The 71,185-nt window shown below is 44.8% G+C and overlaps 6 protein-coding genes across 7 annotated transcripts in view; 2 read left to right on the top strand and 4 right to left on the bottom strand.

The window, feature by feature from the left end:
• Positions 1-162, bottom strand: part of LOC307231780 (antigen peptide transporter 2-like) — a gene marked incomplete at its 5' end in the record, with an annotated part of 7,621 nt that extends 7,459 nt beyond the window's left edge. Inside the window, one exon of the mRNA XM_080002609.1 lies at positions 1-162. This exon is cut by the window's left edge and continues 331 nt beyond it. Coding sequence (XP_079858735.1) covers positions 1-162 — 162 coding nt within the window.
• Positions 163-1,027: 865 nt separating this feature from the next.
• LOC307231865 (proteasome subunit beta type-9-like) lies at positions 1,028-2,606 on the bottom strand (the record flags this gene model as incomplete). Its single annotated transcript, XM_080002734.1, has 4 exons — positions 2,399-2,606; positions 2,077-2,144; positions 1,388-1,512; positions 1,028-1,155 (listed from the first exon to the last, which is right to left on the bottom strand). The coding sequence occupies exons 1-4, from the start codon at positions 2,447-2,449 to the stop codon at positions 1,028-1,030; spliced, it is 372 nt and encodes a 123-aa protein (XP_079858860.1). The 5' UTR covers positions 2,450-2,606.
• Positions 2,607-3,236: 630 nt separating this feature from the next.
• LOC307239777 (proteasome subunit beta type-6-B like protein-like) lies at positions 3,237-6,251 on the bottom strand (the record flags this gene model as incomplete). The annotated part of the gene is made up of 6 exons (XM_080013333.1): positions 3,237-3,573; positions 4,203-4,347; positions 4,712-4,841; positions 5,306-5,437; positions 5,761-5,831; positions 6,207-6,251. 6 exons carry the CDS (start codon positions 6,249-6,251, stop codon positions 3,446-3,448), a joined length of 651 nt encoding a protein of 216 aa, XP_079869459.1. The 3' UTR covers positions 3,237-3,445.
• An 85-nt stretch (positions 6,252-6,336) lies between these two features.
• Positions 6,337-13,784, top strand: LOC307243620 (proteasome subunit beta type-7-like; the record flags this gene model as incomplete). Its single annotated transcript, XM_080018484.1, has 8 exons — positions 6,337-6,398; positions 6,766-6,850; positions 8,585-8,682; positions 9,401-9,541; positions 11,513-11,628; positions 12,164-12,222; positions 12,371-12,522; positions 13,619-13,784. 8 exons carry the CDS (start codon positions 6,337-6,339, stop codon positions 13,728-13,730), a joined length of 825 nt encoding a protein of 274 aa, XP_079874610.1. The 3' UTR covers positions 13,731-13,784.
• An 885-nt stretch (positions 13,785-14,669) lies between these two features.
• LOC307242425 (proteasome subunit beta type-8-like) lies at positions 14,670-18,728 on the top strand. The gene is made up of 6 exons (XM_080016905.1): positions 14,670-14,853; positions 16,296-16,434; positions 16,900-17,011; positions 17,149-17,278; positions 17,709-17,913; positions 18,448-18,728. Exons 1-6 carry the CDS (start codon positions 14,728-14,730, stop codon positions 18,534-18,536), a joined length of 801 nt encoding a protein of 266 aa, XP_079873031.1. The 5' UTR covers positions 14,670-14,727; the 3' UTR covers positions 18,537-18,728.
• Positions 18,729-20,064: 1,336 nt separating this feature from the next.
• LOC307230545 (major histocompatibility complex class I-related gene protein-like) lies at positions 20,065-28,702 on the bottom strand. Of its 2 annotated transcripts, none has more exons than XM_080000982.1 (8): positions 28,551-28,702; positions 27,279-27,545; positions 26,208-26,486; positions 23,121-23,423; positions 22,478-22,585; positions 21,438-21,455; positions 20,740-20,814; positions 20,065-20,593 (listed from the first exon to the last, which is right to left on the bottom strand). In XM_080000982.1, the coding sequence occupies exons 1-7, from the start codon at positions 28,645-28,647 to the stop codon at positions 20,747-20,749; spliced, it is 1,140 nt and encodes a 379-aa protein (XP_079857108.1). In that variant the 5' UTR covers positions 28,648-28,702; the 3' UTR covers positions 20,065-20,593; positions 20,740-20,746. The 2 variants fall into 2 exon arrangements, with proteins under 2 accessions (XP_079857108.1, XP_079857107.1); XM_080000981.1 differs by having other exon boundaries at positions 20,065-20,611.
• Between the last annotated feature and the right edge of the window lie 42,483 nt (positions 28,703-71,185).

The following is a 71,185-nucleotide window of genomic DNA, read 5'->3' on the forward strand; positions in this document are numbered from 1 at the left end:
ACGATCCCACGCCAGCCGAGCGACGGAGAGCAGCGACGCGCACCGGAGACACGCACCGAGCCAGAGGAGCGCCACGCCGCGCGGCTGCTCCCCGGACCCCAGAGCGTGGAACAGGGACACGTCCACGCAGAGCGCCGCGGCCGAAGCAGCTGTTTTACACATGAATGATGTTGTGGATGTGGACATTTCTCCGAAGGGACGGATGATCCGGTCGCCGGGTTCTTCTCCTCTTCGTATGAAGGCGTTTTACTTTCAGTTTCATCCTCAGCCATCCCGAGTTTCCCCGAAACGAGCAAGTTAAAAGATGTGAGGCCCGCAGGACGTGTCCACCGTTCACACACAGACCATAATCATAATAAAGATGACATATGTCTACTTTTAGAAATTGGCAAAGGATTCATTTATTGTGCGTCATATTAGTTTGCCCGTAAAGTAATTAATCAATATTATGTATATTATGACATCATCATGATTAATACTGAGGCTGTAGTCGTCAATACAAGTAGTCAACTGTTATAATGTCCTGGAAGATTTTAATATGCAATGAAGCAAATTGAGACAGTGAAACAAGTTGCATTTGCTTTATTTTTTTATTTATTTTCTCCTAAAACTCAAACAACCATCAACCATGCATGGTCATTGTGATTAGAACATATTTGAATGATGGCAAATTTAAGCAGAGACTGCTAATAGACATATTAACAGCACCTGTCAAAACTAACTCTGTAAATCTGTTGTTCATTAAATATTTTTCTTATTCTTTATAATAACACTGAGTTTATATTTTGTACTCCAGAATATTTGGCAAATGGCAGAATAATGACATCAAATAATGAATTGACAATCATTTTGATCCAAATTGAGCTCACCCATAACAAATATATGGATCCAGACCAGCAGTGTTTTTCCCTCATTATTTGAGACATTATTTGTCTTACCTGCTGCTAAGAGAGACTGCACCATAACTAGAAACACATACAGAATTAGTTTTATGCTGCAGTGCTTTAGAAAAGTCTTCAAAACAATCTCATTCATCATAAAAGGAAGGCAAGTCATTTCCCAGAATGACTTTCTCCTCTGCGCCGTCTTTATCGATGGTTACGATGTAGGCCACGCCTCCACTGGATCCATCACGGCTCATTGCAAGAGACAGTGCTAAAGAGAGCGAAAGAGGAAGGTCAGTGAAGGTTCTTACAGAAGAGAAGGAGATCAACGCCATCCTTCCTATAAAACACAACACGCACGACAGCTCAACGTGATCCTGTCGCAGTGAAACACAACGGGAAGGAAATGAAAACTCTCAAATGGCTGTGAAGCACCAACTCCCAAAGGAAGCCTGCGGCGGTGCGCGGGCGTCCTTCCTGTGTTGTGTGTCCGTGTCTCTTACTGTTGAGGACGAAGCGCTGACACGCCTCTCTGCTCATTCCTTTACGGAACTCTGCGTCCACAAAGCCGTAGACGTAGAAGCTGCCGGAGCCGCCCACCGCAAAGGGCTGCCGTGTCAGCAGGCCACTCAGGGTGGCAAACACCTGACAGGGGGCCAAGAGGGGAGAGACAGACAGACAGACATGCAGACAGACAGAGAGACAGACATGCAGACAGACAGACAGACAGAGAGACATGCAGACACACAGACAGACGGTCAGACATGCAGACACAGACATGCAGACAGACAGACAGACAGACAGACATGCAGACAGACAGAGAGATAGACAGACATGCAGACAAACAGATAAACATGAAGACAGACAGACAGATGGATGGATAAACACAAGCACATACACACACACGCACATACACACGCAGACTATTGTGTTAGCACTCACACACACGCACACACACACACACACACACACACACACACACACATACACACAGACACACACACACACACACACACACACACACATTCCTCTATTACGACACACACACATACACACAAAAGCACATACACACACACACGCACAGACACTACTATGCTACCAAACACAAGCACACACACACGTTCCTATATTACCACTCACACACATAAACACGCACGCACACGCACATAAACACTCGCACGCACGCACTTACCCCGCGGACACTCTAGAATCCGAGCCCAGCACAACTCCCCCATCGAACTCTATGGCAATGATGGTCGTCTACAAGAAGAAAACAAAGATTACAAGGAATAAAGTCAGGTGTAAGCGTTGGTGTTTTATATCCCATGTGATTCGTAAAGGTTTAATTCATGAAGAGGAGTTGAAATACATGCGGGTCTACCGCGACATGCATCATCATAAAAAATAAAAGTAATAATAATAATAATAATAATAATAATAATAAAATAAAAGCTTTATCCTCACGTCAGACAGATGTTTGTCCAGGAAATGAAACACGCATTAAATGTTCTTACTCCAGTTTTAACTTCTTCGCTCATCCATTCCGGCTCCGGTTCCTCTAACATGGTGATGGCAGACTGCAAACGTTCATTCAGGGAAGTTCCACCTCAGAGTTAAAGCTGCTGTTGTTTCAACACCAACAAGAAAAGCACCGTCACTTCTTTCCAAACCTTGTGTCTTTATTGTCACCTTTAAAGCGCTGGACTCCAGGAGGGAGGCTTGTCTTCTCTGCTCAAACCCAAAGTGACAGTGACTCTGTTCCTTGTGCTCGAACACTATAAGAAATATAAAAGGCATCGAGCTTTAAGAGATATAGAAATCCAGCCCCTTCTCACAAAAACGGAACAAAGGATAAATACAAATAATCGAATCATATTTTTAATTATAATTGTATTATTTGTATTTTTTTTTTAAACTATTAACTATTTTTTATAAACTTCACTAATGAGGCGATGTTTACTGTTTATATGAGCACTTTCTGCCAGCAAGGTTCAGGTTCAACCACATTGCAGCTTATCATTATAAAATAAAGTGTGCATACTTAATTTTTTATTAATATCCTTATTATCTTTTTTTATATAAATGATTAAATATTGCATCATCCTGGTCACGTTTGAATGTAAATTGGGGCAACGATAAAAAAAACAAAACATGTCACGTTTTATTTCCACACGTTACACACACATGGGAAGGTAAGACAACGACAGCAGGGCTCAGGCTTCTAGAACAGACAGTTTATTGTCATTGATAATTCATTCCCTTGCAGCACGCAAACACTTTTTTTGATCAACTGGATGAAGTAATAAGCTCATAATATGTGATGTCATCTGACAATGGATATGCAGCTGCTGTGTGAATTAATTGGGTGTCACGGAAATACACACCCCGACTATCACTGGGCAACAGAGGGTAATTTAACTTTATTTAAATCCACCTTCACACTACAACACCAGTGCACAACACAGGATAAATATCTTCTTTATTGGAGAAAAGCTCGAATTTTGCAATTTCTACCAGGACTAAAATCTGCTCTGGAGCAGCGGCTCCAGAGCAGGACTCGATCACTCGTCGTGGAACTTTGGGAGCTTGTTGCCGGGGACGACCACATGCTCCACCGCCGTCTCCGTGATGACCACCAGGTGAGCCACGCCGCCACTCACGTTGTCCCTCCCCATGGCCAGGGAGAGAGCTGAGGGCAGGGGTGAGGAGGAAGAGGGTGAGAGAGAGGGAGAGAGAAGAAGGAGAGTTAGAAAGAAGGAGGAGGAATCACGGTGGATAGGAACAAGTGAACGGCAGAGAGGAGCAAGACGCCAGTGGCAGGAAGAACAGAAGAGGGATTTGGTCAAGTTGTCACAGGATGTGTGTCAATGACTCGTCCACTGTCCAATAGATTATTCCTAATTCATGAATCGTGAATCGACTTTGGGTTGAATCTGTTTTGTTGAAATGAGATTGTGACGATTGCATTGAAATTAACTGAATTCATCTCAAAGTATTACTGCTGTGACCAGGGCTTCAGGCTAAACCCACCTGTACATTTTAATGTGAGCAACAGATTTCTATCCTCACCTTTACTTCCACTGAGTGAGTGCACCTTGTTCTGCTAAATAAAATGGCGGCATGAACCAACCCCAACCAACAGTGTTGGTGTAATTGGGGCCAAGGCAGCGTTCACAGAAACCTTCCTCCTGGAAGGAAATTCCTCTCAAGTGCTCAAGCGCCGCTCCCAACCTCATGTATGAACCATGTCAATGCGTTGCTTTTGGCCCCTTGTGTCGTGAGAACGGGGCCCTTAAAAGACTGTGAATAGGACCGTACCGTTGGTGGCAAACTGGAGGCACTCCTCTTTGGTCATGCCAGCTTTGTATTTGGCGTCCACATAGCCGTAGATGTAGGTGCTGCCAGATCCGCCGATGGTGAAGGGCTGAGGAATCAGCATGCCTCCCAGAGACACAACATACACCTGCATGGGGAGCACACAGAGCAGACTGGCCCTGGTTCATTGAACTGGATGAAATCCAGACATGGGCACATTGTGATGTGGTCTCAATGAAGCTACAGGGCCACGCGACGTGATTTTCCGAGGCCGATTTGGCAACGATTTGAGATGGGGCTGAGTGACATGAGATCTGAGATGTGAAAGGGTAAATAAACCACTCGCTTGAATATTTGGGAATCTCTGGGAAGGCTCACATCACGCCTCTGACCCACTCACATTGAAGAAGGGTTCAGACAAGGAGCCAAATCACGGCAAATCTGAGCCCGGCTTAAAACAAGGCTCGGGGCCGAAGGGGAGGAGTTTGGGTCCCGGGGGTGGGGCCCCTCACCTGTGCTCCTTTCTTCCTGTCCCAGCCGGCTGTGATGAAGCCGGCCTGGAGCTCCTCCTTGTTGCTGTAGCACAGCTCCTTCAGCACGGAGGCGGCGGCCATCACCAGCGGCGGGCTCTCCATCTGGACGCTACGGGTTTGGGTACGGAGGGAAGATAAAGGGAAGATGAGAGGGAAGGTAAGATGGGCCCAGGAAGAGGGAGAGTGGAGGGGGAGGAACAACATGTACGTAAATGAGAGGAGAAGAGACGTAGAAAGACAGGAAGAAAATATAATACACGTGTGAGCGAAACAAACTCTGCTGCTGTTACTTCTTCCTGTTAAAGGCTGATGACTGCAATGTCAGCTCCACCTCCACTGACAAATGTAGTTGTTGTGAGTCGCCTTGGATTACAGCGACCGCCACTTGAAAATGTCAATGTACCGCACAGGAAAATAATTACTGTTACATATGAATGAGCATGCAAGTGTGTGTCTGCGTGCACGTGCGTGTGTGTGTGTGTGTGTGTGTGTGTGTGTGTGTGTGTGTGTGTGTGTGTGTGTGTGTGTGTGTTTGTGTGTGTGTGTGTGTGTGTGTGTGCATTGCTTATGCACCTGTGGAAGGACAGGTGGAACTTGGCAGCTTTGAGGACAGCCTGTGCATCTGCCAGTGAACCAGCCATGCAGCAGAAGATTCTGTCATGCACCTGAATCAGCTTGTTGATGGTCTTAGATGATACAAAGGACCTGGACGGAGAGAGAGAGAGAGAGAGAGAGAGAGAGAGAGAGAGAGGGGGGAGAGGGGAGAGGGAGAGGAGGAACAGATAAGGAAGATGAATATTGTTGCCAAAGAGTTTCCCAATGAATAAACAGCCTTAGAGATAAACAGATAGACAGACAGACAGACAGACAGACAGACAGACAGACAGACAGACAGACAGACAGACAGATAGATAGATAGATAGATAGATAGATAGACAGACAGACAGACAGACAGACAGATAGATAGATAGATAGATAGACAGACAGACAGACAGACAGATAGACAGATAGACAGATAGACCTCTCACCCCCCAATTGAGGCCCTTGAGTCTGAACCAATCAGGACTCCTCCATCAAACGTCACTGCCAGGATGGTGGTCTGCATGAGGAGGGGGAAGTGGAAGCTTTCACCTCATGGTGGCGGACCCCGCCACCAGCAATGTCAACGTCATCTCAAGGAGCGCGCGCCTCCAGCAAATACATTGAACGGCTGTTTCTTTAAACGTACCGGCTCCAAAAAAAAGAGGAAGATTCAAACCACTTTAATATTGCTGAGCATGCTGGGAAGTGGAGTCAAAGCAGGAAGATTGAGCAGAAATCCAAAGTGTCCCCAAAACCCCTGTGATTAAGTGGGTTTGACACAAATGTCCCCCCAAAATACAACACTGCGTATGTACAAAGCACCTGCCACGAACACACAGTACAGAGTGTTTTCTTTCCTCTTTTATGGGTTATGCGATATGGGTTTACTCACCCCCGTGCTGACACCATTGATCCGGTGCGAGTAGGAGTCCTCCATGTTTTAAAGCAACACGACGAGAGAGAGAGAGAGAGAGAGAGAGAGAGAGAGAGAGAGAGAGAGCTCAGGGTGGCTTCAGGTGAGAATGGCTCAATCCAACGTCCTGGAGACCCCGACGCCGGGATTTAATTTCGACAACAGTTGCAGGTTTGATTTCTCGGTGTTTCTTTCCGGTTCTGACTTTGTGTGAAAGAAAGATAAATAAAGAAAAAAGTTGAAGCAGGAAGTCCAGTAACACAGCAACTCAATGGAGATGGAAAGTGAAAGCAGATCCTTGTTTTGGAAAGAGACTGAACCACGTACAAAGCTGAGCAAAGAGAAGCTGAAATGTTTGTTATTTGTCGGAATAGTTATATATATATATATTTATTTTTAATTTATATATATATATATATTTTTATTTATATATATATATATATATTTATATAGTTGTTGCCATGCACTTCTTACTTTCCATGTTTCCATCGTCTATCCACCCCCACCCCCACCCCCACCCAACCACCTTTTGCTGCAGAAATGCTGTTTTGGAGGATTTGCTTGGGGGGGGGACACCCAAACCTTTAAAGACAGGCACCACCATAGCAGGAGTGGTGTTCAAGGTAAGTATTAGTAGTATAAGTACTAGTAATAACAATAATAAATACAGCTGCAGGCAGCGATACACAGGGTGGGGTTTCGTCGTGTTAGGTAGGTATTACAGTTTTCCGGGTTCTCTGAAACGCAGCAGGATTTTCTGAGTTTCCATCGAACGCTGCATCGTCCCCCCGGTCTGTCGTCTCCTGGTTGCTCGTCTCGTGGAGCAACCACTATGAGGTCCACACAGAGCAACCCTCCTAATGTGCATGAGCACCCAGAGAGGGAAACCAGACTTATATAACATGGTTCATGACGTCACAAAGCGCCTCGCTTCACTAAGTAATCAAACTATGCCAGAATTCTTCAACTTCTGGTCAATTTGCAACGGTTTTTCACTAATTCCTGCTACAAATGTAGATTGATGTGGATAAAACCTGCAGCACAAGATGTCTGAAACACCCCGGTTCTAACGTGGGATCAGTGATTGTCGTGTTGTAGACACTTTTTTCAAAACACAGAGAAGATTAAAAAAAAAAATTAATTCCCAGCGAATTTTCGGGTGTTTTGTAAAACGCAGCACGAGTTACAGTTTTTACAAGTTTCCATTAAATGCAGCATCGGCTCAAGTCGTCTGTCTACGTGTCGCAAGTGGCTGCATGGGAACGAGTCCGAGAGACGACGCTCGGACTTCTACAACTTAGGATGATGACGTCACAAAGCGCCCGCCCCCTACTAATCAAGTCCTCTCAACACTCTTCTACTTCCGGTAAAATAACCAATGTTTTCCACTCATTTCACCAGCGACACCTCGACCTTGTGCGTGCGTACTGCGATTGTCGTGTTCCAGATACTTTTAGCCCGAAAAACACAAAGTAAGAAGAAAATTCCCAACAATAACAATAGGAATGGGCTGGACCCCTAATAATAATAATAATAATAATAATAATAATAATAATAATATTAATAATAATCACAATAATAATAACAACAATAATAATAGTATTACTAATACTAATTACAACAACAACAATATTTATAATAGTAATAATAATAATAATAATAATAATAACCATATTAATTGTATAAATAATAATAATAATAATAACTTCCTCCCAAAGTGCTCTACATTCATAGAAGGCAAAGTAAATATTCTCTTCAATTTCAGTTGTGGGTCATCAGTTTAGGAGGTGGCGTTAAAGGAGTCACAGCCGTTCACAATCTAGATGCTGTGCATGAGGTCACGTCCCTGTTTTGTGCCACGTCGTGACGTCAACGGACAAATTCTATCTTTTGGCTTCGGTTTGTTCTTCGCCCAAATCATTTTTTCTCAGACATGCGTGAGAAGACACGCACGCAGATCCATCCCCGCCCAAGAAAAGTCATAGAAGCATGTATGGAGCATGAAACGGCGAAAGGTTCGATTCCCAAGAGCGGTGGGGACTGGACTGAACACTGTTCTGGTTGTTGTTTTGAAACATGCAGCATCTTGAGGATGATGATGCTGCTGCTTTCAGGAACACAGAGCAGGAGTTTGCTCCGTTTCTAATGAATACGTCCGTAAAGGAAGGATTTGAACACTGCTGAGACAGCCGGGGAGGACACGGCACAAAAGGATGAAAAGCCATCGCACTGTTTGTTTCGGGAGATTCATTTAATGGACAGGAAGTGCTGCGGGGTTTGGACGGAGCAGATGTTTGTTTCCACCTCAGCTGCGTTGGAGCTCTGGTGCTGAGGCTCCGTGGTGTGTGTTGCTCCAGAGCAGCGTGGTGCTGGGAGCGGACACCAGAGCCACATCCAGTGAGGTGGTCGCCAACAAGACCTGCACCAAGATCCACCACATCACCCCCAATATATAGTGAGTGCAGAGAGAAACCTTCCTCCCCTTCCTCCTCTTCCTCCTCTTCCTCCCCTTACTCCTCTTCCTCCCCTTCCTCCTCTTCCTCCTCTTCCTCCTCTTCCTCCTCTTCCTCCTCCACCTCCTCTTCCTCCTCTTGCTCCTCTTCCTCCTCTTCCTCCAATTCCTCATCTTCCTCCTCTTGCTCCATTCCCTCCCCTCCCTCCTCTTCCTCCTCTTCCTCCTCTTCCTCCCCTCCCTCCTCTTCCTCCCCTTCCTCATCTTCCTCCTCTTCCTCCAGGCCCACACCTTTCTCGTTCTTTCCTTCCACCAGATCGTCACTCTTTTCTTTTGTGCGCCCTCCTCCCTTTCCATCTTAATTCCACAGACGTTATTGGCCCCAAAGAGCCAAGGAGTCCATACAATCTTGAAAAGGCTTCAAGTCAAAAGGAGCAACTCCAGAGCATCCAATCAAACTGAACAGAACAAACACTGATTCAAACGTCAATGTGAAATGAACCAATCAGAGACGTTGTCTGTGGAGCATGTCTGACTTCTCTCTGTGGGTTGCAGAACTGAGATGTTGTCCCTGCCTTCCCCTCTCTGTCTCTCTGTCTGTCTGTCTGTCTGTCTGTCTGTCTCTCTGTCCGTCTGTCTTTCTGTCTCTGTCTCTATCTGTCTCTGTCTGCCTCTGTCTGCCTCTGTCTGTCTCTGTCTGCCTCTGTCTGTCTGTCTCTAGCTGCTGTGGAGCAGGTACTGCAGCAGACACCCAGAAGACCACAGACCTTCTCTCCTCCAATCTCTCCATCTTCTCCCTGAACAGCGGCAGGAAGCCCCGTGTGCTCATGGCCGTCAACATTCTACAGGACATGCTCTACAGGTGTGTGTGTGTGTGTGGTGTGTGTGTGTGTGTGTGTGTGGTGTGTGTGTATGTGTGTGTGTGTGTGTGTGTGTGTGTGTGTGTGTGTGTGTGTGTGTGTGTGTGTGTGTGTGTGTGTGTGCATAGATGATACCAGCTTCTTGGTAAATATGGGTGGGTGCCAGTGGGTTTGAACCTGTACTATTTGTAGGAAATGTAGTAATTATGAAATTGAAACTCTGTGTTTGTATTTGTGTTTTTTAATGGTTAAAACCTGTTCAAAACAAATATTCTTGCCACTCACTTGGATTGAACCACTGTGAATGTACAGGAAGATGTTATCACCTGCTGGGCATTGCTGCCTGTCACACCTCCTCCGGTGCCCATGGGTCAGCTGCAGGGTCATCAGCCAGAAACCACCATTCACCAACGTTTCGCTCCTTTAATTCTGGAGCGTCTCCTGGTGGAGCAGTGACAGGGATGTCTCCCTGTCACCCCCTGCAGCTGATAGTTGTTCTCCCCTGCGGCTGTTGTCTGGGGTTAGGTGTTCTTTCCCCAACACCTATCCTTCCCCCTTTCTCAGCCTCCTCTGCCAGGTCCTTTGTTGCCCTCTTTAGCCTCCCTCCGGTCACTCCTGCATCCCTCAAGAGGCGTGTGGTTGACAACCCCAAAAACCCTCGGCATCCGACCTCCACTGGGTAGATGGTAGCCTTCCAGCCAGCCTCCCGGCACTCAGCAGCCAGCTCTGAATACTTGGCCTTCTTACATTCGAAGGCGGCCTCAATCCCCTCCTCCAGTGGTACTGTGAGCTCGATGAGGTGCACAGATCTTGCCTTGGTTGACCACACAACTATGTCTGGTCGGAGAGATGTGGTGGTGATCTCTGTGGGGAACTGGAGCTGCCTGTCGAGGTCAACCCTCATGTTCCACTCCTGGTCGGGGGAGAAGGGCCTTGATGTTTCTGTTGGCCTGGTATTTCTCCTTACCCCTCCTTCTGAGACAAAGCTGGTGTTGTCCTCTGCTGATGGTGGTTCTTTGTTACCCTGTCGACACACCTCCAGCACTTCGGCTAGTTTTCTCAGGACCTGGTCGTGGCGCCATCTGTAGCACCCCTGTGAAAGCGCGATCTTGCAGCCTGATAAGATGTGCTGGAGGCTTGCGTTGGGGGCATTGCAGAGTGAGCAGCATTCTTCGTTCCCAAACCACTGGTGAAGGTTCTGAGGACAGGGAAGCCTGTCGTAGGTTGAGCGAATGAGGAAGCTGAGTCTTGCCTGTGGAATCTTCCACAGGTCTGACCAACTGATGTTCCGGTTAACAACTCCCTCCCAGGTTGTCCAGCCTCCTTGACGGCCCTGCAACACAGCCTTGATCTTGTAGCGATCTTCCTCCATGCTCGTCACCTCTGCCACCACCGTCTCCTCTCCTTACGGTTGACCTTGGACCAGAAGCGTGGCGCCTCTCCCCATCCTAGCCCTGCTCTTCCTGTCTGGACTCTGCCCACGATCTCCCGGTGTTGCAGCCGACCGACAGCTTGGTCACCCTCGGTTTGGGCATTCCACTTACGGCCGGTTGGAACCTTGGCGTTTGCATTCCTTACCGACTGGTCTGTGGACTCTCTTAGCTCGAGAACCAGTCTGGTCTTCTCCTGCATGTAGCCCAAACTTATGGACTGCAGTGGCAGCTGCAGTGTGTTCTTCCCGAAGAGACCGGTTTCAGATAGGCACGGTGGCAGCCCCAACCACTTTCGGATGAATGAATTGGCTTTTCCATCCATCTTACTTGCGGTCGATGAAGGGATCTCACTCATTTTCGGGGGCCACATTACCCTTGTGTAGATTGTGAACTGGTAGCACCAGACCTTATACTTCCCAGGAAGTTGGCTTCTACTGGCCTTCTACTTCCATATACACTAGTATATGGAAGCATTTGAAGTGTTGCTCCTGATGCTGCTTGTTGGTATGAATAACATAATTTCATGTACTGCACCGTCAGGTACAGAGGCCAGATAGGGGCTCACCTCATCCTGGGAGGGGTGGACTGCACTGGACACCACCTGTACACAGTGGGGCCGCACGGCAGCATGAGCAAGGTGCCCTACCTCGCAATGGGTAAGTCATTTCGCATCATCAGTCAATTTAGCACATTTTTCGGTTAAAGGAATGGGTTTCCCCGTCACAGACTATTGCAAGTTATTTTTCAGCACGCATTGATGAAATAAGTCTTTTTTTTTGTCGAACATTCCAAAAAAATTGGAAGTAACTTTTTCGAGGGGAAGCAGAGCTTTGATGCTCTGAGAGAAGACATTTCAAGACACTTTTTGTTATTCTAGGAAAACAGGAATACAGATAACTTTCCTCCTTTTCCTCTTGATGATAGATAGGTAGACAGACGGACAGACAGACAGACAGATAGACAGATAGACAAATAGATAGATAGATAGATAGATAGACAGACAGACAGACAGACAGACAGACAGACAGACAGACAGACAGACAGACAGACAGATAGATAGATAGATAGATAGATAGATGATAGATAGATAGATAGATAGATAGATAGATAGATAGATAGATTGATTGATTGATTGATTGATTGATAGATAGATCATGTTTGTGTTTTCACGCTGAACACAGTGTTGTGCAGGTTCTGGTGACTTGGCGGCTCTGGGGATTCTGGAGGACAGATTCAAACCTGACATGGAGGTACAGAGTGGTGCACAAGTCCATTGGAGGCATTATAATTATAAATTCACATCATCTATAATATCTGTCTGTCTAACTGTCTGTCTGTCTGTCTGTCTGTCTGTCTGTCTGTCCACCCGCCTCCCTCCCTCCTCTTTGGTTTTCCCAGCTGGAGGAGGCCCAGTTCTTGGTGCGTGACTCCATCCATGCAGGCATCATGAGTGACTTGGGTTCGGGAAACAACATTGACATGTGTGTGATCACGGCGCAGGGGGTGGAGTACATCCGACCGTACCAGGAGTCCGAGTACAGCGACCAGAGGTGACGCTCCTTGGCTTTAACCACACTACAAGAGAGGCCACTGGCTCCAGCAAGTGCAAACATTCTTTGCCGCCTGTTCACACCTACTTACCATGTGACCCATGGCAGATTCTGCTGTTTAAAGCCGTAACAAAAACACCTAAAATCAACCTTGGTCCTGGCCAAGTCAAATAATAAATCTATTTCAGTTTTCTTTTGATCACACCAAAATGTATGAATCACGCTCCTTTGGCTTGAGCCTTCGTCCTCCATCACTTGACCTTTGAACCACTGCAAATAAAGTTCAGCTTGAACTGTTGCCACCTGCACACATCAGGATGACGTCTATGAATCCATCTATGATCTGTGCGTTTAGACAGAAGTGGCATGAGCTGATGTATTTTGTTCATGTTGAGACGTTCATAATACATATCCCATCTGTGTCACGTGGAAAAACATCCCAATCGGGTCATTTCAGTGAGTTGTTCAAAGTTACTCTGTCACCATCCTCCTTGCCTGCCTTGACTCCCTGTCTGTCTGTCTGTCTCTCTCAAGCCCTCTCTAGCTCCCCCTGTCTGTCTCTAGCTCCCTCTGTCTGTGTCTGGTGTCATTTCATTTCCCTGTCACTGCACACCTTTCCCCAGGCAGTGATCTCACCACCCGTCTCCACCTTCCTCATTCTCTTGTCGCAGCATGTGTCGCAGCACATGTCGCAGCACGTCCTTTCCACGTCCCTGCCTGTTTCCCTGTGTGTGCGCCCTGAACTGTGAGTTCCTGTTTCTCCGCCGGCTCCTCTGCTCCTGGTCCCTGATTCTGGTTTCCCTGCCTGGTCGTGAGTCCCTGTCTTCCCTGTCACGAGTCCCTGCCGGTCCTGATCCCCCGTCTGTTGCCTGTTCTGGATTCCCTGTGTCTTCTCAATAAACCCCCCTCAATACTCCTTAAACCCTGTGTCTTGCAGTTGGGTTCCTCCTCTTGACCACCTCTTAACAAACTCAGATGAAACGTGACGCGTCGTGTGGAGCGAGTTGTGGGGAATTCTCCTCAAGATGCTTTAAAACCCTTTCTGCAAATTGTTTGTCGTCAGAGTATCTGTTATTTCTCCCTAACTCTTTGGCAGGCGGAGGAAATACAAGCACCACCCAGGCACAACAGGCGTTTTGGAGGAGGAAGTCGTCCCCCTGAAGCTTGAGGTTGTGGAGGAGACGGTGCAGCGGATGGATACGCTCTGAGCCGCACGGCACTGCGGGGAAAGAAACACATTTAGCTGAGAAAAGGAGAAGAGGAAGCATCCAAATGAACTTTTTTATTATTATCACTGTTTTTATTATTTTCCTCATTCATTTTTTGAAGACATTGCAAAGATGTTTTTAAGATGTAAATCACATTTCTATTAGATGTTGAATGTGGATATAACATGTGACTACATATAAATAAACTGTTCAAGTATTGAATCAAATATTTTTTGCGTCCAACCCTGTGTTTAAAACATCCTGTACGCCTTTATTGGAAAACAAGAATAGTCGCTTGCTATAATAAATCTAATGAACAAAACAGTATGACTGAACTATTAGTGTTTTTACATAGTCATGTAAACAGTAAACATCACGCACTGATGGTGACAACCATATCCAAACAATACAACACCAACTGAATTAAACACTGAATAAAAAGCTTACATTTTTTAAATACACACAAAATAAAAAATGGCAAAAAAGTAAAGGAGTAAAGAAAATTGTCTACCTAGACACTGATGACGACACAGTGTTTTCAACCTCCTATTGGTTAATACTGTTAAAGCCGCACCTTTCATACTCAACATGTCACTAACACCAGGCAACCACACAGTAATATAACATGAATATTTTAATAAAAGCACACAAGCTGAATTCATTTGGTGAAAAAAAAATAATATTATATTGATTTTCAGTTTTGGATCATCAATTTATACCGCAATGTTGAATATGTTTATTTTATTGGTGGCTGATGTTTTCGGATTATAATATATATTAAAAAAAAAAACCCGAATAATAATAATAATAATAATAATAATAATAATAATAATAATAATAATAATATACCATCCAATTCCAAGTAAATTGTCAATCTAACTGTCAATATAAATCCGTGATCATATTACTTTCACTTTCGATTTCTTGGGTGAAATTTGGGACGTTTGGTTGCCAGGCAGTGTTTTCTGTCATATCTTTGTATTTCATTGTTGTAACCATGGCCCTTTTCCAAGTAAGCGGTTATAACCTTTATTCCAAGCTCGGTGGGCGGATGATGGACCGACCCAGTCACTACAGCTTCGGCACCAAAAGCCCAGAGTTTGCTGTTCCTTTGGGTGTGGACGTGAGTCTCATTTCACAAGGTTTTCCTTTTTGTTTGGTTTGTTTTTGTCATAAGAAGCTGAGTCGTTTGGAGCGTCAGAGCGTCCAGCTCCAGACGCGTCCGTTCAGTCGTTTTTACGCGTCTGTTGGTTCAAAGCGGGGGTGTCAAAGCTAGGGCCCGCGGGCCTCTTTGGGTGCCAGCAGGGGGCTCGAATCCGGCCCGCGGGGACTAATGGAGAGAAGGGGAAAATATTTGTATAATTATTTATAATTTTATATATGTTTTAATAGTTATAGTAAGGGCTGGGTATTGTTTAAAATGTACAGTACCAGTACCAATACCAGTACCTTAAAGTGATACCGATACCAATACAGTACTTCATTCATACCTTTTTTCTCTACTACACCCATCATGTGAATGGAAGCATTCAGTGTAAAATGCCACCACTCCTCCCCCTCCAAAGTATTTTTACAGTAATAACATTTTGAAAGTTCAAATGATTGAAATATTTATGAAATAACTGAACCAAACTGTATAATGAAGTATTTGGGAAGTGTCGTTTGAAACAAACATCCAGTACAGGAGGAATGATGACAAGGAGGAAAACCTCTTCCACTGTTCATATGGACACCTGACTGTTGTTTTAAGATGAACCCATCCTTTAACACACTGTTGTAGCTGCTGCTGCGGTAGTGAGCCAATCACACGTCTCATTCCATGGAAGAAGGCTTGTGGTGATTGGCTGAGAGCAAAACCACACAAATAGTCTTTTTTTCTTCGATCTGGGGGCAAAAAGGATGGAATGCAGGTATCGTTTGACTGGAGAAGTTTCCATACTACTTGCTTTTGGGTTATTTCGGTTGATACCTTAAAGGTGTTGAGCACCAATACCCAGCCCTAGTTATAGTTGTGTGTAATTAGTACAGATCCATCTGACTCAGTGTCAGTTGAGTTGAGGTGATGTTGGTGCTAAAGCCTCGTCCACATTGTGTGATTGTTTCAAGGGTGAAGGACGATGAAAAGATGTATCAGCTATCACTACCCTGACTCAGCTCCATCTCAAATCGCTGCCAAATCTGCCTCCAGAATCACCTCATGTGGCCCCAGCTTTAAATGAAAGGAAGCGCTTGAGGAAAAATGCTGTCATTTCATACGCTTGGTTCCAATGACCCTGTCAGCGTCTCGGTGGGCTGCATCGCTCATGCACACATGCTGGCACAGACCTCCCATCACCGTTCAAAGGGATGGGAGGTCTGTGCCAGAGATCACATTTTGGCAGATTCGGCCCCAAACGGCCCGTTGGCCTCGTCGTGGATTGTGCGTGCGGAGGCCACGTGGGTGTGTGTGCGGCTCTTTTAAACGTCATATTCTGCTTTTACCCGCACCACCGACTGAACCATCGCCGATCCTCATTGGGGTTATGACAGACTCCAGTAAATCCCCTTTGTCCCCCTCTATTGCAGCCATCCGGGCTCCTCAAGTCCTGCAACAGAGACGGGGTGTGCATCCACCTCCACCACGGAACCACCACCCTGGCCTTCATGTTCAGACACGGCGTCATTGTGGCCGTGGACTCCAGAGCCTCAGCTGGCAGTTACATCGGTACCAGCACAGTACTCAGACCTTTTACTTCAGTAAAAGTACAAATACCCTGTCGCAAAAAGAAAGTACCACATTACTCCTAAATGTACTTAAAGTATTCACAGTAAAGGTACTGGTCATATCCAGTGCTCTGATATAACAGAGCGGATATAAAACCTAAATCATTATATTATCAAAAGTCTCTGAAAGTGATGATACTTCAATAAATACAGATACAGTACTTGCCACACAACGGTCAGTAGTTGTTGTAATTGTCCCTTTCTACTGAGCATCCTCTAAAACACATCATGTCAGTTCCTGATGTTGTTTATTTATGACTTATTATCTGTGTTTCAATGCAATTACTTTGACTTTTGGCCCCTTTGTCTTCAGGAGGTTGAACAGCAAACCCCCAAATTAAAAATAAACACTTAGACACGTCCAATAGTTTGCAGATAAACTGTAATAACCCCGGTGTCTCTGCAGCTTCGCAGGAGGTGAATAAAGTGATAGAGATTAACCCTTACCTGCTGGGAACTATGTCTGGTAGCGCCGCCGACTGTCAGTACTGGGAGAGGCTGCTGGCCAAAGAGTGCAGGTCAGCCTGTCTGTCTGCCTGTCTGTCTGCGTTTCTGTCCGTCCGTCCGTCTGTCCCGTCTCCATCCTGGCTTTGCCTGTTTTCCACCTCGGGAGGCGTGTCCGTCTAAAATGTGTAAAGTGTGTGAAATCTGTCAGACTGTACAAACTCAGGAACAAGCAAAGGATCTCGGTGGCTGCGGCGTCCAAGCTGCTGTCCAACATGATGCAGCGCTACAGGGGAATGGGCCTCTCCATCGGCAGCATGATCTGTGGCTGGGACCAGCAGGTGCTCCTTGTTGTGTTTGTATGCAGAGTGCAAGTGCAGGTGTGCAGCGTGGGCTGAGGCGCATTCAGTGACGGTCAAATAGAAATAATTTGGAGCGACACCCAAGCAAGCAATAAGCTTAAAGAAGACCTCGTAGAATATGCCCTGTGCCTTTTTGTCTGTTTCTCACTCTTTCACATTGAAACGTTCTGTTTCCTTGTGGGTTGAAAAGACCAAAGTGCAGTTAAAACAGCGTCTTTTTCTGATCTGCCACAGTGTTTAGTATGGGATGGAAGGGTTTGTTCACACGGCGGCCGACAGTTGAACCTCTGCCTCCAGGGTCCCACCAAGAACAGAGGCAGCGTTTTCAGCGTCACCCAAGCCAGATCTCTAGCACCAAATCAAAGTAAAAGCTTGCAACCAACTGCACTGAACTGCGCTTCCTTCCCAGGGCCCCGGGCTTTATTACGTGGACGACAACGGGACGCGCCTGTCCGGTCGCATGTTTTCCACCGGCTGCGGAAACAGCTACGCCTACGGTGTGGTGGACAGCGGGTACTGGGAGGACATGACGGTGGAGGAGGCGTACGAGCTCGGCCGCAGGGCCATCGCGCACGCCACTCACCGGGACGCCTACTCCGGAGGAGTGGTCAACAGTGAGTAGGCTCCCAATGCTACACAACGTGTTGCTGGTTTTTTGTCTGGAGCGTCTCACTCGTGGCGTCTTGAAACAAGCAGAGAAAAGCTGCTCAAAGTGCGGATTCTCAACTCCTCAAACAATCCCACGTTTATGTCTGTGAGTGGAATGGTCCCAGAGGTTTTATCATTTGACAACAACAAATAACAAGGAATAAACAAAACAAAGCTGACAGTGCAGAGTCCAAGGTTGTTGATAGATTTACTACTAATCTCTATTCTTTGTCATTGTTTTGGCTGCTGGCAGCTATAGAAATTCTTACATCTGACAGCATCATGCATGACTCCTCTCATTTGTTAAAGATTGAGAGTCATTCTGGATTATTCTAACATGTGTTTAAAGTGATTCTACCAAGGTCAGTTGAATGTTGACGTGAGGTGTCTGTACGACGCCATTTTGAGTGTTTGAGTAAGAAAATGTAAATAAAGACATTTTGCGTGTGTGTGTGTGTGCCTGTGTATGTGTGTGTGTGTGTGTGTGTGTGTGTGTGCAGTGTATCACATGCAGGAGGACGGCTGGGTCAAGGTGTGTAAGGAGGACGTCTCAGAGCTGATCCATCGCTATAGGAAGGGCATGTTCTGAATATGAGCCCAGAAGAACATCTGTCGTCCATTTACTGACATTTATTACAGGTTCAAGAAAAAAGATGAGAAGACCTAAGGATTGAAGTGAAATAAATAAACTTCATCTTAAGTTAATTGATTGATTGATAATATGTTGATTTGATTCATAGACAGAAATAATAAATGATTCTATTTTTAGAACAACAGGTCATGCACTGCGTCCAGTTGAATAGATTTGAGTAAATGACATCAGTTATTTGAGTCATTTGACCAAAAGTGTCATTCTGGCATAATGTGCATTCTGGATAATTGTGTTGTCTGTACCGTTACGGTTACTCTTCATTTATATGCTTCAGCTCATATTTAGAAATAAAGACTGCTGCCTGAAGCTTTCATGGTGTGTGGCCAATACGTGCGGGGAGTGGGACCCAAACTGAGATGCTGCATAGACACAGAATTTCCACAAACAGAACAAAACTTGTCAAGCAAAACATGTCAGTGTTGGAAGAAGATACGTTGTTGTCATGAAACGTTTGTAAAATGTCACAGGAACCAAACAAGTTGAAGCATCGGGGCATGAGAGAGAAACGATCATGTCAAGTAGAAATATCAAAGCATAGAATTAAAGACTCAATTCCACTAAATCCACAGGAAGTAGATTTCCTCTGGCTGATATCCACCACAAGTTGAATGAAAGTAAAACAAATAATTGAATGAAGAGAATGTTCTATATCAGGACTTGAGGCCGTTGAAGTGAAAAAGGATCAGTGAGTTGCTGCGATACTAGATAGACCAACAGGAAGTGCCAAACATGATGCCACGCCCTGGCTGCTGTGTGCTGACAGCCCTCCCAAACCGGTTCGGTGTGATGGCCCCTGGTTCGGCAACCTCCAGTCTCCAAGTGATAGTGAGCGTTGAAAACAGTCCCACTTGTTGGCTTTCATGCTCATAAGGTCATTATCCAGCCAAGCTAATCAAATGGAATAAGGATAACATGGACTGTACTTGATGTGGTGTTTTTAAAAGCACACATACTTAGAATCCAACACAGAGAACACAGTATTTCAGTGTTTGGCTGTGAAGGGGAAAATGTTTCTCATTCCAAGAGGGAATGAGATTTGGGCAAAGGGAATTTTACTGATTTACTCTTACAAAACGTCCCTAAACATTCCCTGCGAGCGATGTGTTGTTTTCTAAAGAGGAAACCTCTCTACTATCTCTCAGGGGTTCTCAACCTTTGCCACCCAGGACCCAGTTTTTAGCTCCCAAAATGTTCTTTTTTTCTTGTTGCCATTAATATTATTTGTGGTGTGGGGATGGTTTGAGCAGCCACACCTGACCTGGATCTAGGTCTAGGTCTGATCTGTGGCGTCTGATGCCGGTTGCTCAGCAGGTTTGACAAACCAGGCAAATGGAGTTACCTCAGGAGCATTTTAGGGAATTAGTTATTGCTCATTTCTCTGTTGACAGAAAAGCAAATGACAACAAATGATCAACTGAACGTCTGTGTTGAAAGGTAAGCATCAGTGAAAGAGACAAACTTTTGGAATTTGGGAAACTTTATTAAACGGCAGAATCTAAGTGCAACAACAACTGTGACGTAATAAATGTTTAACAAAGAAAAGAAAACACCGATCTATCAACCCAATATCAATGAATACACAATATGACAGAATGATATAAAAGATCAAATAGATAATATTTCATGACATCAAAGAAAAATAATCCCAAAAAGAAACTCACTAAACACATTAAGACTTGACTAAAATAGAATCTCATCTAAAATCATTCCACAAATGATAGATTCTCACACGTCAGGAAAGTGAAAAGTGAACTGGATACATTCTGATGGTGTATGACAGTTTTAGATCATCCTCCTGCTTGTGCAGGATTTCAAGAAAGTTTTGAATATTATATATATTTTACATTTTTTATAATTGCCTGTGATTTGTTGTGATAACTGAATGAAAGGAGAACTGTAATGACTTATGAATAATTAAGAAACCAACAAAACCAATAATTAAAAAGAAAACAATAATGACATCGCTCTGTTCTTCAAGTGAAACATCTTTCAACCTAAAGAGGACGGAGCCCCTACAACACAGGTGGAAACACACTTTTAATACATATATTGTACAGTTTGTATTGTATTGTTTAGTACATATATTGTAGAACAGGACGCTGTAGCTGTGATGTTGTGAAGCCATGTGGAGGAGACTTACTTTGAGCTCAGTTCTCTACAGAAACATCAGGCGGTGGATTGAGTTTCTCAGAAAGCTCAGAGCTGTTGTCTGAACCTGAGGGAGGAGCAACAGTGTGTTAGTATATACACCTTATTTCCTCAAATAGTGAGCGACGCCTTTATTTACCTCAACTGCAGAGGCTACCGCCCTTTATTGGAAGCAGGCTTATATTAGAGGCAGGCTGCTAAATCAAATTCCCTCTGTATGATGAGTATATTTCATCATATTTTACCCGGGGGAAATAGTTTTTTCTGAGTTTCCCTTGAACGCAGCACGTGCTGCTTTGGAGCGTTGGAGAGCGACAGCGCTCAGAGCGAGGCCTTTGCCCCAAGAAGCGATCTGTGATCTGATGCACAGCAGTATGAAACGGAGTAAATTAAATACATCTAAAATAAAAACACTGTTTTATTTTCTTTGTTTGGAGAAAAGATCACTCTTAAGGAGCTGCAGAGCTGTTCCGGTGCGGAACTCCACAGCTCAGATGGGTTTTTCCTCCGCTCTGTATTTGAGGCAAGTTATATTATATTGCAACGTGTCAGGTGTACGGTCTATTGAGAAGGAGCATTATTTAATATTAAAGCCTTTACATTCTCTGTTTTTCTGTTGAATCACCTGAGCCTCAATTTCTCCTTGACTTGGTGCAACAGGAAGTTAAATTAACATCACATTCCACTTACCAGGTGGGAGACATTTTTCTGAAAGAAAGGGTAAAAAACATTGATTAATATGAAATAAAGATGAGAAAACCATCTTTTTTCAGTGCAGTGTTCCACGTCCTCTCTCCAGTTCATCACGAGCCCCCATCCTGTCTCTGACGCAAGTCGTGTTGCGGTGCTTAAACTTGAGTTGGCGAACGATTCCCGTACGATTGGGTCATAACCAACAAATCTTTTAAACGTCTCAGGGAGCCTGGAGTCACTCCGGCCAAATAGTCGTTCGTTGGTTTCCTTTGCGCGGGTCACGCACTGTGCCTCAAGCAGCCCAGCAACGAGCCCAACAAGCTCCTCAACTGTCCATGCAGTGAGTGGGCGAGAGAGAGAGAGAGAGAGAGAGAGAGAGAGAGAGAGAGAGAGAGAGAGAAGAGAGAGAGAGAGAGAGAGAGAGAGAGAGAGAGAGATGAGAGAGAGAGAGAGAGAGAGAGAAGAGAGAGAGAGAGAGAGAGAGAGAGAGAGAGAGAGAGAGAGAGAGAGAGAGAAAGTGAGAAAATCTACAACTCACAAAGTGAAAATAATCACTGAGGATGAAATGAAGGTGAGTGATTTACACCCTGCATTCCACCAAAATAATGACAATTCAGTGATTCCTGTGAGAATCCCGTTCAGGGCTCAGAGTGGAACAGACTCTTCCTCCTCTCCTTCATCGTTCAGGAAGTCCTCCCTCGCCCACCCCACCCCACGAAGCCAGCGTGGGAAAACGGAAAGGGATCTTTTTAGGGATCTTTTTTAGTCAAGAAGCCGCTCTGGAAAAAGAGCCCGACCTTTGGTGGCTGTTCCACTCAGACGGCTTCAAACAGAGTGGGGAGCCATGTTGTTCACATGTCCTTTACTTAGAACCTGTTCAAACACATGAACAGTAGATTTCAGTGAAGACACAGACAAGGTGTTTGGCTCGGTGGCGTCCGGGGGCCCAGAGTCACTTGTCGCTCTCTAACTTGTGGGAGGAAGTGGCCCGCGGGGCGCCAGGTGCTGGAAGTCTGTTCCCAGCGTTTGATGCTCACCTCTCTCATTCTTCTTCTTGTACAGCGCGACTCCAGCGGCAACAAGGACCATGACGACAACAACAGCCGCCACGACGCCGACGGCCACGCCCACACTGGAGGCTTTAGCTTCAACAAAACATCAGGGAAGGAGGGTTAGAACACTCTGACACAAAGTCCTACATCAGCAGAAAGAAAAATGACTTTATATTTGGTATTTAAAGTGTGTTTCACATCCTTCTTCTCCTTCATTTATTAATGTGTTGTTTTTCAACCTTAATGTTTAGGGACAAGCCTTGTTTTCATCTCAATCATTTAACAATTTCATGTTTTGCGTCATCACATGTCGTTCCACGCTCAGGGTCATGTGATCTGACCGTGGTCGTCACGACAACGTAAATGTGATTCAAAACTAATTTCGGCCTCCGACAGATTGTGGGCGTAGCCACACTCTCACTCCGTCGCTTCTCCAAAATGGAGTCATTACTCGGCCATTTGTCTTCCCGCAGGAGTGTCTAGATGACTTTAGGGAGACTGAGCTGAAGAGGAGCTCAGGGCTCAGATGGAGGCTCAGGCTACTTCCCCAGTGAAGCCTGATGTCACTACTCAGAGTCACATGTGGGGCGTGTCTCTCCTCCTCCGTCACTTCCCTCCCGCATCTCACCCCGGTTGCTCCTGATCCGCCCCGACTCCAGCGGGGTGATGATGTCATCCCGGAGGCCGTGGAGCTGAAGCTTGCAGGCGTACCTCCCCCAGTCCTCGGGCCGCACCGACGCCAGGCTCAGCTCGGCACTGATCTGGAAGGTTCCGTCGGGGTTGGGGAGCAGCTCTCCGTGCTCCACCTCCTCATGGAGCTCCTCTCCGTCTCTGGTCCAGAACACCATCACTCTGTCAGGGTAGAAACCTGTAGCGTGGCAGGCGACCGGAGAGGAGGGGCTCTTCTGGAGGAGGGACACTGATGGAGGGACTGGGGGGGAGGAAAAAGAGAGGGAGGGAAGGAGGGGGGGTGGCGGACAGAGGTAGAAAAAGAGAGGGGAGGGGGACGGCGGGGGAGAGAGAGAGGGAGGAGGGATTGATAGAGCGAGAGAAAGAGAGACGAAGGGAGAGAGGGAGAGAGATAGAGGGATGGGCAGAAAGAGAGAGAGAGAGAGAGAGGGAGGGAGAGAGACAGAGGGAGAGAGATAGAGAAAGGAGAGAGAGGGAGGGAGAGGGAGGGAGGGGATTGATAGAGCGAGAGAAGAGAGATGAAGGGAGGGAGGGAGAGGGTGGGAGATAGAGGGATGGGAGGGCCAGAGAGAGAGAGGGAGGGAGGAGGGATTAATAGAGCGAGAGAAAGAGAGATTAAGCGAGTGAGGGAGGAAGGGAGATGGAGTATAGAAAAAGGAGAGAGAGGGAGAGAGATGAAGGAAGGGAGGGGGTGATAGAGAGATGGTGAGGGGCGAGAGAGAGAGAAAGGGACAGGAGAGGGGGGAGGGATCGATAAAGAGAGATGAAGAGGGGGGGTAGAGAAAAGGAGAGCGGGAGGGATGGATGGAGAGGGAGTATAGAAAACGGGAGAGGGAGGGAGAGAGAAAGAGAGTTTGGGAGGGAGGATAGAAAAAGGAGAGATAGCGAGGGAGGTAGGGAAGGAGATTGATAGAGTGAGGGAGAGAGATGAAGGGAGAGAGGAAGGGGGTGATAGAGAAAGGGAGAACAAGAGCGAGGGTATAGAAAAATGAGAGAGGGAGGAGAGAGAAAGAGAGGGGAAGGGGGGAGGGAGGGAGATGGGAAGAGGGGGAGATAGAGGGATGGGGAGGGGAGGGAAGAAAGAGAGAAGGACAGAAGAGGGATGAGGGATTGATAGAGCGAGGGAGAGAGAGAGAGATGAAGGGAGAGAGGGAGGGGGTTATAGAGAAAGGGAGAGTGAGATGGAGGGAGGGAGAGGGAGATAGAAAAGGAAGAGGGAGGGAGAGAGAAAGAGGGATGGGAGGGAGGATAGAAAAATGAGAGATAGCGAGGGAGGAGTGATTGATAGAGCGAGAGATGAAGGGAGAGAGGGAAGGGGGTGATAGAGAAAGGGAGAGAGGGAGGGAGGGAAAGGGAGAGAGAGGGCGTATACAAAAGGAGAGAAGGAGGGAGGGAGAAAGAGGGATGGGGAGGGGCAGAGAGATGGGGGAGAGAGACAGAAGAGGGAGGAGGGGTTGATAGAGAAAGGGAGAGCGGGAGGGAGGGAGAGGGAGATAGAGGGATGGAGAGGAAGGATAGAAAAATGAGAGATAGCGAGTGGGGGATTGATAGAGTGAGAGAGATGAAGGGAGGGAGGGGAGATAGAGAAAGGGAGAGCGTGAGAGAGAGGGAGGGAGATAGAGGGAGGATAGAAAAAGGAGAGATAGCAATGGAGGGAGGGGGATTGATAGAGCGAGAGATGAAGGGGGATGGGGAGGGAGGGAGAGTATAGAAAAAAGAGAGGGAGGTGGACAGTGGGGGAGAGAGAAAGGGAGGGGAGATTGATAGAACGAGAGAAGAAAGATAAAGGGAGTGAGGGAGAGGGTGAAAGAGAATGGAAGAGTGGCAGGGGGAGAGAGAGATAGAGGGATGGGGAGGGAGGATAGAAAAAGGAGAGATAGTGAGGGAGGGAGGGAGGGGGATTGATAGAGCGAGGGAGATGGAGGGAGGGAGGGAGGGGTAATAGAGAAAGGGAGAGAGGGAGAGTGGGAGAGAGAGGGTGTATAGAAAAAGGAGAGAGAGAGGGAGGGAAGGAGATATAGAGATGGAGAGGGAGGATAGTAGAAGGAGAGATAGCGAGGGAGGGTGATTGGTAGAGCGAGAGAAAGAGATGAAGGGAGAGAGGGAGGGAGAGAGAGTATATAAAAAGGAGAGGGAGGGAGAGAGAAATAGGGATGGGGAGGGAGGATAGAAAAAGGATAGATAGGGAGGGGGAGAGGGGATGATAGAGAAACAGAGAGCCAGAGGGAGGGAGAGGGAGGAGGGATTGATAGAGCGAGAAAAGGGAGATGAAGGGAAAGAGGGAGAGAGGGAGTAGAGAAAAAAGAGAGGGAGAGAGAGAGAAAGAGAGAGAGGGAGGAAGGGAGAAAGAGGGATGGGGAGGGAGGATAGAAAAAGGAGAGATGGCCAGGGAGGGAGGGAGGGGGATTCATAGAGCAAGAGAGAGATGAAGGGAGGGAGAGAGGGGGTGATAGGGAGAGTGGGAGGGAGGGAGGGACATAGAGGGATGGGGGAGGGGCAGAGAGAGAGGGAAGAGGGATTGATAGAATGAGAGAAAGATGAAGGGAGTGAGGGAGGGGATAGAGAAAGGAGAGATAGCGAGGGAGGGGATTGAAAGAGTGAGAGAAGAGAGATGAAGTGAGAGAGGGAGGGGTGATAGAGAAAGGGAGAGGGAGGGAGAGAGAAAGAGAGGGAGGGAGGGAGGGAGGATAGAAAAGGGAGAGAGTGATTGGGGGGGATTGATAGAGCGAGAGAAAGAGAGATGAAGGGGGGGTGATGGAGAAAGGGAGAGTGGGAGGGAGGGAGAGAGAGGGCATAAAAAAGGAGAGAGGGAGGAGGGATTGATAGAACCAGAGAGAGAGGGATGAAGGGAGAGAAGGAGAAGAGAGGGAGGGAGGGAGGGAGGATAGAAAAAGGAGAGATAGCGAGGGAGGGAGGGAGAGAGGGAGGGAGGGAGGGAGGGAGGAGGAGGATTGATGGAGAGATGAAGGAGCAAGACAGAAATAAAATATGTGGAGAAGAGAAATTAAAGGTCATGTGATTCTACCTGTTCTCTGCAGAGTTTCCTTCCCGTACTTCAAATACTTCTTCAGCCACATAATACACAGCTCTGTGAAGTAGTACTTCCTGTATTCTAAATCAGCTTTATCTCTGTCCAATCTCAGTTTGGTGATGAAAGCCTCTTGTGATAGAGCGATCCATGACATCATCTTCAGGTCAAACACGATGAAGTCTTCTCCATCATAACCATACTGTTCATAACCATCAATGGCTCCAGTCTCATCATCCCACTCACAGCCGTACATCTTCTGAGCAATGTGTCGATCTGAGAGAGAGAAACAAACACTGTAGTAAACAGCAGCTGATGGTGTTGATGGGACACACCCACCCGGAGTCTTCCTGACACCACCTCTCATTGCTACATCCAATGTTGTTTTGGAAAATCACGACAATATGGTGAAAAACTTTCCTTCACATCATCTCCTGCTTCCACTGACAACTATGGTCACACACACTCACAGCAAAGCAGTGTGTGTGTGTGTGTGTGTGTGTGTGTGTGTGTGTGTGTGTGTTTACATGGATGGTTGTGTGTGTGTGTGTGTTTACATGGGTGTTTGTTGTGTGTGTCTGTGTGTGTGTGTGTGTGTGTGTGTGTTTACATGGATGGTTGTGTGTGTGTGTGTGTTTACATGGGTGTTTGTTGTGTGTGTGTGTGTGTGTGTGTGTGTGTTTACATGGATGGTTGTTGTGTGTATGTGTGTGTGTGTGACAGTGTTAACATTGATAATGTTTAGTTTTGTTTTGTTTCTCTTTATGTTTAGTTCATTTGATGTGTGATATAAAGAGTGTGTCTTCATGGGTGTAAATGTGTGTGTGTGTGTGTGTGTGTGTGTGTGTGTGTGTGTGTGTGTGTGTGTGTGAGAGACAGTGTTAACATGAGTGTATGATATAAAGAGTGTCTTCATGTGTGTGTGTGTGTTTACGTGGATGGTTGTTGTGTGTGTGTGTGTGTGTGTGTGTGTGTGTGTGTGTGTGTGTGTGTGTATGTGTGTGTGTGTGTGTGTGTATGAGTCAGAACAGACAAAACAATGTAGAGGTAAATAAATAATAAACATACCTCCAGTTTGGTTAAAGCGCTTCTTCAAAGTTTCAATGTTGACTTTGAAGACCTGCTGTACATTCATCAAACCTCCAGTCTGTTTCTCCCAGTATTGTGGATCATCTGTTGTGACCTTGTCCATCCAGTCCTGTTTGGGTTGTGTTCTCTGGGTGTTGCTGTCATAGTGAACAATCTGCAATTCATCAACCATCCCAACAGCCACAAACTCTGGGAAGTTTGGAACTCCAGAGGACGCCGTGTAGAAATACTTGAGTGAGTGCAACACTGTTGGAGGGACAGACAAGGTGACATCACATTTATATCAACTTTGTTGTTGACGTCAACGTTCCCTGTGGAGCCGAGTATTTTAAAGTTGATTTATTTATGTGGCCAATTCAACATTATTCAACAGGTTTGTAGAAACAAAAATGGCAGAATTATTATTTAAAGGAAAACAAAACATTGTTGTCGTGACCGTGACGTCAGAATGATTGAAACCTCCGTTGAATTGAGGGTGTTTTTGGGAAGGAATGTAAAGAAACATGTTGAGAGGACAAGCTGTCCTGTCCTGAAACCCTCCCTGCTTTGATGATGGGATGGAAACGTCACACAAACACATTGAGCTTATTTTGACGCAGCTCAGTCATCTGTGGCATTAAAGTCTCTCTGTTCAAATTTGGGCTTTTTCTTTTAAAATGAGATGAGAAGATAATATAGAAAAGTATTATAGGATGAAGAGTTACCATGGTAACTGACATCTTACACCAAAACAAAGTTCCATTTGTATCGTTTCAGCTCAAGAACAAGTGGAGTCGGCAAAAGCTGTGATGGGGCTTGATTTGAGGCGTCATGACAGTGACAGGTGCTTGATCATCTAGTTCAGCACTTTCAAGTGTTTTCCTTCATCTTTGAAGCATCTCGTCATTTCTTGAATGATCTCTTCAATCATCCATCTCACTGGCTTCAGCTGTCAACAGCTGTGAGCACAGCGCCCCCTGCGGCTGCACTTAGTATCGCAGCGACGCTCCAGATCCGCACATAATGAAAGTGAAAGGACTTTGCACTTTGTCCAAGAGACTTTCACACGAACAAGTTGAAATTTGATAAACGGGATAAAAGCGTCGATATAATAACAAGTGTAAAGGCTTTTGGTGTTGAGAGGGTGTAGTGATCAGGGTTGAAAGCCAGTTGGATGTGTTGGATGTGCAGTGTATACGCAGGCAGCTCAACACAGCCAGAGACACATGAACAACCAGACGAAGGAAGGAGAGATTTTCAGCAGGATCTTACCTGGAGATGCAACATCACACAAGACGAGCAAGGAGAAGATAAACTGCTTCATTTTGAATCCTCCCAGCAACAGCTGCTCCTGTGGCACCTGTGACATCCTGATAAACACTGAACTGATGCTGCTCCGAGGCTTCCTCGGTCTGACCAGTGTGGAAGCTCCTCCTTTAGGGAGGACGCGGCTTCCATTTACAGCCAATAGCAATTCAATACGGCCGTGACGTCACCGGTTCCTAGGTGGAATGGATGGCTGCAGGTTGTTCCTTGAAAGGAAATGAACAGAAAGAAAGAAAGAAAGAAAGAAAGAAAGAAAGAAAGAAATGAAGAGACAAAGAAAGAAATGAAGAAAGAAAGAAAGAAATGAAGAAAGACGAGAGAAAGAAATGAAGAAAGAAAGAGAGAAAGACTGGATCCTCTCCATAGAAACAGTGCATTTGTACAGTATTCTGATGTGACTTGGTACGTTCAGTGCAGCTCTACAGTCACTCAAACTACTTTTCTGTCGTCTCCTCTGCATCCAAATGAAACAACAAGTCATGAATCCACACTGCGTTGCCTTCTACACTTTGGAGGCTTGTGCTCCTCCATGAGTGACTTTGTGCGTCGTGGTTGAAGATGTTGTTCAGTTGTTGAGGCTTCATCAATCCCTTCTGCAAACACATCTTCCTTCCAGGGAAATAATGAAAAGTATTGAGATGAATGAGATGAACTGTGATACACACACACACACACACACACACACACACACACACACACACACACACACACACACACACACACACACACTATTTAGTACGCTGAGTTAGCAGGTGAGTGTTTTTTAGGATTACTCCATCGTGTACTCTCGCACGGTGGACGATAGTACTCATACGTAGTGCGTAGTATGTAGCTCTAAGGAAGTAGAGCTGGATTTCTCCACCAGCTGATGGTGTTCATGGGACACACCCACACGCTGTGCCACACCCCTTCTCAGATACTTTACTGCCATTTTGTCTTCTGCACTGTCCTGAAATGGAAGATAAACACTGTCTGTTCCTTATTCAACATTCAATATATATATATATATATATATATATATATATATATATATATATATATATATATATATATATATATATATATATATATATATATTTTATATATAATGTAAACATTTACTTATCCAAATGGATCACCTATAAATATATATATATATATATATATATATATATATATATATATATATATATATATATATATATATATATATATATATTTTATATATAATGTAAACATTTACTTATCCAAATGGATCACCTATATATATATATATATATATATATATATATATATATATATATATATATTATATTATATATATATATATATATATATTTATAGGTGATCCATTTGGATAAGTAAATGTTTGATTCTTTAACCTGGCCCCCTTTTCTTGTTTATTTTAATCTTTATTTCCAATTTATATATATATATATATATATATATAATATATTTATTATTATATATATATTATATTATATATTATATATATTATATATATATATTAGATATTATATATTAAATATATAAAATATATATATTTAATATATAATGTAAACATTTACTTATCCAAACGGATGACCTATATATATATATATATTTATATATATAGGTGATCCATTTGGATAAGTAAATGTTTACATTATATATTAAATATATATATATATATATATATATATATATATATATATATATATATATATATATATATATATATATATAGGTGATCCATTTGGATAAGTAAATGTTTGATTCTTTAACCTGGCCCCTTTTTCTTGTTTATCTTAATCTTTATTTCCAATTTTTATATATATATATATATATATATATATATGTCCCGTTTCCATGGTGCAGTGCTGCTCAGAGGGCGCCATCTAGCGGCCAAGTAAATAGAAGCAGCGGAGTGAAGCAAAGGAAACAAAGAAAAACAAACAAACTGCTGCTTTAAGTGAATAAAGAGGAAGTGACGTAATTTAAGCCTTCTGAGGATCTCAATTCAAAACCTGTTCAATTAGGATATTATCCATTATCCATAATTAAATGTTTATTAATGTTTGATGAGGTCTGTCAAGCATAACCTTTCCAGTTTCCACCCCGTCACTGATAATAGATGAAACAATTTTAAAATAAATTGTGATATTTTTGAAATATAATTCTATTTAGTTCGAATTATTAACTATAATAGAGTACTTTTTGTGTGGAGACATTTAAAGTCATAATGCATGCGTAATGTAGGATAAAAAATAATGCATTAGTGTCTGAGGGGTTTTCTGGGAAGTTTAACATGTATATTTACGATAGAATATCAAAATGGAAAATAGGTGTGCTGGCTGGTGCTGGTTCCTTGCAGTGTTGAACAGTCCGACGGCCACCGGCGCAAAGTAACAATGAAAAGGGCAGTTCCTTGTGGTGCGGCAGTGTTGCTGATCACCATCATCATCCAGGCAGCCACGTCATGGTCTACGTATCTGCATCACTGTCATCTTCTCTGCCAAAAAAAATGGCTGGATAATGTGAAGAGCAATCTGAAATCAAAGAGTCAAAAAGTCTTACCATGCTTACTGGCCTCTCCAGATGGGAACAGGATGCCAATATTTGGCTGGTACGCGAACTGCAAAGGGTCCAGGGAGTCACTCACCCGTTGCCTGAGGTGCTACAGAACCAGTCTCTTAAAGGTCTTCACGATGTGCGACATCAGGGAGGAGGCCAGCAGCAGAGGTATGAACAGCTGGAGCGGTTGGACTGTCCTGTCGAGCTCTCGTGTCAAACCTTTTGAAAAACAGGTTCAGTAGCCAGTCAGACATTCTTTTCATCCCATCGACACCTCCCTGGTGCTCATACTGCCAGATGTCCTCCCTCTGCTTACCGCTCTGTTTCTCCCGGTCCGTTCGTAGCAGCGTGGTGCCCGCTAGCTCAGCCGATCCATGGAAGGCACGGCTTGAATCTTCTTCTTCTCCCTTGTGTTCACACCCGCTCTCATTCCCCTGCGGCAACTTGGGAATTCCTTCGGTAGTTTAGCTGGTGGAGGAGAAGCTTCAGCCTGGAGTGTGAGCAGAGCCAGGGAATTGTTGTCGGCCACTCCGGTGGTTCCGTACATAACTTAAACTACATTAAACAAATTAAAACTAACCATACTAGGAAAGAAAGCTGATTAAATTAAAATAAAACAGCAAGGAAAAAGTGAGGAGTTGTACACAGGCTGGAGCCAATAGCAAAAAAGCCAAAGAAAAAATGTTATTTGTGTTGCCATCTTCATTGCTACATGAAGGCAATTCTGTTTCAAAATTGTTTTCCCATCCTTTGTCAGGTGATTCGCCTTATAACATAATGTGGTTTCAAAGGCAATTTTAAAAAGGATATAGATGGGTGGGTGGGGCACACACATATAAAAGGCTGACATAACTGTAGCAATGTATTTGACTTAGTTCATAGTCATTAAATGTCAAGTGTTAGTGAGACTGACACTAAGAGACTGCTATATTGGTGCTTTTTTATTTATTAATTGAGACAGAATCGTACCTTAGAAGGAAGATATATGCAGGGTGTTTTTAGTGATGTTGTGTCATTTCAAACCGATACTTCCAGAATGAAGCATGGCCATCACTACTCCCAGTGCCGTCAATAACCATTTATTCCCGAGAGAGATAGCGCATTGGGGTTTTCCTGCAGTCGAGTAACGCCAGTAATAACTGTTCATTAGTTCAGAGAGGATTTGAAAGGAAGACTGAAAGGTTTTTTTCCCCCTTTTTTTTTAACCTGTGACATCAGCATGCTGAGCATACAACACAGAGTATTTGTAGGCTATTGCATCTAGCACAGAGTTAGTCTGCAAGTGGAATTCAACTTCTCAACCTGCAATGCAACTCTTTATTAATTCTGAAATCATCAAGAACTGCTGCAATAACTCTGTCCTGTGGACGACCTGTAGAATGACGAGAGCACAGTTTTTTGTTGTATAGAACCGCAACCAAACCCCCTCTTTGGTGAACTATTTTACTAAGTTTGGGTCTATAAACAATTAATCACTACTACAAGAGGGGGAGAATCCCCAGGGGTGAGACAAATAAACATTGAACCAAACAACATGTACAAACATCGGACGACGACATGTACAGAAAAAGCAGAGTTAATTTGGTCCAGGAAAACTGGAATAGCAATTGGACACATGGCCTCCTCCTGTCATATACAGTATATGGCAGTTAATGAGGAAGGAAAGGAGAGGGATGCAACCAAGAGGGTGCTGAGGTGTGTTCAAAGCAGGTGTTGGTGGCGTGAGCGTGTCTGTGATGAGACCGCCTGTATGTGTGTGTGGGTGTGTGTGTAAGGTGTCCACCGGTGAATGTACAGGACTTATCCCAATTGGTTCTGGTGTATAAGGTCTGTATTATGTCCTGGCACCTCCAAGCTGCGGAAAGGGCCCCAAAGCCTGGCCCGAGGAGCATAACCCAGTCCCAGGGAGCCCGCAGAGACCCCGCACCCCAGGTGTGCACACATACAACCAACCCCCAAGTGCAGGCACAAGACGCAGGCAAAGAATCCGGGGTGCGGACACCAGGCATGGACCGAGGTCCAGAGCCAGGCCCATGCACCAACAGACCGTCACCCTGCCCAAAGCACCCACCCACAGCCCACGCAAGAGTGAGGCCTGCCCCACTGCAGCCAACCAGACTCCCCACCCGGACACGAGCCCCGAGCACCCATCCACGTAGCAGCGTGTGCTCAGCACGGGGCACCGCCAGCTCGCAGCACACCTTAAGCCACTAGGCCCAAGCCGCCATTCCTCCAGCGCAGCCGGCGGGGGGCCCACCCGACCAAATTTAGGTCACATCAAATTAACCATAGCTAATATTTATGGCCCCAATGAGGACGACCCAAATTTCTTTCACGATATATTTTCAAAACACTTAGAATTCTCTGACTCAATTATTATATTGGGAGGAGACTTCAACACAGAACTGGATCCAAGTTTAGACTGTTCACAAACCAGAAATGTATAAATTATCCAGTGCAGTAGGACTACGAACTGCCTCTGTTGCGTTGCATTTCTTTACAAAAAAACCCCACAAATTTCTGTGTAGCTACTTCTTTCTTCTCATCTTAACCTTTCACAACAATAAGATACAATTCTCCTTAAATGAAAGGATTTGATTGCTTGTTGTATTTTCTTGCTTACATATGAGAACCCCGAATACCAAGTCACACATTTTGCTGAGCAAGTCATCACAAATCCTGGCATTCGTCAGACACTGAAACAATATATGAGTGATCTTGCTCTTGGCGATTTTTGGCGATCAAATAATCCACATAATAGAGAACACACATATTATTCATCGCCCCACCAAAGCTTCTCTAGAATCTATCTTTTCTCGACAAGTAACTCTGTAATGTCGAAAATCACTCATCCGGAAATCCATCCAATAGTAATCTCCGATCACGGGCTGATTTGTTTCAACCTCATAAATGAAACCATCCGTGACATTCCCGGCAGGTGGTGGTTTAACGTCTCACTTGTGGCAGATAAAAAATTGAACCCTTTTCTTTCCAGAGAATGGACTTGTAACAATATATCTAAATCTATGTAATCACATAAAGATATATGCACACACATAATGAAGAACACCACCTCATATAGCCTCAGTCACATATCTTTATTTCAGCACACAGTGATAATTCTCACACACACACATCTAGGTGCTTGCGGTCAACCTTGGACTGCTGCCGCTGCTGTCGCTGCTTTCGGCCTTGCCCCGCTACAGTTGCAGAGCAGGAACAACATACCATTGTCATTCGCACGTCAAAAAGTTTACCTTATCTTGAAGTACGAATCTGTGACGTCAAACTGAGTATATAATATTTCTGTCACCCTAAAATAAGCTATTTGTCTCAGGGAGCTGCTCTTGAGCACATCTCTGATCCGACCCTTGTCGAAGGAAAAACCAACATCTGTCTGCCTCTTTACTTAAAACCACCGACCAACAAACTGCAGATTAAAGCACCCCTTTAATTTCTGTAACATTACCTGGCATCACAAACCAGGATCGGGCTGCCTCCAGGAGGACCATTGACGACAGGGCAGGCATAAACTAAAACCCTCATTTCGAGGACCGTCCTTTGGGCGCCGCCTCGATCTACGTTCTTGATGACGGGGTAAGACAGATGTGTTGAAATTTTTTAAAATTGCAATTAGCAGAGCAGCCTGGTAGATTTCTCTTGGAAGTAAACAATTTTAAGTGTTAACTCTGATGTTTAAACCAAGGTTTAGGAAAAACCCGGAAATATGATGACGGTCATGTTTTGGCTTGAATAACTATTAAGATTGGTGAAAGATACGTGAAATACAATCTAGCACTCTCTTTAAAGACTGTAGCAAAGACCTACCTGAAGTAGATCGAGGGGGAAGAGAGCAAAATTAACAAGAATGAACGAGAGAAATCCCCAGTGACAACCAGGATGGCTGCCAATAATAGTGAAGCGCAACAAAAGGATCAGCAACTTAGAGAATCAAAGGAATGTAATAAGTATATGAAAGGAAAAGATGAAAGAACAGTGATAAGTTTGGTAGAATGGGAAAGCTTAGGTTTTCCCAAAGGATGAAGCTTTAGTCTAAATCAGCTACAGCAGCTGAAAGTTTGATTACAAGACAGAGAAAAGACAAAGTGGAAGTACAAGACCAATTGGTGGGCCTTTGGAGTGTGGGTAGAAGAAGCTAATAATAGAGAAACGAGAAAGAATAAGACGCAGAGATAGGAAAAGGGTCAGAAAGACGGGGATCAGGGAAAGAGAGCGGGCCAGGAAGAGGGACAAGGAAAGCAGAATCAAATAGCGAGGGGACCGACATACCAGTGGTTGACTTCGACAACGGCGATGACAATGCCCTGCAAGGAGCCGCTGCCCTGCAGATACAACTAACTCCACCTCTTCCCAAACCACCTAAAGACGGCAAGAGAAGAAACACCAATAACTTGAAAAAAAAAAAAAAACCCAGACGAGACACCACAAGTGCCTGGAAGGTGTTTTCCGCAACCACAGTGGACTGGTGAAACCTGAAAACATGGGGGCACCTCCCCTGACACCACATGAGACTCATCTACAATCTGCAGTCATTAACGGACTCGTGTATCCACTCGGTGACATGTTGAAACGTTCGTTTGTCGCCTGGAAGACAGCAACCTTGGCCGACACCATCCTCCATGCCGAAAACGCCTACAAGAGACACACCAAAGAGACTAAAACTGCAAACAAGATCAAAAGAAACAACGCAAGACCCAGACCCAGATGAACATGCTCGCGCAGGCCATCACCCAAGGTCAGCAAGGTTGGTCAAGGCCTCAACAAAACCCCTCAGACTAGACCGAAAGAGGTGGGGGATTCCATGGAAGCCATCCCAATTGCAGAGACCGAGGAGGTCCAAACCCAGGCCTCAACACCTGCTATTGCTGCGGCCAGGAAGGACACTGGGCCCACGACTGTTCCATGCTGACACAGAGACGACCACAGGGCAACTGGGGTTAAACAGGCGAATAAGGACAATATCAGAGTTGACGCCAGGAGGAGGGGACTCCAGGGAATGACGCAAGCCATGGCTCTGCACACCCTGATCAGGTGACACGTACACATACACACACAAATGTGAATATTTTGAATCGCTCCCACACACATTAAATTACACCTGATGATAAAAATAATGACAAAATACACACGTCCATGTATTAGAATGCCAACCCTTAATTTACATATATTAAGTCACAAATGAACCTTTCTAGCAAGAATGAAGCCAGAAATCTGAATGTAATCATAGATGCCAATCTAAAATTTAAGAGCCATATCAATCACATCACAAAATCAGCCTTCTACCATCTAAAAAACAGTCAAACAAACAAATGAATCCATGCATTCAAAACGAGTAGACTGGACTACTGTAATGGCCTATTCACCGCCTCCCCAAATCAGCTGTGCAGCGGCTACAGTTATTCCAAAATGAGGCTGCACGGGTTCTCACTGGTACTAAAAAGTTTGAACACATCATACCTGTTCTTAGATCTCTTCATTGGCTCCCTGCTATATAAAGCTATAAATGGCCTTGTACCTCAGTACATAAAATAAATGCTGATTATACACGAACCAGCAAGAACTCTCAGGTCCACAGGCAGTGGACTTTTAACCATCCCTCGTACCAACTCTAAAGCAGGGGAGGCTGCCTTCTGTATCTATGCTCCATGTAAATGGAACACCCTGCCGGAGGACCTGAGAGAGGCCCCCACATTGAACACTTTTAAAAACAGGTTAAAAACCTTGCTGTTCACTACAGTCTATGACTGACTTGATCTGTTTATTCTGCACTAACTGTTCTTATGATTGCACAGACATTTAATATATTTTCTTTGATTGTATTTCTTTGTAAAGCACATTGTGTTGCCCAGGTATGAAATGCGCTTCATAAATAAAGTGTTGACTTGACTTGACACATTGTTGTTTGACATACCATATTTGTATCTTTATTTTGTAATAATTGCTGGTATTTCATAAGTTTGTGTCTTTCATTAATTTCTTTATCTTACATGTTTACTTGTGGCTCCGGAGCCATCTTGTATGCACTGATTGAGGCCTGCAATCTTCTGAATCAAAGTCATACATGCCCTGCCGGCTCTCCACTTAATAATGGGTCTTAAAGACTGAGAGGGCTGGCATAAGTACATACGAGCTCCTCCATTAACTTGATCCAATCGCTATTAAATATTAGACACTAATAGCACATGCAGGGCCATTTAGTGGCAGTGGTTTGGAGTGTTCTGTTGTGCTATGTGTTAGAATGTGTGTGTTAAGTGTTGTATGTATTCATTGTTGTGTTTTGTGTGTAAACGGAATCTGTGAGCATATGAGGGTTTGTTGTATGGTCTAAACCGGCGACCGGAGATAGGAGGAAGTGGGTGGCTAGAGGGTTGGAGCGTACTGAGAGAATTTTCTGGAAGAGATTCCAACTGCATGCGCTTTGCTGATGATGTGTGAATGTGTGTGTGTGACAAACCCTGCCCTGGATCCACAGCTTAGCCACCACACAGCAAGATTATAATTAAAACACTTAGTTCCATCCACTTCAAGCTACACAATTTTGCACAAGATAATAGCACTGATTATTAACGAATACCCACATATAACCACGACAAAACTCATAACTGACTGAACAAGACTGAACCAGTCTGACCCCAACTGAACCACCAGGACCGTCTTGCCCGCTCACCGACATCCCTTGAAAAGGTGAAAGCAGTTCAACATCTGCCTGAGCACAAACTCCTCCATCATTCCAACCTGGGGACTGGGTACTCAAAAAGAACCTACGACGGTCAACGTCGCACACTCCCAACTTCCTGGGAGCGTTTCAAGTCCTGCTTGTCACTGCCCTCAAGGTTGACGGCCATGCCTCCTGAGTTCACGCCTCCCACTGCAAGAAAGTTCCTACTCCCCTTAGGGACTGAGTGTATGCTGAACGCTGCTCACCCTGCAACTGCGATGGAACCATGTTGACCACACCCCTGCCTGTGGTGCCCCTTCTGCCATCAATGCTTCTGTGGCCTCGGAGCTACCTTATGTTTTTTGCTTGTCATCCCCATAAATATTTTTCATGATCAGTCCCCGATTACAAACGAGCCCACTTCTACCTCTTCTTAGATTTCTCTCTCCCCTTCCCCTCCCCCCTCCTTTCTTGCTATGATGATAATTTGTGGCTTCAATTTGTGCGCTATGCAGCTTGTTCCCTCACTCCAGACATTATTGTCATTTGTGCTAACGGCCACCAACAACCCATAATTTTCCCCCTGCCTTATACACTTGACGCCTGTCGCACCCATAGCGGTCCGGGCCTCTGCCCTTGTTGGTGTCTTATATTGGAAAATTTCAATCAGACCGCGGCCCAACACTCCGGCCACCAGCAGTTTAAGAACTGCTCTTTCCAAAATGTACCCAATTATCTCTCATCCAGCCTCTTCTGTCCCCTTGTTAATATGCTCCCGCCGCCAGTTTAAGTTTGATCCCGAGTTTATGTAGCCCGATTGCTTCGAAGCCCATGGTGGTGATGGTCGTTTACAGAGATGCTGAATAGCGTGAACAACGCCGATCAATCGTTTCCTTTAAATCGACAATCCAGGTGAAGATCATTCCTCTATATTCTATGTCCGTTTTGGGCCAACCTATAAACCGTACTACTTTTACACATACACAGAGACATTATTGTATAGGAGGCTGAAGAGGTGCTAACTGGCGCAGGGCCAGGGAATGAGGAAGAGGAGGCAGGCTGAGGCGAAGCAGCGCCGGTTGGCGTGTTTATTGCTTAGTCTTTTAAAATCAAACGGTAGCTTGTGGGCCAAAAGGAACAACTCAGGGGTTCGCAGGCCAATATATAAATAGTCCATGCAGATCACCGCTTTCCAATCTCCAGCTGTCTGTCCGGCAGCTTGCTTGTCGGGCAGAACTCGCCCTGTGCAATCGTCTCGCAGGCACTCCGACCCTTACTGCAGGTACAACCAAACAATTATTCCTTCCGGTTTTGGGATCGGACGAATCAGCCCCTCGAGTCCCTCCATTGATTCGCCCGATCCACAGCAGCTGAGCGGCCAGGGGATGGGAGCCTGCATCGTCTGTCTGCAGCGGTGGCATGACCACGCCCCCTTGGTCTGCCACATACTTCCAACGCCGCACTTAGGCTGGGCCCCCCCCCCCGCGGGAGAAGAAGTCTGCTACGACCATCTGGGCACCCAGCCTGTGGATCACCTGGAAGTTGGAGGGTTGTAGGGCCAGATACCACCGGGTGATCCGAGCATTGGTGTCTTTCATGCGGTGGAGCCATTGTATTGAGGGCGTGGTCCACACAGAGGGTGAAGGCCCTACCCAGGAGGTAATAGCGGAGGGTGGCGACTGCCCACTTTATCGCTTACCATTCCTTTTCTACGGTGCTCTATCTCGTCTCCCGCTCTACCAACTTGCGGCTGATGTACAGCACCAGCCTGTCCACACCCTTGACCTCCTGCGACAGAAAGGCCCCCGGTCCAAGCCCCCTGTCCGACATGTCCGTCTGCAGACAGAAAGGAAGATCAAAGTTAGGGTTATGCAGTACAGGCTCCCCACAGAGAGCTGCCTTTAATTTGAAAAATGCCTGCTTGCACTGGCTCTGACCACTGGACCGAATCTGGAGCACCTTTTCAAGTTAAGTCGGTCAAGGGGCTGGACAGTGCCGCAAATTCTGGCACAAACCTTCTATTGTATCTGGCTAGCTCCAAAAACTGTTGCCTCCTTCTTAGTCTTAGGTCTCGGCATGTTCGCGACGGCGGCGGTCTTATCTACCTGTGGTCGGAGCAGGCCCTCCCCCAAGTGATACCCCAGATACCGTACCTCCCTCATCCCAACCGCACACTTCTTTGGGTTGGCGCGCCCACGTATTGCTCGAATGATTACATCATCTAAATATGCAGCGGCAAATGCTGCATATGGACGAAGGACCGGTCCATGGGTCTCTGAAAGGTCGCGGGGGCACCAAACAACACGAACGGAAGCACTCGGAACTGGTAAAGGCCTTGTGGAGTGGAGAGGGCAGATTTTTCCTTGGACTGCTGGGACAAGGAATATGCCAGTAGCCCTTCGTTAAATCCAACTTCATAAAAAAACGAGCCGTACCTAACTGATCGAGAAGCTCGTCGATGCGGGGCATCAGGTAGGCATCGAACTTTGACACCGTGTTCACGATACGGGGGGGCGATACGGCCGAGAGCGCAACCCTTCCCCCGGGGTCATCTCCACATACAGAGGAGAGAACACATTGGCAAAGCTCTGCTGCAGCACCGCGGTGTGCACGCTCCGGTCAGGAGAGAGATTCAAGATTTTTTTTTTATTTGTCACATACATATACATACTTCCATACATATATGCAGTGAAATGTAATAAGATGAAAAGGGCCGCAGTGCGATCTGCCGGCTTTGAAACCTCTGGCCCCAACTCATCCCTCTCAATCGTCGCTGTGGCTAGTGCTACGGGCATGCCTTCCCTCCATTGTTTTAGGAGCTTTTGGCGGTAAATTTGGGCAGACCCCCCCGTCTGTGCATTGGACCTCGTAATCGACCTTCCCCACGCGTTGTGTGACCACGAAGGCCCCTTGCCACTTCACCAGTAATTTCAAGCTGGATGGAGGGAGTAGTACTAACACCTTGAGGTTCCCACCTGGGGCTCCCCCTCCTCCGCTCTAGTGACCTCCGCCGACCTCGCCGTGTGCCGTGCAACACTTACATATGCCTACAGATTGTGAGCACACCCCCCCGTTTTTTTTCATTAACACATCAAAACCTGGCCAATTTGTACCCAAAATCAGGTGGTGCGACAGAAGGGAACTAACCGCAGCCTTTACCGTATGCCTTTTCCACTTATAGCGAATTCCGAGCCACACTATCGAATATGTGTGAATATCCCGATGCACACAACAAATATCCATGCAAGATTCCTCTACCAAAAACAAGGTGTCGCTGAATCCTCATCTACGAGCAGCCCGACTCCAACCCTGCCCCCTTGTAAGCTTACTGGCACATGCTAGGCCCCTTCTGGACCGGAGGAGGGATCCGGCGGATCGGGGACCCGAACTACCTGGCCGACCTCCATGATTGGGCAGTCCTGGCAGTCGTGGTCGGGTCTCCCGCACTGCCAGTATACCTGCCCATGCATCTGCCCAGCTTTCGGTGGTCCCGAGGCCGGGCCACCCAGGAAGGATCAGGGGTTGGAGCGGGGAAGGAGGTGGTCTCCCTCTGGTGGTCGTCCCTCCTCTGGTGGTGAAGGGACAGGAGGTGGGCCCCACCTGGAGCCCCGGAAGGGAGGCTGGTTATGGCCGCCAGTTCCACGCGTGAACAGACATACAGGCGTGGGCCCCTTGGCGTTCCCTGTTCAGGTGCTACTTGTAGAGGTACGTTCTGGTGTAGGGCCAGGGAATGAGGAAGAGAAGGCAGGTGGAGGTAAACAGCGCTGATTGGCAGGTTTTTGCGTAGTCTTTTAAAATCAAATGGTGGCTCGTGGGCCAAAAGGAACAACTCAGGGGCTCCCAGGCCAATATATAAGTGTACCTGCAAATGCAGCCAGTTGCGAAAAGAAAATGAAAACAGGGCACAAACTCAGGGCTCAGGAGTGTAGCTGGAGTAGGGTTGGTTAGCCAACAGAATAACTCCAAGAATCTTAAAGATATTTGACATAGGCACATTTATATATTAAATGACACACCGAGGCTGATAAACAGAGACTCATAATATTGATGGACTCTACATTTTGTTGCGTTGTCCGCACTTTTAAACTCATAAATAATTCCATTTTTATAAAACATTTAAATTCTTACTGTTTAATAAAACATTTCTTTAAACAAAAGATGTGTGTCGATGACGCTGTTCAGTGTCACCTCAAAACACAAGAACAATGCAGAGATTGCCCCGTTCTGCAGGGTTTCACATCCCCATTCAGCAAGGTGTCAGGTGGCAATGTAACACGTAGCCACGCGTTGTTTTTGGTCCTTCAACCCATTTGCTTTCTGGGAGCTAACTGAATGAAGCCAAGTGTGGGGGAAAACTTTGAAGGTGATTATCTCAGAAACACAATTTGCCACAACCATGTCATTAACAAGTCATAGCTTTAAAAATATTTGCTTGATTTGCACAAGCCACACCTGAATCTCTCTCTTGAATCTTGTTTTGAAGCTGTGATTATTCACTTTCAAATTATCAGAATTTTTTTTTTTCAAAAGCCACCAAATGTACCCAAAGTCTGCGATAGGTCATCCACTTTTTAATCTCTGTCTTTAATTTTCAAAACTGAGTTTGATTTATAAATAGTAGAAAAATCTTAAACCGTGGAGTTAAATATTCCCATTAGATTACATGGGGAAACACAGTTCACTTACCATGGCGCTGAATAGCGCTGAACAACGCCGATCGATCATCCAGGTGAAGAATATTCCTCCATATTTATTGTTATGTGAAGTCACAATGTGAAACCATTTTGATAGAGTTCAACCTTTAAATTGTACTACTTTTACATACACACAGAGACGATACACAGATATGCACAGATACGCCCCCCTACACATATTGTGTAGGGGGGCGTATACCAACGTATACCAACGAAGAAATTATGCTTACGTCACTTCCGTAAATAAGACAAGGATCTGGTTTCACTTGTCTGTGAAAACTTTCATCTCTGCGTTGTTATGGATTATGAGAAGCGGGTGGCGGAAACTCTAAATCATATCGCTGACCTTAATCTGACCAGTGTGATAGATCCTAGTCAGTGTAAGCAGCTCGTTCTGGTCAGTTCTCCGACAGCGACACGAAGAACAACAGTGCCACTGAATCTGATTTTATCCCGGACTTGGAGAACATTTCAAACAACGGATTTCAACCTTAATGTGACGATGAAACTGAATATTTTGAAGAACCACCGGAGGAGACTTACAATTCGCCCTTTGTTGTTACAACGGGAGAAGTTGATGACGTGATGAAGTCTGTTGAGGTTGGTGATGCAGATTATGACCAAGTAGCAATGGACAAGATTCTCAAGTTTACCTGCAAATGCAGCAGGGGGCGAAAAGAATATGCCAGGCTTGAACAGGAATCATGTACAAAGAAACTGGATCAGAGGAAGTGGACCCAGTTCTCAGTATACAAATATGCAGAGCTTTGTTTCTCTTCACTCATGGGTAATTTTCATTCTATCACAACGGTGCCATCCTGTTATAGGCTGTAAGCCTACATCTCTAGCTAACATATTGATGTGTATATTTCCTGCTAAATGTGCTGTATTTTCGCAATTTTATTAACAGAATTGACAACGACCGCCTCAGTGCGATCCACTGACACATGGAAGAGAATGGCATGGCTCGTTTAAGGAAGAGAGGTCCACGGGCAAACAAACGATTTCTACAGCACGAGGAAATGCGAAAAGTGGTGACCTTCATCACAAACTATGCTGAGGATCATGGTGTATGTTGCCGAGACGCCATCCGAATTAGAAATACTTTGCTTGAAAACTGTTGCCATCCTGTGCCACAAAGGCATCTGTGTGACGCAACTACAGGAAAGCATTGATCCCTACAGGTAGGTTGAGTTGCCCCTAGATAGATAGATAGTCGGGTTAGCCCACATAATCACTCCAAGAAGACATGAAAAAAAAGTCAAAAGTCACCAAATGTACCTAAAGTCTGCGGCGGGTCACATATATCACATAGAATCAAATTTACTCTTTGAACTCTTGGAATGGTTTTTACTTAGTGACTTATTAGGAACCGAATCTCAAAAAAGAGTCAAAAAACCTTTTGTCAATACAAATTCACACTTCCAGTGTAAATCTTATTCTTATGAACACAGAGCTGGCATTCTGGCTGGTGCTGATGAATTAGATCCATTCATTCATTCAATTTTGATCTTGCAACACAATACATAGTTTCCAATATTAAAATTTTTCAAGTGGAATTTGATGATATTTAACATCAATAGGTCACTCACCAAAATTTATGTTGAAGGAATGTAAGACTGAGGAAATATTGTGATCAGCACAAATTTAGGAGCGGGAAAAGACTGTGAACAATGTAGAACTGATTTGTTGACCCAGTATCATGTGTTTATGTGTTGATAGTCCCGAAAATTATTGTATTGAAATGTGTCCCAGAGCAAGTTTGTCTGACTCTTTTGTGTTACGCAGAATTAAATTTGAACCAATGCATTTTGCACCCTCTAGTAGTTGTAGAAAATAAGGAAAGTAGACAATAAAAGCACAGGAGACAAGAAGGAGAGGATGTGTGGAGGAGAGAGGAGAGGAGTGGAGATGAAAAGAAAGGAGAGAGGAGGGGGAGTTGTGGAGAGATGTGAGTTAGGGTTAGGCTTAGGGTTAGGGTTACGTCAGAGGTAAGCCCCCCAATGTGGCCACCATATAACTATGGAACTTTCAAGCAGTTTTTCCTCTCAGACCTTGAAGGCAGAAAACACCAGCGTGAGGGAATCATAAATCATGTAAGTTTTATTTATTTATTTATTTAATTTGTTACACACAGGATCATTGCAAAACAGCATGAGAGAGCCTAGGGACTAACGATCACCCCGGTTATTGTTAAAATATTTGTTTTATCCTGACACATGACTCACATTTAAAAGAAAGCCAACATTTACTGGCAAAGGGGCAGTGGCATCGCACCATCGTTGCACCTTTGTGACATCAACAATTCACCGACCCTGCTCCCCCTCGTACACCGGAACATGATCACATCACCGTGCATTGAATACAGCTTCCCAGTCAGCCTGTATCTGAAGGCAATGTTCCGTTGATTCATGTCTGCGTCTTGCACGGTGCATGGTTCTGCATGATGAGATAAGTGGGACATGGATTTCTGTGGCTTGAATAACATGGATGTGCTTCAGATGAAATGTAAATATCACCCCCGTTGTACTGTTTTGTAACGTCTTACATTTATACCTCCAGAACACTATAGTTGCTACTTTCATTTATTCGATTACTTTTATTATTTTTTATAACTATTCATGTATTTTTATTTTGTATTTAAAATGGCAATATTTTGTTATGTTTATGACTGCTCAGCCTTTTTTATGATTTGTACTTTTTACGACCCATATCATGTCTTGTAAAATGATACTGTCAGATGTACTTATTCTAAGTCGCTTTGGACAACAGTATCTGCTAAATTACATAATGTAATGTAATGTAGTATCAATTTGCATATGAAACAGGTCAAGTAGTGCAGAACATTACAGTACAGAAGATGCCAATGTTACACTCACTCATTTAGTTGATAAATACCTGGACAAATCACAACCCACCATTGCAAGAGCACTCTTCTTAGATTTTTCATCAGCATTTAACACAATGCACCCTGATATTTAATTGTCAAAAATGCAACTGCAAGAAGTCAACATATAGCATACACAGTATATTGGTGTAGCACATGTCTCACCAACAGAATGCAATGTGTTAAGATGAATAACTGCCTTTCGGCCATCAGGACAACCAACTGTGGTGCCCTGCGAGGATACTCTTTACTTTCCACACCAACGATTGTATCACTTCCACAGTGAAACCATTACGTACTCAAATACTCTGACGACTAATCGAAGCTAAGCTACTAATCTAAGTTATTGATCCTAACGTGTACCAAGAAGATGTTGATAGGCTTATTAACTGGTGTGACAGGAACTTCTTAAAAGTCAATACTAAAAGTCAGGAGCTCATTGTTGGTTTGTCCCAAGAAGAGTACCCACGCTCTTGTGATAATTAACAGTGAAATGATTTAACAGGTTTCATCCGATAAGAATTTAGTGTCTATGTGGGTTCCACTTAATCTTGGACGGCACACGTTGACGACAAAGAACAACAGAGGTTCTACTTTCTTAGAAGACAGAGATCATGAGCAAACAGGTTTCACTTTATTTTTCAGTTAAGTCATTCAGAGCATTTACTTTATAGCATCACAGCATGGTTCAGCATTCTATCTGTACAATTGAAATCAAAACTACTGAAACTTTTTTATGTGTGAGTTAGGGTATCCCTAACCCTCTAAGATTGTTGGTGCTCCTGTGGAACAAATGTTCCAAAATGAGTACAGGCAGAGTCATAAGCTTGGCTGATAACATTGTTGGAGACAGCTCTCAAGTCTTACATACTAAGTATCAGCTCTAAGGCAGGAGGTACCACAGCATAGAAGGAAAAAATATAGACAGCTTAAGCTCTGCCAGAAACAAAACTCTGCCAGAAACAAACATAAAATTAACATTTAGCTTGAACTGATTAAACAATGTAAAACAATAAAATAAAAATCTGAAATAATTGCAACAGACCCACTGCAATACCTTTGGGGACCCTATTGGGGCCTTGGATCCCAGTTTTGGAAGACCTGCAATAATACACTTCTACTCCAGCCTGAAAGAGAAAAGGAGTCCTGCCAGGGGAGAAACATAACTTACTCAGGCATCTTATGTTTCCGGTCCATTCACCGTTCCAGCAGGTTCTCACACCATCTCCCTCCATGATATAGTACAGCGCACAGGTGTACTTCACGTTTTCACCGTGCATGTAGTGGAATTTGCTCACCCCAGTTATGTCTCCACCAAGAAAGCTTGTTGGTTTTCCACAACCGGTTGGTATAGCTGATAAGGAGAGAGCAAGAGAGTGAGAGATTCAAGATTCAAGATTCAAGAGGTTGATTTGTCACATACAGTACATGTACATATGTTCATACATATATGCAGTGAAATGTCTTTGCAATGCACCCCGAGATTATTCACAATGGTTTCTAAACCGAACATAATAGCTTACCTAATTTATACCTAGCTAACTGAAACAAACAAATTCCTAAAATTTAATGCAGATAGTGAATATAATAATATAAATAAAATAAAATAACAATTAAATAAGACTCAAAAACATAATACAGAGTGGAGGTAAAAAATAGAAGCAAAAGGAAAAGAATTATGTACTGTATATGGGATAGACTATTTGTATCTACATATGTGCAGTAAACTGCATGAATAAAGTGTGTATGGAGATATACAGTATACAACAGCAATACAGCGCAGTGATACAGTTACATTTAGCAGACACTTTTATCCAAAGCGACTTACAATTATTCAAACACCGACGGACGCAGCCATCAGGAGCAATGAGGGGTTAAGTGTCTTGCTCAAGGACACTACAGCATGCTAGCAGGAGGAGCCTGGGATCGAACCAGCAACCTTTAGATTACTAGACGACCAGCGCTACCTCCTGAGCTACCGTCCCTTGCAGTCTCTTATGCTGGCCTACAGAGTGATTGCTGGGAATGCTCCCGCCTACTTAAATGCTCTTGTAAGAGCACATGTTGCCCCCCGGATGCTGCGCTCGTCAAATGAGCGTCGCCTGGCTCTGCCGGCCGTACAACCACGGCAATCCAGGCTGTTCTCATTTGTAGTTCCACGTTGTTGGAACGAGCTGCCAAAAACGACCAGAGCGGGGACCTCCCTCTCTGTCTTTAAGAAGCACCTGAAGACCCAGCTCTTCAGTGAGTACCTCCTGTCCTAACCTACAATTACTTAGCACCACCTTGCAGTATTTATTGTTACACGAATGTTGTTGTTACACTAATCTCTGTCGCAATGTAGCTTGAATGTTATTCTCCCTTGTAAGTCGCTTTGGATAAAAGCGTCTGCTAAATGACTAAATGTAAATGTAATGTACTTGCAGTATAGTATGCTACATACAGTACAGTAAGGCAGTGGGCCAATGTGAACGTCTAAGTGAGGATCTCTGGTGAGTTCAGCATTGACAGTCCTTATGGCTTGCGGGAAGAAACTCTGTCCCTGTCCTGAGCAGTACAATTCCCAAACCAGGCAGTGATGTTATCTGTCAGGATACTGTCCAATGCTCCAGAGTAGGAGGACTTGAGGATCCTCACCAAGAACCTGAATTTCTTCAGCTGCCTGAGGTGGTAAAGACTTAAGTGTCTGTGTGTGTAGTCCATGTTAAGGCCTCTGTGATGTGGACTCCAGGTACTCGAAGCCGCTCACCCTATTGACACAAGCCCTATAAATCACCAATTGTGCGTGCGTCCTCAGTTGTTATCCCCTCCTAAAGTCCACAATCAGCTACTTAGTTTTGCTGACATTCAGGAGGAGGCTGTTGTCCTTGCACCAGAGTGACAGGTCAGCCACCTCCTCGCGGTAGGCCTTCACATCGCCGTCGTTGATCAGCAAACTTGATGATGGGGTTGGAGCTGGAGCTGACCACACAGTCATGTGTGTACAGGGAGTACAGTAGGGGACTGAAGCACAGCCCTGGGAGTTCAGGGTGAGGGAGCTGGACATGTGCCTCCCCACCCTAACCACCTGGGGCCGGGCACACAGTGGAGAGTTCAGTCCTTGCTCCCGCAGCTTGATAGCCAGTCCAGTGGGGACTATGTTATTGAAGGCTGAACTACAGACGATGAACAGCAATCTCACATAGGCCCCCTTCTGGCCATCCAGGTTCATGAGCATGGTGTGCAGTACCTGGGAGATCGCGTCGTCCGTGGATCTGTTTTCAGCCGGTACGCAAACTGCAGCGGGTCCATAGTGAGGGGAGGGAGGCGCAGGTATAATTCTTAATCAGCCTCTCGAAGCACTTCATGGCCATCGAAGTGAGGGCCACCAGATGGTAGCCATTCAGGCAGGCAGAAGAGGCGATCTTCAGGGCAGGAATGACGGTGGTCCTCTTGAAGAAGGACAGGACCACAGACTCGGCCAGGGAGGCGTTGAATTTCTTAGTGAACACCGAGGCTAGCTGGTTAGCACAGGTCTTTAGAACTCGCCCAGATATGCCATCTGGGCCCACAGCTTGCCTGGTGTCACACGCATCAGAGCTCTCCTGACGTCAATTCAACTCTAGGAATTTAGTCAAACATGTAGATTTGCATATGAGAATCAACACCAGAGGTCAAACTGAGGAGTGAAATCAAAGGGATCACGGGTGCACGGGTGGAGCAAAAACACGGGAGGGCTTTTACATTCAGAACCTGGAATTTTCTTCTCCTCTGGGTTTTAGGGTCTGCTGCAGAAAGAACAATATAATGTATGGTACGATAAAAGATACTGAACTGAATAAATAGGATTCCTTCGTAAAGCCCGCAATACATGAATATAGAATTTAATTTTACCTTCAAGAATAAATTCCAAAATAAAATGACCCTACATCACATATTTTTCAAATATTAAGAAGTAATTCAAATGTGTTTATTAAAATTATATAATTTGGAAAAATGATAGAATACTGGTTGCAATAATTAATATATTCAGAATTATATACCACTTATTAATTGCTTAAATGTATTAATCATTAGTTGTATTATATGAAATTATATCATATTATTCATTTTTCAAATACACATTTTTTAACATGGCAAATGTTAGATCTCCACACTTGGAAAATCTATTTTTATTGCATAAGGTTTGCATGCAGTGAAATTTATAAACATATATTTATCATAGATGATGGATTCATGTATTTCAGATTAAATTATTTTTTGGACTTCAATACAATATTTATTTTGATCTTTGTTTTAAGTATTGTGACACATTCTATGCCGATAGTTGCGAGGGTATACAGCTTTGCTCCACAGCCTTTAAAATCTCCCCTGTTGCTAAACCTCAGTGTTTTTTTTTTACTTAAACATGTTCAATTAGGGAAAACAAAATGGAACAAACTAGAAATGCAAAATCCGTTTACATCCACATATCAGAAATCACAACTATCTGTTTTTTAAATATTCAGCCTCTCAACTGCCATGGATGTAAGTTCCGTTTGGGCACTGACCCTAACACGGCGCCACTTATTATTCTTAGAGGTCTTGTCATGGGGTCATTGATTATCTTGAAATTAGCAAGGATGTCTGTGGTTGTGCAAACCACTTTCGGAGAGATACCAGATAAAACAAGCCATTTCTTTGAGGTTTTGACACATTTAGTACATATCAAAGAGATTCATTCCCGTGGCATAGACAACGAATGGGTCTCATTCATCTAACCTTTATGTTATTCTTCTATTCGTGATAATTCAATCTACAAAAAGTAGTCTGATTCATGAAACACGAGGCCCTCCATTTTGTGTGTGCTTCAGGGGTGGCAGTTCATGAATGGCATTGTTCTTAAACTGGATGAGTGTGCCTGCTCATGTTGATTTGCATAAGGAGATGCCCTGTACACACTATGCAAGACATAGATACTTAAAGGCTAGGTTCGCCATTTTTCAAGCCAGGCCTTATTACAATTTTGGTCCCCATCATTTAAAACTCTTCATAGCACAAGCTTTCTTTACTACCAACACTTTTACTATTTCAAAAACATACTGAGCTGCAGCTTTTCAGCTTAAATTCAGTCCAATGGGGCAAACATAATAAAAGTTAAATGTCCTTTTTGAAAACGGGATGTTCACTATCGTCAGACAGTCTTTATATATTCTACAACATAAAATTATGCATTGTGCATTTTTAAAAAGGAGGTTCAATATATTTAAAGGTTTAACCATCTCCCCCACTGGACCGTATTTCAGTGAGAAGCTGCAGTGGTGGAAGAGTGGTAAGTTTCTCAATGGTAAAGCATTCAGTGGGGCTGTGCTGTGACCAGCTATAAATTGCCAGAAACCAACCTTTTAAACATTTTAAAGGCATTGGTTGAAAAATAGTGAAGCTATCCTTGAAGGGTTGTGTGCAGATAGGTCACGCACGTCCCATGCTCACCTTGCTCACCGTGCTCTCGCTCACCATCAACTGAGTGGTTTCATTCAGAACACGAGTTTGTCAAACGACTCTTTTTACAGAGCGACTTGTCAAGGACCAAATATCAAAAAAGGGTCTAACCTTTCAGCTCTACAAATAGTCCTAACTTTCCCAGGCTCCTCCTGATAGCATGCTGTAGTGTCCTTGAGCAAGACCCTTAACCCCTAATTGCTCCTGATGGCTGCGTCCGTCGGTGTTTGAATAATTGTAAGTCGCTTTGGATAAAAGCGTCTGCTTAATGACGTAATGTAATGGAACTGTTAAATTTGATGAATTAGAACAGCTTTGAGATTATGACACAAGCTAATGTCCATTGAAATGTAAAATAAATTCTTGACGATCTATCTAGCGTATCTATCTATCTATCTACCTGACTGGCACATAACGATGAGAACAAATAACAAAGGCATGACAGTTGAGTCAAGTTAACTTGTGAATACATTTGAGAGGATTCTCTTACCTTGACCTGTCACCACAGTAAATGTGCATATCCATGCCAAAGTAATGCTAATTTTAGTTAAGACATACATTTTTTCCCCCTCAATACCATCAACCCTGCTCAATAGAATCTGAGACACTATCTGACATACTGGCACCAGTGATATTTGACAGGAAGAAAAGTATTGCTCAATGAATCATTCAAGTCGGTTCAAGTCCCCCTCCCCACTGGAAAATTTCCTATCCCAGGTCCAATGACATAGTCATTTGTTAAGTTTCGACAGGTTTAGAGGTATTTATCTACCAGTGATTCAACAAAGTATTCCTCTAAAGGGTATGTTTTAATGTTTACTCAAGGTAATCATCTGCAACAATCAATACAATAAACACACAACAGGACACAACTGTTTTTGCCTGAGAGCAGAAATCTACATTAAAAATGGGAAGGGAGAGACTTCTGAAAACAAATTTTTGGCAATACATTTCTATATTTAAAAGATTTCAAAATTATCGAGCAGCTACATTATGCAGTTATTACACATAATAATAATAATAATAATAATAATAATAATAAAAAAATAAAATAATAATAATAATTATAATTTATAATTTAAAAAGACTAACCAAATAGGTTCAGGTAGACCAATTATGGCTTTATGAATAAATATAGGCCAACAAAGTCAGTCCATCCTTTGCACACAGAACAAGGTGGTGGGTAAGGAACTGAGGAAGAGCAATTAAATTCAATGCAATGTGATTCCGTCATTCCAGAACAGATTCCACTTCAATATTTTGTGTTCAAGGGCAAAGTGTCAAATCAAATTACAATTCTTGAATGGGGAAAACCCAGAAATCCTAAATTGTGTACACCCTAGGCTTTTAACCCCAATTGATTTCACGAGTGTAAAATATATTATAATAACTTGCGCAACAAATCATCTTTGTTTGCAAAAATGTGGCCACAGTTTAATCCTTTGCCATCTCATAAATGGGACTTCATGTTGTCTGTTTGTTTTCCATGCAGGCTGTTTAAACAAAGGGTTTTTATAAGGTATCTGCAGGGTTGTTAAAATACGTTAAAATACGCTCGCGGATGAAATCGTTCCCACGGTGAAAGTTCGGATATTTCCAAACCAGAAACCATGGGTTGATAAATCCATCCGCTGCGCTCTGAATGCGCGCACGGCCGCTTACAACAACGGACTTGTATCTGGTAACATGGACAACTACAAATCGGCGTCGTACAATCTGCGGAGGGCGGTGAGAGACGCCAAACGGACGTACAGAGACACCGTGGAGCTACAGATGGAGCGGGGGGACACAAGACGCTTGTGGGAGGGGCTGCAAACAATAACAAACTACAAGAGCAGCTCCTCCCCAGCCACGAGTGTGGACGCTTCCCTGGCCAACCAACTGAACTCCTTTTATGCGCGGTTCGAGTCTGGCAGCAACACCGCTAGCTCGCCGGCTAATTGGAGTTACACCGCTGGGGACGAGCGCGCACTCTCAGTGTCCGTGCACAAGGTCAGGAGGGCTTTGATGCGGGTGAACACCAGGAAAGCTGCGGGCCCAGATGGCATATCTGGGCGAGTACTGAAGACCTGTGCTAACCAGCTAGCTCCGGTGTTCACCACAATATTCAACATCTCCCTGGCTGAATCAGTGGTCCCGTCCTGTTTCAAGAGGTCCACCGTCATTCCTGTCCCGAAGATCGCCTCTCCAACCTGCCTGAATGACTACCGTCCGGTGGCCCTCACCTCGGTGGTCATGAAGTGTTTCGAGAGGCTGATTAAGGATTACATCTGCGCCTCCCTCCCCTGCACCTTGGACCCGTTGCAGTTCGCGTACCGGCAGAACAGATCCACGGATGACGCGGTCTCCCAGGTACTGCACACCACGCTCACGCACCTGGATGGCCAGAAGGGGGCCTATGTGAGAATGCTGTTCATTGATTATAGTTCAGCTTTCAACACCATAGTTCCCACCAGACTGGCTGTCAAGCTGATGGAGCTAGGATTGAATGGTCCGCTGTGCACCTGGATCCTGGACTTCCTCACAGGCCGCCCCCAGGTGGTCAATGTGGGGAAGTACATGTCAAGCTCCCTCACCCTGAATACAGGATCCCCCCAGGGTTGCGTCCTCAGCCCCCTACTGTACTCCCTGTACACACATGACTGTGTGGCCAGGTCCAGCTCCAACACCATCATCAAGTTTGCTGACGACACCGTGGTCGTGGGCCTGATCACCGACTGCGATGAGAAGGCCTACCGCGAGGAGGTGGCTGACCTGTCACTCTGGTGCCAGGACAACAGCCTACACCTGAACGTCAGCAAAACCAAGGAGCTGATTGTGAACTTTAGGCGTGGATCACAATCGAGGACGCACGTGCCCTTGGTGATTAATGGGACTTCTGTCGATAGGGTGAGCAGCTTCAAGTACCTGGGAGTCCACATCACAGAGGACTTAACATGGACTGTACACACAGACACTCTGGTGAGAAAGGCGAGGCAGCGTCTCTACCACCTCAGGCAGCTGAGGAAATTCCGGGTCTCGGTGAGGATCCTCAAGTCCTTCTACTCTGGAGCAGTGGAGAGCATCCTGACAGGCAACATCACTGCCTGGTTTGGGAACTGTACTGCCCAGGACAGGCGGGCCCTGCAGAGGGTGGTGCGTTCAGCTGAACCTACCACTGGAACTACCCTCCCCCCCTTGCAGGAGTTATACACCAGGAGGTGTAGTAGCAGAGCCCGTAGGATCATGAAGGATCCTCATCACCCCAACAACGGACTGTTTCAGCTGCTGCGGTCAGGCAAGCGCCTCCGCAGTCACGCAGCGAGAACAGAGAGACTGAGACGGAGTTTCTTCCCTCAAGCCATCAGAACTGTCAACGCTGACCTCACCAGGGGTCCTAACTGAGCCATGCACTAGGCTCCACTACCTACTGTACTGTATGTAGCATACTGTACCGCATACTGTATCACTGTTCAGGGTTGTTCGTGATGCCGTATTGCTGCGCCGTACTGTTGTATACTGTGCTGTATTATCCCAAACACTACCTCACACTATTCACATTCACATGCCACTTTAATTCACATGCCACTTTAAATGCACATATCTGTATATACATAGGCATATTCCTTCAACCTATTCCATTTTATTTCAATTTATTTTTTATTGTATTTTATTCTATATATTTTTTTATCTTATTCTATAAGTATTCCACTTACTGTATTACGTTTTAGGAGTCAGTTAGTCGGTCTATTAGAAAGGAATTTTCTACTTTTTATTTTATTTTATTTTTGTACTTTTTCCTAGGACTTATTGTGTGCTATCACCGGGTGCGTTGCATTATATTTCACTGCATATATGTATGGAAGTATGTATATGTATGTGACAAATAAAAATCTTGAATCTTGAATCTTGAAATGTGTGCTACCATTTCTAATGAGTGAATTTTACATTCTGTACGGTTCAGTTTAGATTAAGCTCAATTCAGAGAAATTAAAACTAATGTTAAATCAAGGCCAAACATCCAGTGGATTATAAGGAGCAAATAGGTCCTAAGCAAACTGTTTCATGACCTCCAGCACTATCTAGTGAATACATTTCCCAACTGTGGGACATTGTTTTGATAATATTTAGCATTTGTCACAAAACCATATTGACATTTGGATATGAACATAAGAATTTAAGCACAGAGCCATAACTGAGCATGAATCATTGCATTCTGAACATAGCCTTTCTATTTAATGTCAGAAATACATGAGTGCGCAGGACTATATACTTGGGCGGAAGCTCCTTCTCCAAGCTTCTCCTTCTGCTTACGGGCGGTGAGGCGGTAGCTACTCCAGATCCTGTCCAAGGCTTTAGGGAGCCTCCTGGCTTCCTAGAGAGAAAAAATAACAATTCCTAGGTTGATGGGGTGCCACCTGATGGCTGATGGCTGATGGCTGATGCCATCAGGTGGATGGCATCAGCCTCTCATGGCACTGGGAAGCTCCTTCAGTGATAGGCTGCTTCACCCAAAGTGTGGGAAGGAGCGCTATTGCAGGTCCTTCCTTCCTGCGGAAGACTGTATAACCAACAGCGCAGCCAGTAGACCACACACACACACACACACACACACACACACACACACACACACACACACACACACACACACACACACACACACACACACACACACACACACACACACACACACACACACACACACACACACAAACACACTGTGATCCAAGTGCAATTTCTCATATTAAAAAAAAATAATAATAATAATAAAAAAGCGCAATCCCTGATTTGCAATGTGTCAGGATATGTGCAATACACTTAGTACTCTGGTTCCTATTTCTGGTGGTATTTTATTTTTTTGTTTTCTATATATTTTATATTGTTGATGGAACGATGTAAATGTCCCCGTTGTGGGACTAATAAAGGCTAGGAGATTGAGGTAATTAGCAGAATCTTTAAATGCTGCTGTGTTTTTCACCCCCCCTCTCTCCTGAAAGCAAGGTTGGTCTCCCTCTCCAGGTGGCAACAGTCATTATTTATACGTTTGTCTTTTCAGACAAACATTGTGAAACATTCAGACAAACATTGTGAAACATTGTGAAATAAACACCCAGCAAAGCTGGTTTTTATTCCTCTACCTGCCTACCCATCTCTTCCTTGTATCAGACAGAAACTTGTCAAAAATGCCCTTTACATAGTTATCTCGCAAAAACCAATCCGATTGAACCGCTAACTCAAACCGAAATACAGCTTGTATTTATTAGCATAAACATAGAAATGTATGGCCTTAATTGGCTTGAAATTTGAATATTACCACAGTGAAGTCAAATTCTATTGTTGTTGTCCAAGCGTATTATTGCATATCTAAAGGATGTGTTAGTAACTGAAACAAAAAAGTTAATTACAAAATGACCATAATTGCCCAGTTTCATAACAAGCTAATTTAGAACATTCCATTTTGATCTGTTATTGTAGGCGGTCCTTAGAGAGCCATTTTTTGTCAAATAATACTCCACCGGATGCTGCCATGGAACTTCACCAGCCACAGAGAAAAGTTGGTGGTAAAAGTTTTCCTCAAGCCTATTTAATAGCCACTTAAAAAAGTAAACAGACTTGAATTACTCAATGGCAGACCCTGTATGTGGCAGTCATTTTCAGTCACATGGACCTGTCATTTTGCCTACAAGCGTTACCCGTGTAATACAAAATATGACCATGGTTTCACGCTGAGCATCAGAGGAGCTTACAAACATTTGAGAAGAAGTTCATTGGAGAGCTCCAGAAATATTACCATCTGAACAATTTGGCTCTGCGGATTCTAAACATGTTCAAAAGCAAAGCAGGGCAAAGTGATTCAGCTTGATTCATTGAATAATGGCTCTAAAGGCTGTTATTGTTTGCAATGTTGTCTATGATATCGGAGGATGCTTGATGATTAATCACTCTCTTACATGGAGAACTCAGGGTCCTCCTCAGAAGATTGTGCAGGACACGGGTTGCCTCCATGCAGGCTTCCACCTGTTGTGAATGCTGCCTCATGACCCCTGATCCTGTACATGCAGAATTACAATGTCAATATGCCACAGGAGTTGTCAATCTGGCCCTAGATAGATGGTAATTGGAGATCTGCCATTATAGACGTAGGTTGCTCCCAGGCTAGGGCCACATGAGGTAACAGCCAAGGGGGAAAGCTTTATCTGCAACTAAGGCTTGTGGAAGTGGCCCCAGGTAGTCTGCGCCTGGCAGAGGAGCATCTGGAAGACTCCCAACGGTTCCTGCTGCCATAGCCAAGCTAAAGATAGACTCGCTCAGGGTTTTACCATCACTCCCCCATCCATATGCGTTGGTGTTGGCTACCTAGAGGTAGAAGTCAGTATCGCCCACAGCTAAAAACAGGTGAATATGTCCCCTTGGGAATGCAGTGGTTGTGCCTGAATCACGACATGCTTCCAATCAATAGCCACCTACAACACTGGATAAATTCCATTGTCCTCAGAACTGCTCTGAGATTGACCTCTTTGGCTTGTGGAAGGGCCCAAGCAAACAAAGCACGAGACCCACTGGTAGGGTGAAATAATTAGGGGGTATTTGTTGTCCCAAAGGATACAGTAGACTTGGAGATGGCAGCTGGAACATGACAGGAGCCAGGCAGATCCGTGATTGGGAAGTGGCTGACCCATGCAGGGACCCTGGTGGGTCGATGCTCTGAACTTGCCTGTAATGATATCCCCTTCGATGACGTTATTTCACAGGGACCCCCTGGATGGAAACAGGGGTCACGGGTGTTTTTGCCCTCCTCAGATCCACTATGGGCTCCTTTGTCTTAGTCACATTGAGCTGCAGATGGTTCAGCTCACTCCAAGTGACAAAGTTGCCCACAACAGTCCTGTATTCACTCTCATCACCCTTTTTAATACAACCAACTACTGCTGAGTCATCAGAAAACTTCTGAAGGTGGCAGGACTCAGTGCAATAGTTGAAGTCTGAGGTGAAGAGGGTGAAGAGGAATGGAGAGAGGACAGTCCCCTGTGGGGCCCCAGTGTTGCTGACTACTCCGTCAGACACACAGTTCTGTAGGCGTACATACTGTGGTCTGCCCGTCAGGTAATTAACAATCCAGGACACGATGGGGGCCTCCACCAGCATCGCAGCCATCTTTTCACCCAGAAGAGCCGGACGGATGGTGTTGAAAGCACTGGAGAAATCAAAGAACATGACTCTCACAGTGCTCGCCGGCTTGTCCAGATGAGTGTAGACTCTGTTCAGCAGGTAGATGATGCTGTCCTCAACTCCCAGGCGGGGTTGGTAGGCGAACTGCAGTGGATCAGTGAAAGGCCTGACCATAGGCCTTAGCTGCTCCAGGACAAGCCTCTCGAAGGTCTTCATGATGTGGGACGTCAGAGCCACCGGTCTGTAGTCTTGAGGGCTGCTGGGACACGGCGTCTTCGGCACAGGAACGAGGCAGGACGTCTTCCACAGCACAGGGACCCTCTGGAGGTGCAGGCTCAGGCTGAAGACTTGATTGAGTACTCCACACAGCTGGGGGGCACAGGCTTTAAGCACCCTGGGAAATACACCGTCGGGGCCTGCAGCTTTGCCGGAGTGGAGTCTCATCAGCTGTCTTCTCACCAGGTCAGGCGTGAAGTACACTGTAGAGGTGACAGTGGGGGGAGGGATGGGGTCCTCAGGTTTGGGAGGACGTGATGTAGAGCAGAGGGGAGGGGTGGAGTAGGTGGGTGTGAATTGAGGCGGTGAGGAGTAAACAAGGGGTCTGTAAGGAGGAGGAGTAGAGGGAGATAAAGTGGCAGTTGTTGTTGAGCAGCCAGCAGCAGAGACTTTTGGCGGGATGGGCTGCAGTATCACACCTATTGAAAAATAGGTTCAGTTCATTGGCCCGGTCGGCACGGCCCTCCAACCCCATGCCACCCTTTCTGGAACCCAGTGATGGTTCTCATGCCACTCCACACATCCCTCATGTTGTTTTGCTGGAGTTTTTTCCTCCAGCTTCCTCCTATAACTGTCTTTTCCCTCCTTGATTGTAAGTTTGAGTACCCCCTGCACTCTCCTCACCTCATCACGGTTGCCATCTCTGAACGCCCTCTTCTTTTCGTTCAGGTTGGCCTTAATGTCCTTAGTGATCCATGGTTTATTGTTGGCGTAACAGGTGACAGTCCGAGCTGGGACATTGCAGTCCACACAGAAGTTGATATAGTCTGTGATGCACTCCGTGAGCCCATCAATGTCCTCCCCGTGGGGCTCACAGAGTGCAGGCCAGTCAGTCACTTCAAAGCAGTCCTGCAGTGCCTCATAAGCCTCCTCCGACCACCTCCTCACAGTCCTTGTGGTCATAAGCTTCCTCTTCACCAGAGGCACATAGCAGGGTTTGAGGTGAACCAGGTTGTGATCTGACATGCCCAGAGGGGGGAGAGAAGAGGAGATGTATGCATCCTTAATGTTAGCATACATCAGGTCCAGGGTCCTCTCCTCTCTGGTAGGACAGCTCACGTACTGTTTGAAAGTCGGCAGAACTCTGTTCATGGTGACATGGTTAAAGTCTCCCGACATGATGATGAGGGCACTGGGGTGTTAAGTCTGGAGATGGTGGTGTGTATGATGCTGCAGGCAGATGTTGGGTTTGCAGAGGGAGGGATGTACAGGACAACGATGATGACATGCGAGTTCTCTCTAGGCAGATAGTATGGAAAGAGTCCAACGGCCAGCAGTTCAGCATCCGGGCTACAGAGCTGTTCTTTAATGGTGATGTGACCAGGATTACACCATCTGCTGTTAACTAGAACGGCAAGCCCCCCGCCTTTCTGCTTACCGTTGTCGGTATAATCCCGGTCCGCCCGGACGGTGTGGAAGCCATCAACAGAGATGTTCTGGTCCGTAATGTCCCTGTGCAGCCATGTCTCAGTGAAACACATCAGACTGCACTCCTGGTACTCTGCGCGGCTCCGAGTTAGCGCCGTTAGCTCGTCCATTTTGTTGCTGAGAGACCGTACGTTTCCCATAACAACAGAGGGGAGACACGGCTTAAATCTTCTCTCCATAAGCCCGTCCCGTCTCGACCCTCAACTCTTCCCCCGACGTTGCTTCCCTCCTCTGCATCCACGGTGTGTTTTCTTCCAGAGTTCAGATGGTATATCAGCTGGTCTGGCCACCATGCTGGCCGGCATTAGCGCGATCAGCTGTTCTCCGGAGTAAAGAAAGGCAGCATGTCCCGGTGGAAGCGGCATAACAAAAACAACACGAAAAAAAACAAAACACGAAAACTCTTTAAAAAAAACTACTTTGTTAGAGAGAGCAGGACTTCACAGAGTTAGATTGAAAAAAACAAATCGAACAAAAGAGAATAAATTTTAAGAAAGTTAAAAAGGAGACTCAAAAGTAGGAGCAATGTAACAGGCAGCATGCAGCTTTCGCGCACGCGCACTCCAATCCCTACCTCCAGGTTAAGACCAGGTTAAGGGGAAATCCAAGGATGAACTACTGATGCCTGTTACACATCATGTGTACAGTATGCCGGTGAAGCATAATGTACATTTCCACTGCATCACTGTAAATTGATACATTCGTGAATACAATCGTGCTATTTTCTACACTTTGTCGTCTTCAACTTATTGTGTGAGAGGTAAACCTAACTCTGAGAATTGGAGCAGGGGTATTTTTGTCCTACAATGAATGCACCTTATAAGTAATTATTACTTATTACTACTACTCTATGGAAATACAAATTTGAAGTATATTATTAGTATCCATCAATCCCTGTTGCTTTTCAGAATGACAACTATTGCACACGCACACACATGTGTAATTGACCATCTGTGCATTATGACTATTGATTGTATGAGATCATTTTTATCTGTATTTGTTGCATCACCCTTATCACATGTTTTTGCTGTTTTACCTACTACTTACTACCGAAGCAGAATGCAGGTAATGCCTTGGCCATCTTTTTGGTTGCACTTAATGGCCGATCATTTAGTCACCCAACAGGTCTGTGAGCCCCCACACCTCACCCATACATATGCAAACGCAAAACCATTGACAAAAATCTCCACATTCCAATGAAGAAATCCACACCTTTCTCACTGAGAGGTGACATTTCCTCTCTCTAGAGGGGGAATCAAATATTCAGTTTATTATCATACAGGTCTTCTTAATAATTGTTAATTCTTAATTTATAGTTGGCGATTTATTAAATAGTTGGCAACTTATTCTGTGAAGTAAACCATGGAGTTTCGACTGTATCAACAGTAAAAAAATCTTCAGTGTTCAAAAGGATCTATACACTGTTTAGTCTTAGTCTATTAGAAATGTCGGAGGTTTGGATTTCCCCCCTTCCATTCTATAAACTTGGTTTGGTCCAAATGTCATTCTTCTTGCATTTAGCCTCCCCCCTTTTCCTCAGCTCACCCTTTGCAAGGGATTCAGGAAGGAGATTAAGCTCTCCTGGAGTGGCACATGTAAGAAAATAGAATAAGAAAACAAATGACCAAGTAAAGCGAAGCATCTACTCAACTTGGAAAAAAAGGATTATAGTGGATTTTTTACATAAATTATAAGTTTTTCACAAAAATGAATGACACATTGTTAAATGTAATCTAGCAGAGATTGATTGCAAACATTAATCATATGTTTTATCTATATTGTTTGGAATTAAGATAAAGACAATATATTTTGAGGAGTTTTTATATTAGTTTTTATTTTTGTATTGCTGTTAAAACCCCAATAATGAACCGGGTCAAATTGACCTGAACAGTACCAAAGGGTCCATAAAGTGAACATAAAACAAGCTTCAAGGCTGATATATTGTCACGTGTCAAAACACAGCCGGAGCTACGCCGGAGGTATTTCTGGTCCCTGCGTAGGATGCAGCCAGAGCTAACGCACAGCACACGGTGCGATTGGTCCGCTTACTTTGGGCCCCATATGTATTTCTGCCACATAATTTCTTCCTACGCATTTCCACATTCTTCTAGGTAGTGGAATTATAATAATGGTCTAAAAATGAACAGCCCGGCAAGTTTGGTTAAAATAATATGTTCAATAATAGTAAAAGAGGGCGGCACTGCCAACAGGCTTCTGGAGCCGTCTGCAGTCAGCGAGCAGACCTACTGCAGAACCATGAAAAGCTAACCACCACCGTAGACCCCGCAGAGCACCGGCTTACAAAGAACCAAGTCTCGGCTGAGTACTGCGATACCGATAGCAAGTAATTTGGCCAGATGGAAATTTAATCGATTGCTGTTAAGAACCCCCCCCCAAAAAGCTCAGGGTCGCAGAGAATTCACAATTGGGAAACACTTGCACAAGCAACAGCAGACATAATAACTCTTCACATGCCACTCCTTTATTCATGGACTACCACCTGGTAGCCTATGGGTACTGGCTTGAAACTGTCTGGAAGCTGGTTGCAATTGGGCTGTGGGCAGCTGAGACGGACCTCTCCAAGTGGCTTCTACTGTATATGTATTCTGTCCATCAGTTTCATCCTACACCAATTCCACCAATAAAGAGTCATTTGGACTTCACCAATGAGGACGCATTCAGAACAAGTACCTTATGACTAATCATATCTTGCCCAGAAAATAAATCCACTACCTGCCAGTCATCTAGACTTTCTCTTCTCCTTTTTCCTACCGGCAAAATAAAGCCATTTATCCTGGGATATGCGACACATTAAAACACTATTGATGCTCTGTCTCCTGTCTCCTGTCTCCTGATTATATTAAATAATGTTGGGAAAGGGGTTATTGACTTATTTTCCCCCACTAACACCACACAGTGGCACACTTAAATATGGCTATTATTTGGGCTTGTATTATTAAATTTTAACCAAAGTTGACAATTGATATTCGGATTTTGAAAAATTATAAATAAATAAATAAATAAATAAATAAATAAATGGCCTCAGTACCCCCATCAGCACCCCACATCTAACCGTCTGACTAAAGCAGCGGTCTGTCGAGCTGGGGATGCCTCTCTTCGTCCATGTATAATACAGTGGTATCTTGATATATGAGTGCACTGACATACAAGTTTTCCGAGTTACGAGCCGTCGTTCCGTCGATTTTTTGTACTGATTTGCAAGCAAAAATGTGAGTTAGGAGGAGCAAGCTTCAGGTGCCGCTAGTTGGCGTGGCGAACAAATCCGGCCAGCATCCAGCATCCTGCGTCTCACTCCTTTACTTCACGTGGTTACCTGACCGTGGAAGCAACGTTTTGTGCAGTTATTTTGCCAATTTTTTTTTCTAACCATGGGTCCTAAGATATTAAGTGCTGAGAAGAAGAAGCAGATGATGTCCATTGAATTAAAGGATGAAATCATAGAAAAACATGAGCGAGGTGTGCGTGCGATGGAATTGGCAAATTTTTTCAGTTTAAGGGAAAGTGAAGTGAGAAAAAAAAAATGTAGCAATTAGGTTCAGCAATAAAGTGCAGCAACAAACGAAAGTGATCGAAAAAGCACAAAACTAACCAAACTCCTCCAACCTCCTCTGCCTATCTCCTCCACCCTCCACCTCCGCCAGCATCTTCCGTTAGTCCAAGTCATCTGATCTCCAAGGTAAATACACTTTAAAAAACAGTTAATTTCTTTACATTCAATTTTATTATGTTTTATTATGTTTTTATACAATATTTGTTATTTATAAATACATTTTTCTTATTTAAAAACACATAACAACAAAAAAAATAATGGTGTGGTTTTTGGGGGCTGGAACGGATTAATGGCATTTCAATTAATTTCAATGGGGAAAATTGATTTGCTATACGAGCAGATTGAATTATGAGCTCTGTCACGGAATGAATTCAACTCGTAAGTCAAACTACCACTGTACAGTTGTTTCCAAGGGGCATGCATTGCACAGCACAACAGGATTCCAAATGCAAACAATCCAAAAGCTACACATAGCTTAAGGCCGATTGGATGTTGGATCGGTCCTAGAGGTCCTCTGATTGGCTTTGAAACACTGTGGGCAGTAATCGAGCAGTTATCGAGCCTCTGAAGAGTGAGTGTAACATCAGGCATTGTGACATTGTCATGGGGGGTTTTTGACGATGCTGGAAACTAGTGTGCATCACACATGTGATGTCACCGGGAAGTAAATAACACACATAGAAGCTAGTTTCTCTCGTTTTACAAGAAAATTAAACAGCATCAATATTTCAAACAGACCTCACTAAGCATGTTGCCGTTGTGTCGCCGGCAACATGCTCAGTATGAAAGGATTTATGGAGCTTTAAATTTACATTTTTTATACTTTGCATATTTTTTATCAAAGCTCACCTCTCTGATCTCTATTCAATGTCTTTCTTTTTTTTTTTTTTACCTGTGCTGTCAGCATGCTTGGCATTCAACTAATACAACAACATGTTTCTTCTTAATGAATAAGCATTCAAGATAAAGGTGCTGCTAGTCGAAGTCGTGTGCAACATCGTGTTTTTCACTCACGTCTGCCTTGCATAGCTGACAAAAATAACTACAGACAGACTCGTGCAGCGATCAGGGCCGGCCCAAGGCATAAGCAGATGAAGCACCGGTTTAGGGCCCCCGTGGCCACCAGAGGGCCCCCAAGAGTGGTGGGGGGTCCCCAATCAGCTGCAGCGGGGTAATCATCGCTTGGCTGCACATCACCTTTCCCCTTTTCTCAACCCCCCCCCCGAAAAAACCTGTGTTTGTATTTTAGATCATGTATTTATCTTCCTGTTTGTTCTTTCGAAGTCTGATCTGATCTCCCACGGGAAAAATACAAAACAACAAAAACATCCAAAGATAACTTCTGCTTGTGCCCAATTACAGTTACGTTCCAGCAGGGATATCCAAGCGTTGATTGAATCTCAAAGCACTGGCTTGCTGATATATCCCCAAAAATTAACACAGCTTGTGTTGACACAAATGTAAACCCATGCCAAAGAGAGTGCTTTAGGGAAAAAATAAACATTCTCCTTGGGAGCTTAAAGGTGTAACACAGAAAGAAACAGTCTTTAATTGTCACACGACACTCCACAACACATGCTTGCACACACACACACGCACATGCTTGATGGTGGCCGGTGAAATGGCTCCTCTGCTTTTGACCCATCCTGGCTTGTCCTTCCTCCGGGGGCACAGCCAGGAGCAGTGGGCAGCATACGTGGACGCGCCCGGGGACCAGGTGATGAGTGTCCATCGCTGGTCAGACGATGATGGGTGCATGTTTTTGGTGGGGGTCCTTACTGACGTTAGGTGGAGGAAACCCCATGTGAACACGGGGAGAACATGCAAACTCCACACAGAAAGGCTCCTATTTGGAAGATAACCCGCCGGAGCACGGTGCCAACAGCGCCCCAGGCGGGAATCGAACCCAGGACCTTCTTGCTGTGAGGCAGCAGTGCAATGCACTGCTGCCTCACAGCAAGAACAACAGAGCCACTTTCTTTCTTCAATCCCATCTCATTGCAGCCTGTTGAGCATTCAACAAGAACAGGCAGAGGAAGTAATTGTTGGGTGTCAGATACTTTAACTAAGGATTAAAAAGGACAAAAACACATTTAAGTGCTAATAAGGGCCAAAGAAAAAATTGGATCAATATTTCATCCATACCTTTTTTTCAGTTTTTCACGGTACATAACTAGTACATACACAGTAAATATCGATTGATAATTTACATAATTTAAATCACTGAGCAATTTTCAAAATAACATACTTCTTTCCGCCAAGTAACACAGCAGTATATCCATTTTTAACTATTTCAACTACCATCCCACTTTTTTACATAAACATTTCTAGGTTGTTTATTGGCTTACAATTAAAACGTTTCCTTGTTTTCAAAAGGATTTAACACGTTCTTTCAAGTTTCAAACATATGCCCCATTGGACTGCATTCATTGAACACAGTGTTAGCCTGTTGCAAATGATAAGTTTCTCGATAATTACACGTTCAGTGAGGTTGTGTTGTGAACAGTTCTTATTGATGGGAGGCAGCATTTTAATTAGGCGCAAGTGGGAAAAATAGTGAAACTATGATTTAAAAGAATTTACTAAAAATGCCTATCGTGCAGTAAATATCCCTTTCTTTGTAACTCCTTGCCTTTCAATTAAAAAAAGAAACTCGGCTGTAACATGACTACTCTAAATTTGGCAGCGAATTGTGGGTCCCAACCCCCGGGGGGATCGCCCAATGTTTTCTGTGGGTTGTCGGATGATTTTCAGATGACTTTATTTTGTTCGATCGAACATCGGGAAGTCGGAATTTGGGTAGCGAGACTTTTTGACTTTTTTTTAAGGTGTCGCCAGCCAAAAAGTTTGAGAACCACTCTTTTAAATCATGAGAAGCTTGTCGTGCAGCGAGCTACAATTACAGAGTACTGTAGCTAAAGTGTATCCTGTTTATATTTGGATATTTTGTAATAATCTGTTGGCAGCCGAGAAGAACAGACAACTCTAAAGAAGTAAATTATTTACACAGTAAAGTACATCAAGAAGCAAGCAAGTGCGCCAATCACAGATCCCACAGGTGTGCGGAAGGGCGGGAAAGGTTGTTCTGTTTTGTCACGATCGTACTTTTTTAAAACATAAATATTACTCTCATTAAAGTTCCTACTGCGGCTCTTCAATCAGACTTCTTCATCTGCTACTGGCAAATCAACTGATCCAAATTAGTACATGCGTCGTTAGCTCATCAAAGCACGAGTGTTTCATCTTGTTCCTCTGTCACTGCTAATATGACACCTCCCACTGTAACTGCCAACTCCAGCAAAGGTACGACCGTGCCGCCGGTAATAGGCTCGGGATTGTTTGCTGTATCGATGCTCTGGGGTGAAAATAAAATGGCAGACAGGGACTTTTAAAATATATTTTTTTGCCTCTCTTCGCATCTCGTCATGACTCTGCCCTCAGACCCCCATGGCAGCCGGTGTGTTGGGACAATGATTAATGAATGACAGTCTGTACTTTAGACTAATGGCTGCCACCGAGTGCAAACGTGGGCCATACTGGAGGGATGAAGGAGGAGGAAGCATTAAAAAGAGAAGAAGATTTAGAGAAAAGTGGAAGAAAAAAAGGTTAAGTTACTTCAAAGATTAACTGAACAATTGACTAAAGTTAATAGTGACATCAGTGAATGAGTAAAAAATGCTGCACTGCCCATTCCTTATGAGTCAGCCATCCCTGGCAACCCAAGAGTCTACAACAAAGTCCCGGAGGTGTTGGGGTGGCTGCCTGCGGCCTGACGGAGCTCTCCTGGGCATCAACATTGCTGTGGAGCCTGCCAGCCCGGTATTGTGTCTCAATGTCAAGGGCCTCTATCCAGCGTAGCAGTTGGCCCTCTCGTCCCTTGAAGTTGAGGAGCCTGGTGAGTGAGGCAGAAATTGTCTGCCATAGAGGTGGGTCGAAGAATGGCAGAAGCCAAGACCACAGACAGGAGCTCACGACGGATGACTCAGTAGCTGCGCTTTGCACAGCATCAGTTTCCACAATGAATTGCCGTTGGGGCTCAGGCTAAGCTCGGACAAGGGCCCCGGTGAGAAAAGTTTGGAGTTGGTCAAAGGTGGTGCCACAAATATCGTCCCACTCAAATGCTGTCTCTTATTGGTCAGGCAGTGCAGCGGGCCGGCAAAACCTTGGTAGTAAGAAGCTCTTCGGCTCAGAGACAATGCAGCGGGTGGGCGAGCCCTGAACTTGGTCGGACCGCTGGCGACGGCTAGACCGCTGGCACAGACCCTGGTGACAGCTGGACCACTAGTGACGTCCCCCACTGATCCCAGCTGGAATGCTGGTGCTGAACCTGGCTGGACCGCTGACGTTGGCTAGACAGCTGGCACAGACCCTGGTGACAGTTGGACCATTAGTGACGTCCCCTGCTGTTGGTCGAGTGGAGGACAATGGTGTGGTCACTCGTTGTGCAGGCTCCACCATACCCTCTTCTTCCCACCGCGCTGAAGGCCCACAGTCTCTGTACCGGGGCGAAGGATGGACCCCAGCACATAGACTAGAAAAAGAAGAATCTTTAATTATAACTCAACCCACCACACTACAACACATGCACACACACACACACACATGCACATGCTTTGGATGGTGGCCGGTGAAATGAGGCCTCTGCATTTAACCCATCCTGGCTTGTTCTTCCTCCGGGGTGACCTCAACATTGCTCACCACCACCCGATGAAGCCTCCTTCCACTCAGCCTTGCTTGCTCTCTGGTCATCATCTTTATGTTAAGGTCATTAGACATCAAGCTGCAAGGGTGGAGACCTGGCCGGACGATGGAAATATTGGAGCAGGTGCGCCAAGTAAAGACCCTGGCTGTTGTCTATATGTCTAATGCGTATCTGCTGTGGTTGAAGGGTGGAGTGACGTTTTCGGATGGCACTTCACCTGCTGTGCCATCCTGCTCTAGTTTTCCGATGGCTGGTCCCCAGTGTGATGGACAGGTCCGGGCGATGTGACCCATCTCCCCACAGCTGTGACAGGGGCCAGTCTGTTGCAATGTCGTTGTATGTCTGGATCGGAACTGCCGTTGGACCGGTTCGGGGGCAGTTGGCTGGTGCTGATGCATCACTCTATCACAGTCCTCCTCCTCCTCACTTTCGCTCACACCATCCTGACTTACTGAGTCCCACCATACAGTGGATCATGGGTGCTGACACAGCATCAGCTCTCTCTTTGATATTGACATGGCCATGTTTGGCAGTTTATATGGATTGTGATTGAGCAGAGGGATGGTAACTTGGTGGGAAGAGACGTTGGAGTGGGAGGTTTGATTGAAGCAACTCAATTCATTCCATTCATTTGGTATAATGTAGGGTGAGCGAGGGAGGATTTCCGGTGAACCGGAATCAGAAGAGTCGGCCCTTCTGATTGTGTGTTGTTGTTGTTGTGGCTGACCATTTCACAATAATTATAAAATATTTGAGACATTTCTGAGTAAATTCAAAGATTTGTTTGCTATGAATGGGTCGTTCAAGAGTCTGGCATTACTAGAGTTTAAGTCATTGTTTTTCAAACACTTTGCCATAGCACACTAGTGTGCTGTGAAAGCCCACCAGGTGTGCCATGAACATTTTCTTATTCCTTATTCCTATATCTGCCCGCTACAAGAGAACGAAAACTGAGAATATTAAAAATATTTATTCTGCAGAAGAAAGAGAAAGATTCAGTACTGCTCCAAAGCAGTGTTCTGTCCAGTCTGCTGCTACTTCTGACAAAGAGAGCATTATACAAAACAGAGGGTGTGGCCTTGGTCAGAAGTTATTTACAAGACTGTGCCGCTCAATTTGTCCTCTGGGTGTTACCCTCAAACAGTGAATTCACAGGTACTTGCAAACTTTTGGTGGCAGACCCAGATTACAATCCCTTACAATGCTTTTCCAAGCTCCCCTAGGGTTATTCTTCATCTCCATACAAGGTTAACAGGACAAAATGTGATCTGGTTCTTCAATATAAAAATTGACATTGTAAAGAGAAAGAACAGTTCTCTTTACACAAACTCTGGGGGGGCTCCTGGAGACACAGAGGCCACGTTTTAAACCGCCCCCCTACAGGAAGAGGCTATTGTCCTCATTCAAATAGTTGATTATGCATTTTTCTCTCACACTATTTAGTTGTAGACTATTGTTCAAGCTTTACCATGCTTGATAAATTAGTCACTTTTATAATGTTTGTTTATTATTATTATTATTATATTTTTTTTACGAAGAGACTTATTATTTGGTTTAATGCATTCTGCGAGGGAGGGAATTGGCCCAAAGCAGCAGCGGTTCTCAACCTTTTGTAACTCAAGACCCACTTGTGCATGTGTCAAGATGGTCAGGGCCCATCTACCAAAATTAATGTAAACCATTTTTTAAATAATACATGAAAGAGTATCCTGACCTGTAAAAGATTGATATATCACTGTCAGATGCAATCATTGAATTAAATATTGCACTTACCCTGAGTGAGATAGTTGGTCTTCTGATAAATCAAGCCTGGGTAAGATGGGTAAGAGGTTGACTTGTGAGAAGCATCCAAATTTGTTTTCAGTTTGTTCCTAGCCTTTGGTTTTGTGACAGTCACAATTGAAAATCCTGACTCACATAGGTATGTTGTGGTGAAAGGCAACAGACATTTATTTGCCCATTGTGACAGAGAGGGGTATTCATTGGCAGCTAAAATCCAAAATGAAGCTCAGAAGATCAACTTGTGTAAGTTGAAGCTTCAGTCCGTAGATCTGTTTGGCCGGTACGGGAACTGCAGCCGGTCCAAGGAACGGGGGAGGGAGGTGCAGATGTAATGCTTAATCAGCCTCTCAAAGCACTTTATACCACTGAGGGCCACTGGACAGTATGCATTCGGGCAGGCTGGCAAGGTGATCTTCGGGACAGTAATGACGGGGGACCTCTTGAAGCAGGACAGGACCACAGGCTTGGCCTGGGAGGCGTTGAATATCCTTGTGAACACTAGGCCAGCTGGTTAGCACAGGTCTTCAGTACTCGCCCAGATATGCCATCTGGGCCTGCATCTTTCCTGGTGTTCACACGCACAGAGCACACAGCTTTTCCAAGTTCGGCGAGCAGGAGCAGGAGAGAATCTTAATGTTGTTGGAGTTACACCAGCGGCTGTTTATCATGAGGCAGATGCCTCCACCCTTGGATTTCCCAGACTCCTCCGACCTGTCGGTGGAGTCGAAGAAAGGGGAGGGACTCAGCTGGACGAATGGCTACATCCTGCACCTGAGGTATCAGCCATGTCTCTGTCAGACATAGGATGCAACAGTGTCTCGTGTTCCGTTGGAAGGCAATCCTTGCTCGAAGGTCATCCATCTTGTTCTCCAGGGACTGGACATTAGCAAGAATGATGCCTGGCAGAAGTGGACACCAAGGTTGCGTCCTCATTTTAACCCGAATGCCGCCACGTTTACGCCATGGAACAGCCACTCCATTGTTGTTGTTGAAAGCGTTGGTGCGTAACATCTCCGGGGGCCACTCTGAATCCACAGATAAAAAGACCCAAAGTTGATCTTTCAGGGAAATTTTTATATCCACCATGAACTCGCGGCCGTAGGAAGATCACTGCTGATGAGTTTTTGGCGGACATAGTGATATAAAACGGATAAAAATACTTCAATTTGCATAATCAACGAGAAGCACCTGTGCAGGCAGCCATACGTCAAAAAATTTCAAGTTGACAGCGTTTTTGTTTTATATATATGTGGCAGTTCCACATGCCACATGCCCTCCGAGACACAGGCTGAGACGTTGCAAACACACCAGTTTATTGTTGAGTGGCAAGATGTAAGATGTAACAAGCCGGGAGAAGAAAGACATGTCATGACAGTGGCTCTCCCCTTATGTGGGGATGGGTGATTTACCTGTTCCTGGTT

The sequence above is a fragment of the Zeus faber genome (assembly GCF_960531495.2).
Source record: "Zeus faber genome assembly, chromosome: 1".
In the NCBI taxonomy this organism is placed as follows: Eukaryota; Metazoa; Chordata; class Actinopteri; order Zeiformes; family Zeidae; genus Zeus; species Zeus faber.

Bases quoted from the DNA above. Each gene is read 5' to 3' on its own strand.
- LOC307242425 (XM_080016905.1), top strand. From the start codon at position 14,728: ATGGCCCTTTTCCAAGTAAGCGGTTATAACCTTTATTCCAAGCTCGGT. The intron at 16,435-16,899 runs GTACCAGCACAG...GTGTCTCTGCAG, and splicing joins CTCAGCTGGCAGTTACATCG to CTTCGCAGGAGGTGAATAAA. The intron at 17,914-18,447 runs GTGAGTAGGCTC...GTGTGTGTGCAG, and splicing joins CTCCGGAGGAGTGGTCAACA to TGTATCACATGCAGGAGGAC.
- LOC307230545 (XM_080000982.1), bottom strand. From the start codon at position 28,647: ATGTCACAGGTGCCACAGGAGCAGCTGTTGCTGGGAGGATTCAAAATG. The intron at 27,546-28,550 runs GTAAGATCCTGC...TCCCTCCAACAG, and splicing joins GTGTGATGTTGCATCTCCAG to TGTTGCACTCACTCAAGTAT. The intron at 23,424-26,207 runs GTAGAATCACAT...CCTCCCCCCCAG, and splicing joins GGAAACTCTGCAGAGAACAG to TCCCTCCATCAGTGTCCCTC.